Source organism: Glandiceps talaboti, chromosome 23 (assembly GCF_964340395.1).
Source record: "Glandiceps talaboti chromosome 23, keGlaTala1.1, whole genome shotgun sequence".
NCBI classification, from domain to species: domain Eukaryota; kingdom Metazoa; phylum Hemichordata; class Enteropneusta; family Spengelidae; genus Glandiceps; species Glandiceps talaboti.
In genome coordinates this window covers 7103208-7175296 of record NC_135571.1, presented here as the reverse complement: position 1 = coordinate 7175296, position 72089 = coordinate 7103208, and the positions used below count along the sequence as shown (strand labels likewise).

Genomic DNA, 72089 nt, shown 5'->3' with positions numbered 1-72089 from the left:
TTATTATTAATATAATTTTACTTTTGCACATGCAAAAGCATGTTTCAATGACCTCGTGTTCAAAGCCAAACAACCTTCCATAAGTGTCGTTTGAGGATCACATAAGCTAAAAGCTTATTGGTTTTGGCATGCTTGATGTTTCTGGAAATATGATGAGGATGCTGTAAAGGTTGCTCGTTGCAATGGTGATAAGTAGGGGTTCATAAGCAATTATTTGCGCTTCCAGCAGTATGGGGAAAATGTATATTTAAGTTTAATGAATAATTTAGCTGGTAACCTTAGAAATAGAAATATGTTTTATCGAAAAGGACTCGAGTCGCGATCGTTATGTGAGTCTGTCTTTCTCGTACATGTAGATGGTGTATGGATAAAAGCAAATTTCAACCATTGCTCAGGTATTCCATTAGAATGGTGCAATCGATTCAGTGATAATAAATGTAAAAGCACTTGATGGGTTAATGCTTAATTTATTATTTATTATTTATTATTTATTTATAAACGGCAATGTATCCATTATATGGGTTTTCATGCACTTAAAATTATTACCACACTGGATCGGATCTATGGCGGCATAAACGGCCCTTTATACTGCCTCAACTACCTGGGGAGCATACTGTAACAATCCACTGCAGCCTTTATAAACCGCATATAGGATTTAATGTACGTGAGAGGTACAAAAAGTGTGCAACAATATTGAACACCGAGAGGAGTCGTAGAATGCAGAAGGCATAGATTGATGAATTATTTGCAACGATGGATGCCCTGTATCATCTGAAGGATCGGGAGTGGACTTTCGGAATGTTGAATCTGGTCCTTGTGTTGTATTGATGAACGATATAATTGCTTGTTATAAGTTCAGAAAGGAATGATGGTACTTTGTTAAGTTTGTTAATAACACATTTTTGACAATTTTATTGAAGTTGTGGTTGTGTCCCTCCTGGTTGGTTGGCCAATCAAGTGCAATTCTGGCGGTAGTGACGTGTTCAGACTTCTTTACCCCACATTGGATGCACACAGCGAAATTAATTATACGTTGTAATCTGTTTTTTAATGTGAGACTGCAGTTTTAATAAACAGTGTCACAGTAGTCCAGGAGTGAGAAAACTGTAGCTGTGACGATATTCTTGTGGACTATATCGGGGATACAACGTCTAGCTCGAGCCAAGGTAATTAGTCAAAAAGGTAATTGTACAGTATCTGTATAAGCTACAATGAAAGCATAATGTGTTTGATGGTAATATATTTTGTGTCGTTATTGCCACGACCTTAATCTATGTAACTCTGCATATTATGAATTTACCACTGCATTTACCACTGTCCACCCCAGTGAGAAATTATAATCTAAGTACACTTATTATATACATGGAGTATATATATATATATATTGATTTATCTAACTCTCTATCTCTCGGAAAACATAAAGTCTAGGGAAACAACTCAGTAATTCGTAAGGGTTATTTCTCCAGTGTGGTTAATATAATATAAATTCGCTTTGAGTTTTGATGATGCTTTAACCTTGAAATGTCTTAATATTTTACAACAAAAGCTATATTCATGTATAATCGCCAATCAACAGAAAACATTAAATATTCATGACCAAACAATGACATTGTACGCACTGATAATTACAGAATCTACATAACTCAACTGAGTTATTCTGCGTTTAGCAATTTCCGTTTTCAGCGTCATAATGTTTGATATATATTCTGAATGACTGAAATGTTACTGCTAACGCAAAGTCATGGCCAGCCACACACATGCGTTTGTAGTTTACGCGTATGAATCTAGACCTCGACAAACATGTATTTAGAATGTTGTCGCAAGTTGAATAAAACCATTTTGTAAATGTGATCTTAATTCTTTTTATGGAGGTTCGTGCAAAATTAATCAAGATTCACAATACAGTATGCTCCCCGGGAGTTGAGGAAGTATAAAGGGCTGTTATGCCGATATTGATCAGAGCCAGTGTAATAATTGTAATGCGTGGAAACCGCTCTGTAACAATCAACATTTATTATTATTATGACTATGATTATTATTACAGGCGTCGGTCATAACGTTGACATGCGCAGAACTAATCGTACAGATTAATAAGTGCTCCGATTTCACATATCCAATTTCCCTCGTGACGTAGATAAGACAGAACTGAAGTATATGACTGAATTATTCAATATCAAACGACTTTTGTCGTATAAACAAATTAGTTAAATCTATGTAGAAAATGTCTTAAACGCACAGACACATCAGGAAACTAACAAACTGGATTTGTTTCCCAAGAATGCTCCACGCAAAGGTGCAGTATTCCTCTTCTAAGCCAAGTTTGTCAATTTGGTCTGTTGTAGAGAAACCGTGCGATGTAGAATTATTGAACATTAGTTTTCTTGATCTCCTAAATATAAAGAAACGCAGGTAGGATAATTATAGCCTTATCTGTGTTTGTCTTTAAGGGATAATATTCGATTGTTCAACATTAATTTTATTGTACTATGTCCCAATTGTTGAAGTCTTTGCTAATGAAAACACAAAGTGGTGGACCATGCTCATCAGTCAATGTATGTGTCGTCGTGACTTGTGATTTCAAAGCACATACGTGTACGTATGCGAACACAGTACAATAAGTGATGCTTTCATCAAATTCCACTATGAAACTAGAACAGCTAGGGTAAAGTCACTAGTATGGAAACGATTTCCTAAGGCAACGAGCAATCATATCTCACCGTGACTATCCTGTAATAATTCAGTATACTTCGTGTGTTTTTTGTGGCAGCAAGGTGCAAGTTAATAATCACTTGTACATGAACAATATACGTATTGTTGCAAGGTCATAGATAACAATGCAGAGATAGTAAGCGTGATACCCTCGAATGAGATATATACATTTATTATATACATCGACCCTCATATTCCCAGGGTGTGACGTCAAAGTATAGTAATATGAAATCCATACATGTCATATTCAGTTGCCATGCCAACCAATCTTGCATTGTGTTAGAGGGAAGGTTTTATGGTTGATATTTGTTCTCCAGGGTGTCCTGAACTAGAATCTGGCGGGTACCACCCTGGCAGAGTTGGAATAAATTAAAAATTGCCGATTTATGCCAATGTGGACCATCTAGTAGCACATATATACAATATTATATTATCATGTATAAGTGTGTTTTACATTGCACTCATCTTTACCTTAAAGATATAACATAGTACTGGGCTAAAACTGTCACTGAGAAATAAAAGAAACCAATTTAAAAATAATTGGCAATTAGCATAAAATTTGCATAAATTGCACAGAATAAAACCGTTTTGAAACATAGCTAATATTTAATACCAGGCAACTGATTCAGGAAATTTGAATAATTTAACTACAATAAATGCTTTGAAGGAATGTAATAAAAGAAATAAGATATCTTAGAAGTAAAATAATGAATAATTTGCATAATACAATCAAATTACTTGCAGCATACTTTAATATATACGGTATCGGGCAATATTGATCATTGATTCAATAAATCCGAATCATTAACTTGAGTAATAAATGTAAAAGTATGGAATAAACAAAGAATAATGATAACTATGGAAATAAAAGACTTGACAATTCATAAAATAGCTTAATTTGCATAGTTTGCATAAATGCAAATCTATAAATGATAACCCAAGCTTCGTTGTAAGAACAGTTACGACCATTCTGCTATCTCTAGGGACAAGACAAGGTGTGCTAGGTACCTTGAGTTATTTTCTATATATTTTTCGGTATTTTCTTTATAGTTTATAAATGCCGGATTTAACTCTTAGTGCTGCATTAGCTGCAACTGAAACATTTTTTGAATTTTTTTATAATATATAATGACTAGATCATAACATCATCCTACACAGTATTGAATCACCTGTGCGTAAAGATATTTATGTAGTAGTACACAGAATTTGGTGCAATATATCCAATAAAAAAAAACGATTTTTAGGTCCCCACCCAAACATCAGCGCCCCAATAAATCACAATTTCAACTTATTACCATACTTAAAGATATAATAGACCTTTAATTGACATGTGCGATGTCTATTTTAATTTGCCGTGAATATAGTGTTGTTGTCTGATTGAAAAGTTGATAATCCAGTTAAAGTTAGTACAGCTTTGAAACCAACTTTCTAAAAAGTAGCAACTGTAATAATGGCTGGATGAAAGTATTAGAGGTTGCAGTTTTATTCTGCATTACATGTCATCGAAATGCATCAGCATTAGAGTGTTCGTTTTTGCATTTTTCATTTGATTCACACTTGTAAAATGTAGTACATGAAATTCCAGTTGATCTACAGCTACAACTGTTTCTTGCACAAGGAGGTTCAGTAGTGCAACCAAAGACCATAACTTGTGTCCACTTGTGACTTTCTCAACACACTGCCTAAATTGTAAAACCGAGGCTCATAGGTGTGACTGTATATCCATAATCGTATATCATTGAAAGCACTTTAGAACCAAAGTGATGATGAACCTTGATAGACAATCTTTAATTTGATACTGCATAGCCTGAGCAATACCAACAAGTTTCCGTGTTGTTACTCTTATAGTCGTACCAGACAAAACAAACGATATTACACTGAAACAACATACAATTAATGAAACCACAAATCTGCACCTGTTAGGTGGGACTTGTATTGGCAACAACTTTTGAATCAACAAATTGATGTCATATCATAGCACATCATGTACTCAAGGTTTTTTTTTTTTAATTAGCAAGACATTTGATTCTGTATTGCATCATTAGTAGTTGTTTCCCCAAATATTGACCATCCATGCATTGTGATGTTGTATATGTGCTATCAAATGGCAAAATTTTCATAAATTTGTCATTTTTAATTTATGCAAGTTAAAAAAATTGCCCAAGGGTGCCATAGTGGCACCCGGTAGATTCTTGTTCTGGACACCCTGGAGAACAAATATCAAACATAAAAACCTTCCCTCTAAGACAATGCACAGTTAGGTTAAAAATGCCATCTGGCAACTATTACTATACTTTGACGTCACAGTATAGTCAGATGGTCGGAACTACATTGATTTATTTGTAAACACCGTCAACCAGTACAGTCACGATGTTGCTGTTTGAAAAAATGGGTTTCCTTGCTATTCATGGATTGCCGAACATCGACCATCATCATCAGTGTAAACAGTGAACAAATACACCTCTTTTGGACACATCTATCGTATGTAGCCACTAACGTATGTAGATATGTCCTTTCGTACAGCCACTAACGTATGTGGACATGTTAACATAAACATCGTAAAAACTTCCAGTTGTGATAGTTGCGCAACGCAGTGAAATCGTTGTCGGTTAAATTCAACAATTAATAGAATTTTTGAATGATTTTGACAATGTGTTTATATAAAATTTACAATGTTTTCGACATTTTAAATTGCCAGTGTTGATCTTTTTAGCATATGACTGAGCTGAGTTCTATGCATAACCGGTGTAGGCATCCGTTCGTTAGTCAGTCTCTCGATATGTCTTATTTTTTCCGATGAAAGTGTCTATATTTTGTCAGAGAATTAATCACTGCTCTTGACAAATCCCCCGTCGTTGGCAAAATGTTCCCTACCTGAAAGTCTGTGGTGTATTTTTTACTGATCTCAACATATACGTTAGTAGTAGTAGCGACGGCAGCTGCCATTACATTCTGAAACCCAATGAACATAACAGCTGAGCACTGTAGCCCGATCACTTTATAATATAAATGCGCGTTCAGCGTAAGTTTGAGAATATTTCAGTTTAAAATTATCATTATAATAAAAGTAAATAGTGGGTCTATGTACATAATAAATAAATAAATAAATAATCTCCCGGTATTTCTCATTCGTGCTAAGTCATCTCGGACTCATGATTCCCCTATGTCTGTATCCCTCGGAGGGATACGGCCGACATGAAGGAATCATGAGTCCGAGATGACGTGGCACTCATTCTATACTTAATACCGGGAGGTTATGTATAAATATATTATATTAAGACATACTCATAGCATTTACCCACCTCAAATGCATAATTCAATATAGGTTGTGGAACTTATTGCTGCAATGCAATGAATTTTGCAAATGTACTCGGTAAACAGTAAGCAATCTGCGTTGACATTAGAATATATTTGTCCAGCTTCTTCCCCTCTCACTATAGTAACTGTACATTATATACATGTGGACGAGGGCCATCGGTAACACCAGAAAATGAAATGCATAAACAATAGCATAAACAATGTATACATATTTTGTGAAGGGGGAAAATTATGAAAACCGAAAATCTATGAGTTTTTCTTATATAATTTAAAACTACTAATAGTACATCGTTTGATCAAACATCTTAGAACGACTGTACTTAATGTGATATTTCTCATCCTGACAAAATATTTGGTTGGTTGGCTAAAACAAACAAAAGAAGAAAGTCTGCGTATGTATGGAATGCTGGTTATACTTACAATTCATAATCGTACTTTAATATTCGGAATGACTTAGCCATTACAATTACAAGTCAAAAGGCTAAAAGTGAAGTTTGAACCAATTTCTCTCTCTCTCATTTTTTTTAAGTTTCACAAATTAAAGCAATAAATAATCATTTTTGCTCATATAGGCGCTCGTGGGGTTGCCATGATACACGCAGTGACGCTCTGGTCTCTTCTAATTTTGTCATAGAGGGCGTCCAATTCTTTATTATGTCGCAATATTGAAGAATTGTAGGTCATGAGAAACACAGAATCAAGTAGGGACGCCCTTGTGATGTATAGACGGATTCACGACAGCTTAGGTAGGCATAAGGCCATACTTGATTGAATATTGTTCATGTCAATTTTTTCTCTGCAGATTTTTATCGGTCGACTGTTATGATATTTGAAGATTAGACATTGTCAAGTTCGATATTTTGAATAACTGGCGGACACCTGAGAGAAACCTGACGGATTGTACTTTTGACCACATTGGCAGCAACACAATTTAATTGATATCATGAAAAAAATTGGCAACTATCATGTTATTTTCGGTGTTTCGGTGACATTTGTTTTGGGCTTGTTAGCAGTTTACGTCAAGACACTCAACAGTTTTACGATTCTTCGCTTGTCTAAGTCTAATGAGTACATGCCTCATTTTTATGTACAAACTATTCCACTGCACGAGAAAATTCTCGCTCGTCTTGAACACATTAGTGTCCAAAACATCCCAAACATGAATGTCAGCAACGCAAACATTCGTCCAATCAAATTACGCCTTGAGACAATGTTAACTGAAATCAATGACATTATGCGAGACAACAACTGCTTGGAAAACATCACCGGTTGCGAAATTGCTCTCCCCAACCTCAAGGATGGAAACATTAGTGCTATACTTAAGGCGTACGATAAGAATTTTAACAACAGGGGGATTACCCCTAAAAATATGGCGGGCTTCACAGCACGAGTGAAACCAAGCCGTAAGAATGGGACGAACAAGGACATGCTGTGTGCATTAAAACGAAATCCCCTGCTGTACCTTGATAACAACACGAGTCCATTCAAAGAAATGGGTATTGCGAAATATTTCACTAAACTGTCTCCGTCTAAAATGTTTTTACCATTGTACAATACTTGTGCAGTGGTTTCCAGTTCTTTGTTTATGAAAAACTCAAGGCTCGGTGAAGAAATAGGTAAGTATATTCCTTTACAAAAACTAGAAAAAAGTTAGCTCTGAAAGATTTCTGAACAAATACGGCAGAATTAGTGATTCTTCGGATTTCGCCGGAATATGTCGTAAATTGGAATCGGTGAAATATGACGAAATATTTTACAACCAAAGTTTCTCAACATGAATTCAACGACCAAAATGTAGCAAGAGTACGTAAGGTAATTTCGAAATATTGTTAACTGTACACGCCACTTTATCCTCTTTCTAGAACCAAGGCCGAATTCATGTCTTCTTAGTCTACAGGAAACATTTGTCCGCACTTCTCCACTCAACACTGGAACTCATTACCAGATGCCAGTAACCGTTTCACTTTTCATTAAAACTAAGACATTTGTCCTATAAGAGAATAATACTATATTTTCTTTGTGGGAGTGTTCATACATGCATGCTCCAAAAACGGATTTAAAGGCATACTTACGAACAATTGTGTTAGTAGTAATAGATGCCTTGATTACCCAACATAGTTAATCCTTGATCCATATCAGTAGTAATAAATGCCTTGATTACACAAGATAGTTAATCCTTGATCCATATCAGTAGTAATAAATGCCTTGATTACACAAGATAGTTAATCCTTGATCGATATCAGTAGTAATAAATGCCTTGATTAAACTAGATAGTTAATCCCTGATCCGTCAGCTTGAATAACTCAACCTATGTCCTTCTCTATGTATATAGATGGACACGATGCTGTATTCCGGTTTAATAATGCACCTGTTATAAATTACTCAAATGATGTTGGCAACAAAACAACATTTCGAATAATCAACACACGTGTTTTAGTCAGCAAAAATGATAAAACTCTTCAACAGGATATGTTTCATGATGGCAATTTCTTCATTTGGAGGACTGGACCGTACAATGGAAACCTTTATAGAGTAAGTGAATACTTTTACATGGTCTACAACAATAATGTTTTCACCGGTTCCCTGTAGCGTAGTGGTTAGGGCACAGGATTAGCAGTCGGGAGGTCGTATCCCACTGGAGATGGGATTTTTCTGTGACCGACCCAAACCCAGGGAGTGTGTTCTACGGACTCGATGGGTAGGCTTTATCACTAAGGCTGTGTCTCACTCACAAGACGAGTGCGAATTTTGGGGGACTCCTGGAGTAATGACTCGAAAAGTCGGGGACGATTACTCACATGGAGCCCGCAGGTGCTATGTTTGCCGGGCCTGGGTGACTCTGGGATAGCCTGTGAACTGACTGGGAAAGCCTTGACAGTTCCACAGGAACGTGATATAGAGCGTGCAATATAGCCCTGTCATGTAGTCCCAAACCCGAATGGATCTCTGTAGTATTTCTGTGCGTTTGTTTGTATTTGTTTTCATAACAGAAAGCCGCTGGGAGGAATTTCCAGCACAAAAATTAAAACAAAAAAACAATAAACAAAAGAAATACTTGTTATAAACCCAAACCACAGCCGTGACTGCGGATCTATGTAATGAATTTTAGGGTATTTACCAGGTCTCCTACACCAGTAAGTGAACATCATTGCTTTTATGTCACATCCACCAATTGCAAGATAAGGGGTACCTCCGAGTGTGTGGGGACATTCCAAGGGATGGCGACACGCTAACAGAAGTCCATACCGATCTTGTTTCGATTCGCTCTTACACTTCTCGCATTCCATTATAGTCTTCTTGTGGTTAGGGTTGTCGGTGGCCCACGACATAATTTGACGATTTGTAGAACCTTAATTTTAAACCAACTTTAAATCAACTTAAAGGTTGTGTTTAACTTGGTCAGAAGTATGAAATGTTATAAAATTCACAAATATGTCATCTTAGACACTAATTTGTAAAACTATATATATCATCCTGGGTGATAAGTTTGATTGTAACTATATTGGATTGTTCGGCGAAATTTATGACAAACCGATTTGGCATACACGTACGCTTTTTAATAATGTGTTCGACGATGAATTTTCATTGAAATGAAAACTGTGTATGTGTACTTTGAAAGTAGGAATAGTAATCAGTCCACTGTTTTATCGTTGTTATCATTCAGTGGTACACACCAAAAGACGGCCTCTCCTTTTTTCACACTTACATCCGATGGATGAAGGCGTTTCCTAATATAAATACATTCATCATCGAACCTACATCACAATGGCGTCAATGGGATACTGTGCAGACCTACACTTCTTCAAAACTTAAAAAGATAGTTGCGTCATCTGGATTCACTGGTAATGTCATCTTCGCAAACTACAGACATAATGCTTCTTATATATATATATATATATATATATATATATATATATATATATATATATATATATATATATATTTATTCATATATATATATATATATATATATATATATATATATATATATATATATATATATATATATATATATATATATATATATACATACATACATACATACATGTCAATGATGTATATATAAATTCCACATCAGAAGTCCTGTTGGCTCTTACGCTTAAAGCTAGCAGTTAAATACAACATCCAACAACAGTTACCAGTCAAATACAAACACTCACAAATAAACACTAACAATAAGAGTGACTAGAATTACGAGCATCTGGCTAGAGGGCCCTTCCCATTTCATTGGCGGACTGCTGACGGGTAAAACCCTTTTCTGTGACGTTATGATTTTGCAGCAAGTGAGCGATAACGTTTCCCTGATGGCATAAGGGAGAACTGATTGTTGGCTGGATGGGAAGAATCGGGTAGAATCGATTTCGTTTTCATCCTAGACTTTTAAATATCTTCTAAATGAGGCAGATTTACACCAATGATGTGCTTGGCTGAACGTATCACACAGGTTAGTCGGCGTCGGTCCTCTACAGTGGAGCTCCTCTACCAGACAATAATGGAGACAGTTCATCGTCAAAAGCTCTCGCCTTATCAAATTATGTTGGTTTTATGTCTAATTCTCACTAAGTTTTGAAACCGATACAACAACCTTCTATTTGGAGATTTCTTACCATGATGAGCAGCATCTAATTATAAACTGTGTTTGTATTTCAGGTATAACTATAGCTTTACAGTTATGTAAGACTATACATGTGTATGGTTATGTAACAGAGATGAACTATTGTCACCATTACTACGACAAACGTCTACCAAAGTGCAATAAAACCATACATTATTTCCACCCGCTGATTCAAGAAAAGGAATTTATTCAAAAAATACATATTGGATCAAGAGAGGACTTAAAGACTAAAGGTCGAGTGACATTACAGGGGTTTTCCACAGTCCAATGCTAGCGTTAAACTTAATGGAATATATATATATATATATATATATATATATATATATATATATATATATATATATATATATATATATATATATATATATATATATATATATATATATATATATATATGGTCTCCATAACAGGTCTCCATACGTTGTACCACATTTCAGGACACCGGGACATTCTCTACAAGACAACGCTCTTACAATACTGTGCCTTATTCGAGGTTTTGATGCAGACACTACTAAACAATTAGAAAGTCTATTGATTAATAGAGCTGGAACCCTACATCCCCATGGACTTAATGATTATGAATTATACAAAATTAACTATGTTCTTTATTTACCTTTTAATTTATTCTACATTTCCCTTTTGATCATATGACTGTGTCTTCCTTTTGTTCGAACATGCATAGTTTATTTGCTAGCTTTCGTGTGTTAGTAATAGCTTGAAGAAGGTGTGCTAGACGCACCGAAACGTTGCTTATTAGTAATTTACCTTGAGATTGGAAGTAAGGCCAACTTTTATACTACATGTTCAACAAGCCACTTATATATATATATATATATATATATATATATATATATATATATATATATATATATATATATATATATATATATATGATTTGCACTATCCCCAACTATAATAGAATTGTGAAAAAAGAATAACCACCACCACCATCATCGACACGCTGCACCACCACCACCAACAACAACAACAACAACAAAAGAGAAAGAAATGAATTGAAATGTCCAAATGTCCAGAAAAAATCCCACACCAATGTTATTTCACGAGGTGTATCTACTATTCACGGCCGACTGTTAATGCAATGAAACTTATTTTCACAACGAACTGTTTATACACAAAGAAGAATTATGAATGCAAAAAATATATAAATATATGCATGTATAATATTGTATGAGGTGGGATTGTACAAGTGAATATACACATACAGCATGCTAAGTTAGTTAGAAACTATGTAACTTCAATAAACCATTTTGCATCAAATTTGAGTGTGTATGGCTTATTTGAAAACGTATAATGAAGGATGTTTCTCAAACTCAAAATATTCCTATGTTATGTTCGGTGTCTTTCATCGAGCGACTGACCAAGTACACTTCATAAACATTGCCGCTTAACTAACTGCGCTGTCTACCCTTTACAGCTCGAGGAATGACAATGTGACATTGGATGTATTACTTTGTGAAGCTTGTGATATATTTATGATTTATTTATGGGCTTTAGATTGTATAATATTTAAAGCATTATCACTTCGCTCAAGAATATTGCCTATTGGTAAAGGGTTGGGATGCGAGTATTGTTTGGCTAACATCACATTCTACATGTACATGTATGTTGGTAACACAATATAACCAAGCTGAGTCCACAAACATAGAACAATTTTATAAATAGAAATCTGAATTGATATTGTCTCACTTTGCATCACATTGCAATTCTTTAGATATTACACTGGCGCAGGCGTGTTGTTATGGGCAATTAATACCATTAATATATAATTGGGTCTGACTATAGATATATGCGTATACAGTTCAATGGAGGTAAGGTACACATTGTTCCTGACTATCGATGCGTAGATGATGTGACTGCTGAAAGATTAATCTGGATTGCAAATTAATGTTGTGTTTTCTAAATGACCTGTGGCGTTCATATCCTTAGCAGACGTATTCTGACAGTAGCAATTGTATTCGTAGGTATATATGAATTTACATTTGGCAAAGTGTTTCATCAGAGCTCATGTCAAATAAAGGAATTACGAATAATCCTGTAATCCCAAGGTAAAGTTGGTTCATTTTCCTTTCAGTTTAATATGTAATGGTTTTGTATTTCAACAAAGTCTTCGCCTTTCTGCATAATTTCATGATTACACTCTGTGTTTATGGGTATCATTACTATAAGTAATTTATTCTATTACATTAATTATCAATGTCGTTTGAATATCAGTTATAATAATGTTGGTTTTTATGTAGCGCTTTCCCCCACTGTGCTCAAAGTGCTTTGCAATTATTACCACTGGATCGGATCTATGGCGGCATAAACGGCCCTTTATACTGCCTCAACTCCCGGGGGAGCATACTGTAACAATCCACTGCAGCCTTTATAAACCGCATATAGGATTTAATGTACGTGAGAGGTACAAAAAGTGTGCAACAATATTGAACACCGAGAGGAGTCGGAGAATGCAGAAGGCATAGGTTGATGAATTATTTGCAACGATGGATGCCCTGTATCTGAAGGATCGGGAGTGAGCTTTCGGAATGTTGACTCTGGTCCTTGTGTTGTGTTGATGAACGGTATCATTGGTTGTTATAATTTCAGAATGTGGAATTTGGTCCTTGTGTTGATGAACGGTATCATTGGTTGTTACAAGTTCAAAAAGGTATGAAGGTACTTTGTTAATAACACATTTTTGACACGTTTATTGAAGTTGTGATTGTGTCGCTCTTGGATGGTTGGCCAACCAAGTACAACTTGAATTCTGGCGGTAGTGACATGCTCAGACTTATAGTCTGTCTGTCTGTCTGTCTGTCTGTCTATCTCGGAAAACATAAAGTCTAGGGAAACAACTTCATAATTCTTGAGATTTTCTTTTTCTCCAGTGTGGTCATTTAATTTTTTTCGCTTTGAGTTTTGATGATGCTTTACCCCTGAAACTGTTTAAAGTTTTCTCTGTAACAAACTCCATTCATGCATAATTTGAATTTGAATCGCAAAACAATACCCAATTAGATATCCATGACTAAATGAGGAAAATGTACGTACTGATAATTACAGAATATACACAATTCAAGTGTGTTATTCTGTGTTTAGGAATTTCCGTTTTCAATGTCATAATGTTTCATATATATTCTGAATGACTGAAATGTTACTGCTAACGCAAGGGCCTTGTCAGCCACACCCACGCGTTTGTCCTTTACGCGTATGAATCGAAACCTGTTTAATATCGACAAAAATGTATTTAGAATGTTGTCAGAAGCTAAATAAGACTATTTTGTAAAAGATGTTAATTCTGAAATTTAAAAAAAAATAATCCGTTATGGAGGTTCATGCCAAATTAACCACGATTCACAATACAGTATGCTCCCTAGGCTACGATTCACAATACAGTATGCTCCCCAGGAAGGTGAGGAAGTATAAAGGGCTGTTCTGCCGATATAGATCCGAACCTGTGGTAATAACTGCAAAGCACGGACAGCGCTCTTTAAAAATCAACATTATGCTATAAACGAACAGCTAGGGTAAAGTCATATCCTACCCCAACTATCGGGTAATATTTCATTATACTTCGTGTGCTTTTTATGGCAGCAGGTGTTTAGCACTTGCAGATGAACAATATATTGGTTGCAAGGTCATAGATAACAATGCAGTGATAATAAGCGAGATACCCTCGAATGAGATATATACATATACATATACATTATATTATATTATATTTTATTATACCAGTATATTGATGGCGCAAATCGAGAGATCTGATTGGTCTAGACATCGAACTAGCACGTCTAAAATGAGCAATAGCACGGTTGGCACGCGTCCAAATTTGATGTTCACTGTTGTGTGCTGGAGGTCGCGAGCGTTGTAGTCGGCCAACGGGATACTGATAGTGAGAGAACTCTGCGAATTGTCAGAGGAAGATATTCTCAATGAGACAATATTTTATGGGAATTTACGATGGAAATTTCGAAAGCAGCTAAGTTATCGCGTATTTGTACAAATCATCGCCTATTAAGGTCAAGGCATGAGTACGATCGGTTCTAGTACTACGAGTGTAGTACCGTCTAGCCTCGGCTGGAGTGGAAACAAGTGAGCTGTCCCGTCTGTCATAAAAATGAAGCAAGTGTAAGAGCTTACACTGGCCCACTTAACATTAATCTAAATAACAATTTGTCTGGAATCCTGTCTTAGAGTATCAGTCATCAATCCGAGAGGGAAAACCTCAAACCCGAAAATCTACTGATGTAACTTCCAGTATTATACAAATACATTGTAAATATCAACCCCAACGAGTTCCGATGTCGACCGGGCACGACGCATGCTGTATTCAATAAACCATTTTTTGTACCTTGAGTCAAACAGGTTTCTTATTCATTACTGTACACTTTGAATGAGCCGATCAATGTACAGATTATCCCTAAAAACGACTAGCAGATAAAATAAATCCGGTCGCTGCACGACGTTAACGTCATTGTGGCTGTCAGGTTGAGCTCCAGATCAGCTGTCTTGAAAGCAGCGTTATTGTTATGCAAATTAGTCACAGGGGCGCATATGAAACTCGAAAACGTTAGTTCTCATCTTGTTACCGATATTTCCAATATACTGGTATAATATAATAGCGATAAACCACCCCATGGGGAAGGTATACCAGTGAACTCAATTTATGCACGAGCGATTCACTGGTCAAAACCTCTTGGTATACCATCCCCAGGGGGTGGGTTATTGCTTAATTTATAAGGCATACACATAACAGTCACCCATCTCATAATTCACTATAGGTTTAAGAACTTATTGCGACAATGTTGCAAGTGTACTCGGTAAACAGTAAGCAATCTGTGTTAACATTAGAAAAATATTCGTCCAGCTTCTTCCCCTCTCATGTATAGTAACTGTACATTATATACATGTCTATGAGGGTCATCGGCAACACCAGAATGAAATGCATAAACAATATATAGCATAAATAATGGATAAATATTTTGTCAAGGGGGAAAATTATGCAAACCGAAATTCTATGAGTTTTTTCACACAGTATAATTAACTAAACTACTAATAGTACATCGTTTGATCAAACACCTTCGAACGACTGTACTTAATGTGATATTTCTCATCCAGACAAAATATTTGGTTGGTTGGCTAAAACAAACAAAAGAAGAAAGTATGCGTATGTATGGAATGCTGGTTATACTTGCAATTCATAATTGTACTTTAATATTCTGAATGACTTAGAAATTACAATTGCAAGTCAGAAGGGAAGTTTGAACCAATTTCTCTTCTTCTTTTAAGTTTCACAAATTTAAGCAATAAATGATAATTTTTGCTCGTATACTCGATCGTGGGGTTGCCATCATACCCGCAGTGACGCTGTGATCTCTTCTAATCTTGTCATAGAGGGCGTCAAATTCTTTATTATTTCGCAATATTGAAGAATTGTAGGTCATGAGAAACACAGAATCAAGTAGGGCCGCCGTTATGGTGTATAGACGGATTCGCGACAGCTTAGGTAGGCTTAAGGTCATATTTGATTGAATATTGTTCATGTCAATTTTTTCTCTGCAGATTTTTATCGGTCGACTGTTATGATATTTGAAGATTAGACATTGTCAAGTTCGATAACTGGCGGACACATGAGATAAACCTGACGGATTGTACTTTTTTCGGATTGGCAGCGCCGCAATTTGATTGATGTCATGCAAATATTTCGCAACTATTATGTTATTTTCGGTGTTTCGGTGACATTTGTTTTGTGCTTGTTAGCAGTTTACGTCAAGACGCTCAACAGTTTTACGATTCTTCGCTTTTCTAAGTCTAACGAGTCCATGCCTCATTTTTATGTACAAACTATTCCTCTGCACGAGAAAATTCTCGCTCGTCTTGAACACATTAGTGTCCAAAACATCCCAAACACGAATGTCAGCAACGCAAACATTCGTCCAATCAAATTACGCCTTGAGACAATGTTAACTGAAATCAATGACATTATGCGAGACAACAACTGCTTGGAAAACCTCACCAGTTGCGAAATTGTTCTTCCCAACCTCAAGGATGGAAAGCTTAGTGCTATACTTAAGGCGTACGATGAGAAATATAACAACAGGGGGATTACCCCTAAAAATGTGGTGGGCTTCACAGCACCAGTGAAACCAAGCCGTAAAAATGGGACGAACAAGGACATGCTGTGTGCATTAAAACGAAATCCCCTGCTGTACCTTGATAACAACACGAGTCCATTCAAAGAAATGGGTATTGCGAAATATTTTACTAAAATGTCTCCGTCTAAAATGTTTTTATCATTATACAATACTTGTGCAGTGGTTTCCAGTTCTCTGTTTATGAAAAACTCAAGTCTCGGTGAAGAAATAGGTAAGTATATTCCTTTACAAAACTAGTAAATAGTTAGGTCTGCTGAACAAATACGGCCGAACTAGTGCAATCTGTGATTCTTCGGATTTCGCCGGAATATGTCGTATTACATTGGAATCGGTGAAATATAACATGACGAAATATTTTACAACGGTTACCATAGTTTCTCAACATGAATTCAACGACCAAAATGTAGCAAGAGTACGTAAGGTAATTTCGAAATATTGTTAACTGTACACGCCACTTTTAGTCTTCTTATCCTCTTTGTAGAACCAAGGCCGAATTCTTGTCTTCTTAGTCTAGAGAAAACATTTGTCCGCACTTCTCCACTCAACACTTGAACTCATAACCAGATAACCAGATGCTAGTAAAACCGTTTCACTTTTCATTAAAACTAAGACATTTGTCCTATAAGAGAACAATAGTTTATTACTTTGTGGGAGTGTTCACACGTGCATGCTTCAAAAACATATTTGAAGGCATGATTACGAAAAATAGTGTTAGTAGTAATAAATACCTTGATTACACAAGATAGTTAATTATTGATTCGTATCAGTAGTAATAAATGCCTTGATTACACAAGATAGTTAATCCCTGATCCGTCAGCTTAAATAACACAACCTCTATTCTTCTCTATGTGTATAGATGGACATGATGCTGTATTCCGGTTTAATAATGCACCTGTTATAAATTACTCAAATGATGTTGGCAACAAAACAACATTTCGAATAATTAACACACATGTTTTAGTCAGCACAAATGATAAAACTCTTCAACAGGATATGTTTCATGATGGCAATTTCTTTGTTTGGAGGACTGGACCGTACAATGGAAACCTTTATAGAGTAAGTGAATAAATATACGTGGTCTACAACAAGAATGTTTTCACTGGCTCCCTGTAGCGTAGTGGTTAGGGCACACGATTAGCAGTCGGGAGGTCGTATCCCACTGGAAACAGGGGATTTTTCTGTGACCGACCCAAACCCAGGGTGTGTTTTCTACAGACTCGATGGGTAAGCAGCCGTGTCTCACTCACAAGACGAGTGTGAATTGGGGGGGGGGGGGCTCCTGGAGTAATGACTCGAAAAGTCGGGGACGATTTATACTCACATGGAGCCCTCAGGAGCTATGTTTGCCGGACCTGGGTGACTCTGGGATAGCCTGTGAACTGACTGGGAAAGCCTTGACAGTTCCACAGCAACGAGATATAGAGCGTGCAATATAGCCCTGTCACGTAGTCCAAAAAAAGAATGGATCTCTGTAGCATTTGTGTGTGTTTGTTTTTGTTTTCATAACAGTAAATCGCTGGGAGGAATTTCCAGAACAAAAATTAAAAAATACCAACAACAACAATAAACAAAACAAATACTTGTAATAAACCCAAACCACAGCCGTGACTGCGGATGTATGTAATGAATTTTAAGGTATTTACCCGGTACCTACACCAGTAACTGAACATCATTGCTTTTAAGTCACATCCACCAATTGCAAGATAAGAGGTACCTCCGAGTGCTTGGGGACATTCCAAGGGGTGGCGAAATGCTAACAGAAGTCCATACCGATCTTGCTTCGATTCGCTCTTACACTTCTCTCGTTCCATTATAGTCTTCTTGTGGTTAGGGTTGTCGGTGGCCCATGACATAATTTGACGATTTGTAGAACCTTAATTTCAAAACAGCTTGTGAATAACTTTGTCAGGAGTATGAAATGTTATAAAATTCACAAATCTGTCATCTTAGACACTAATTTGTAAAAATTTGTATACCATCCTGGGTGATAAGTTTGATTGTAACTATTGGATTGTTCGGCTAAATTTATGCAAAGCCGATTTGGCATACACGTACGCTTTTTAACAATGTGTTCGACGATGTGAATTTTCATGGAAAGGTAGGGAAAGGTATGTTGTCGATGGCCAAGCTGTTAAACCACTTACCTTTTACTACCATGGTAGGAATCTGAGTCCAACAGTGTGGGTTTGAATTGAGTTACCTCGTTGTAAGAAGAGTGTCGTTCAGCTTAACTCTATCGATCAAGACAGGTTTGCTTCGCTCGCTTCTGTTTTCCCCTGCAATAAAATAGAACCGATGAGGGATTGTCTACACTAGAGTTCTTGAGATATATGTGCTGATATGCTTAAAGAGCTACCCAGTATAAATATTAACTTGAAAGTTTAAGAAATGTATCAACACATTTGTCACATTTGCTTTACAGTGGCCATAGCCACAAGCTAATCATATACGCACTAATGGGCATGATTATAATGTCTTGCCAGATGCGTTATCATACGTTTTCCATACAGTATAGTAGAGTTTCTTATCTTGATGCCAAAAGTTTTGGACATATGGCCTACACCGTGAGCATGCGCAAAAAAAGCCTTGTATTGATAATATCCATGGTTAGAAAACTGTTGATGTATACTTTGAAAGTAGGAATAGTAATCAGTCCACTGTTTTATCGTTGTTATCTTTCAGTGGTACACGCCAAAAGACGGCCTCTCCTTTTTTCACACTTACATCCGATGGATGAAGGCATTTCCTAATATAAATACATTCATCATTGAACCTGCATCACAATGGCGTCAATGGGATACTTTGCAGACCTACACCTTTTCAAAACTTAAAAAGAGAGTTGCGTCATCTGGATTCACTGGTAATGTCATCATCGTCAACTACAAATATAACGCTTCATATATATATATATATATATATATATATATATATATATATATATATATATATATATATATATATATATATATATAGACATATATATATATATATATATATATATATATATATATATATATATATATATATATATATATATATATATATATATATATATATAAGTATTGAAAAACACATACATACATCATTTATTCATTTATTATTTCTTACCATCATGAACAACGTTTTATTATCAACTTTTATTTGTATTTCAGGAATAACTGTAGCTTTAGAGTTATGTAAGACTATACATGTGTATGGTTATGTAACAGAGATGAACTATTGTCACCATTACTACGACAAACGTCTACCAAAGTGCGATACAACCATACATTATTACCACCCGCTGATTCAAGAAAAGGAATTTATTCAAAGAATAAATATTGGATCAAGAGAGGACTTAAAGACTAAAGGTCGAGTGACATTACAAGGGTTTTCCACAGTGCAATGCTAGCGTTAAACTCAATGGAATAAATAAATAAATATATACTTATATACAATTAACATGACTCAAACTAACCCCAAACTATATATATATATATATATATATATATATATATATATATATATATATATATATATATATATATATATATATATATATATATATATATATATATATATATATATATATATGTGTGTGTGTGTGTGTGTGTGTGTGTGTGTGTGTGTGTGTGTATATATATAGTATATATATAATTGGGCACATGATTCGACAGGTTAATGACCTTCAATTATGTGAATATATGAAATAATTGGATTAGTTTGGGTCATGTTAATTATACGTACAGAAGTACGCCACCTTTTGTAACATGATGTATGTGCTTACAATTAGTAATTAAAAGGTTTATAGACATGGTTTAAGAAAACAGTGTAACATATTAACTATGCAAAAAAACATATAGGCGCACACTATGCATATATATATATATATATATATATATATATATATATATATATATATATATATATATATATATATATATATATATATATATATATATATATATATATATATAATTTTGAATGTATAAAATAGTGGGCAAATCTGATATTTGATTTTGCTAAATATAAGAAGGCCTTATATTGGTATGGGGTCTAAAACGTGAGTTAAGGTTACAAACTTGACCTTAAAGTCCTGGGTTCAGAAAACTAAAATTAGGCGAGCTGAAAATGTGGTTCAAGAGATTTGATATCACTATATAGACTCCAAAGTTCCTATTTCCTTCAGTTTAAAATGAATATTAAGTATGCAACCATGAAAACGTTATTTTTGGTCCATAGCAAAGAATACCCTATAAAAGCACAGGATCAAGTTAATGTTTCTGTGAAATCGCAAGTAGTGTAGTTGTAGGTATTGTAAAATGTCAAAATTACGCTCCAGAACCCATAGTGTATGAAAATGACTTTATTCAATAATGAACGATTTTGGAGCAATTTGAACATATGGGTAGGGGTATCGATCAGAATCGTTACCAAAATAAGCTGATGCAAGTATATATATCATAAATGTGTTTATACATGTATGTGACATTCCATCTAAGACCACTGGTATGAATTTTTCTCAAGTCCAAATTATAAACAATAAAATGTAAATGCATTATTGTATCGAACTGTATTATCATATTTTCAATATTTTCAATGAAATAGTATCAAGTTGGTGATTCAATCGACAATCTTTTGTTTTCACTTAGAATTAGCAAAATATTGGACTTTAAAATGTTTCAAATTTGATATCATTCTGACCTCTATATTTTTAATTACTATATTAATAGATTAAAACTCTATAAATAAATAATAAATGTTAATAAATGTTAATAAATGTTATTCAAGTGTTTAATGGAATGACTAATCTATCTTCTCATAACTATTACTATCAATACATTCTTTTGCAAAGACAGAAAAGACCAATACAACTCAAAGCCTACATCTCATAAAGTGTTATTGGACTGTATGTGACTCAGTACATTGGATGATTTTATTGTGCTAACACTATTTCTTCCTAATGACGAAATTTATCCGAGGATCATTCACAGCTAAAACTCCCCCCTCCTTTTCTATACACACATTTTTCAAACATTTTAAAACTTCTTTCACAATTTCTTGTGGCATAGATTTTCTGAATTTTGATATATGCGTGATGAAATCCAATAGCGTATTGCCTTCACCAGAATCTTTCTTGAAACATTCAGTGACAACTATGTCTAGATTGGAGTGTGTTGTTTTGATTTCTATGGTATCTGAAGGTATTTCTTTGAACAGGGTTTCTTGTATGACTGCTGCGCTTGGATATCCCAACGTTGTCAGATAGCGGTTGATGTAAATTGACGGCTCCATTATGCATTCTAAAGGAAAGAAACCGATATCTGAAGTTAAAGACCCGCAACAAGTCTGGTTCTCCATATCTCAGGGTGTTCTCCATACACAGAACACCCTGATATCAAAGACATAAAAAATATATGCCTCGTGTGAAGAATGTGCTATGTGCAAGTTGTTTAACGGAGCAGACACGTCCAAAAATAAATTTACTTTTAGGACAAAAAATGTTGTGTGCGTTGTTATGGTTGATGTGTAGCACAATTACCGAAAATCATTAATTATGCAAAGTTCTCATTACAACGCCTAGCTAAAAGCGAAATCAACAAGCTTTATAGTACATGTATACTTTGTTATGTTTGATGTATGATGTACCAAAATATATGAAATTACATTCTAAGTTATCAAAAATCGTTAATTATGCAAATTACTTATATCAAGAACTATAACTCACAGGTGCACAAATTCCTAACCATTGTAAAGTTTCCCAATTATCGCCACTGAGTGAAATTAGAGCTTAAATTGAAGAACAAGCCACTTAATATATGTTTCTGTACGATCTTTCCACGACATAATTTACGAAATATGAAGCTTGATGTAGTAATTTCATTTGAATGGTAGCTAGCTGTGCGAACGTGACTCCTGAGTGGTACGGAAAAACTGCAAACATTGGTACGGTGGAGCAGGTCAAACATTCATCAAAATTGGATTGGTAATGTTACAGCCTCAACGTGAACAACTACATTGTACTAATAAGAAATCTAGATGTGTAATATAATTTGTTATAACGAGGAAGTGATTTAATTTTAAACAGAACCTTTGTTTGTGATATTCGATATGAATTGGTAGTCGTGTGTGACATACACAATTGTTATTTGCCAAATACACGTCAACGTCTACGAAAATAAATTGACCCCTCAAAATATGGAATGGTATTTGGCAAATAACACACACACACACACACACACACACACACACACACACACACACACGCACCCTGTTTGATAATTTTCTTCCCTTTGCAGTGTTGTGCATCTGGTGATATTCTAGAAACATCAAAGGCTTTGACTGTAAAAACAATCACATTTCCAATGAAACAGTCTTGCTTTAGCACTGCCGATACAAGAAATGACTTAATTTTGTTTAAAAGGTACAATGAAATAGTTATTTTGTAATACTTACCGCTATTGATGCGAATCAACATAACACCATTCGTGTTCAGCCGACTGTATAAATCCCGAAATGTTCCATCTCTTTTTTCAAAATAATACACAGCGTGAATAGCATGTATGACGTCATAACGCTCACACCGTCTACTGTGGTCATCTTGGTCGTCTTCAAGGTATTTCTCAATTGTCTGAATGTAGTATTTGAATTCAACACCACTCCATTCTGCTTTGTGTGACGTCACCATTTCTTTGTAATTCGCAACCGCAGCCTTCATTGGTTCAAGTACAGTATAGTGTACGATATCTTTTGGATGTAGGGCAGTCAGTGCATCAATAATGGGTTTATCCATATTACCTGATCAATAGAGAAATAAAATGGCTTTATCCATATTACCTGATCAATAGAGAAACAAATGGCGATCAAATTTTCATCAAGGACTTCAAACGCATACTGTTGTATAATAATTATGATCATAGCATACAAGTACACAGTGCCCTGGTTCTCTATGTGGACCTGTTCATCTGTAGCTTGCTATTGAACAATAACATTGGTATGACCTAAATCTGTTGACTTGCCTACTACAGCTTTTTAACATGACATACGCCATATGTAACGCGATCACAGACTCGATTATAAGTCAAAGCTGTTCATATCATTGGCGACGAATCTTACAAATATCATGTACAACTGTCACACGAACACAAATACAATATTTTCTAATACATTCTGTCCAATTAGAAAATCCCCTCGGACAAGGGGCGTGAAAGAAGGTAGCAAAACATAAGAATCAAAACTTACCACTTCCGCTTCCGATTGAGAGTACGCGAATTTCCCTTTCCTGACGAAGGCTAAGGTTGCTGAAAACTCCCTTCATGAAAGGTTCAGCGTCGACACTGTCCTGCTTGGACACCCTCATATTTCTTATGAAAACCTTATGCTTGTCAATGTATTCTTCCTCATTAGATAACAATTTCTGAACTCCTTCCATGATGATATGGTAAAAATTATGGATGTTTCATGTAACTTTTTGTAAAAGAACAAAATATGGAACAGTCAACAGACTTGGGACACTTGACCTTATATTATGGTGCCGTTGTCAGGAAATGACATCAACACCACTATTCATTCTCATGTATATCACCTGCAGGAGCAGGCACTGTTGCTAAGTTCACCACTAGAGGGCCATCCGAAGGGTGGCGCTGGAGTGTGAAGCACGACTGAAAGGAGCTTGAAGCCGGGACGACACAGAATTTACGAGAGCTCGGATATATACAAAAATAAACGTGAAAGGTCAAACAATAACGTCTAGCGATAGTAAATACCTTCAAATCTTCAATGTATCATTGTAATCTGTTCAAAATGGTCACACCTGGCAATATTTAGCGGTATAGTAATTAAGTTAACCCTTGCTCAGATCCAACACTTGTCCCGTATCACCCATATCCATCTGCACGCAGTGCGACGACACGGTGACGGCTGACCCGATTCAAGTAGATTGGCCCAGAGATATTGGCGCTCAGAGCATGTTTAAAGTTCATTCCTACACCAAAACAGCCACACAGGAAACTAGTTAACATTGTTGCATGCGATGTAAACATTCGAAAAGTGAGATTAATTTATGATACATCATCAGGGGACATTTATTTACAAACAAGCGTACATCCATTCAAACGAAAAACCAGTTGTATATGGATTCTACATATATAGAAAGTTAAAGAACTACCATGAAGGTAAAAAGTTGGCGTATACGTAAAAATCAAAATGTTGATGTTTCCTTTCACTTTGGTTTGGACTGATCATAACCTCTGCAGATTGGAAAACCAGTTTTATATTGACTTAAATTTTTAAGTTAATGTCGGATTCCTCATCCACTAACCAATAATACAGAGACCATTTGGAAAACAAAGGAAAACACAATTAACTAGTATAGACACTCGCACATGAAAAAACAAATCTCTCTACCCCACCTTTTGTAAAATTGAGCATCATCTGCCCCACTTTTTAGGCCTTAGGGTTAACGTTTTTTGCGCATTAGACGCAAACGAGCGCACTGTACAATATTGTACCCCAACTCTCCCTGATTGGTATGCAGAGAGGTTCCTTATTTTATAACTTCTAGTTGAGAATGCCACAAATGTTTGCCATGAAATATTGGGAATTGATATTTCAAAGGCAGGTTATAATATACGTCAATTCTGGGCTGAAGGCTGCCTTTGACCAGCGTACCCAGCGGCCAAAGTGTCAAATCGTTCGTCTTTTTGATGATGGGCTTATGCATGTGACGGTCATATTATATGTTTGTAAAATACTTTTACTAAAGAGAAATTGGCCCGTTTGACTAGACCTACTCTTCACAGAATTCAGATGCATTGAAACTAGAAGTAGATAGTACTTCCATTCCTGCTAGAGTGATAAAAATACAACCATCAAAATTGTGACGACTTTGAGCAGAATTAGAAATCCATAAAAAGACAAGACACACAATTTATTATTCATGAGTTGTTTTCTTTAAAATCATTAACAATAACAAAACTAATACAAAAAGAGAAAAGTAACATTTCTCTCCTGTCATTTGACTTTATATTATAATATACATTGTGTTTATTGGCTTGGATAGGTAGCCCATCTAGTGACATCATAATAAAGTTACATTTTGTGTGGAGTTAGGTGGTCATTTTAGCACCACCATGCTACCAGATACGGAATTGACTAATATCCTTGCTGAAGCAAAAACTACTGGTACCAACAAATACAAATATAATTTAAGGCTGAACTTGTCGAAAATTGGCCTACATCCTTTACTTGGTCGATTTCAGCCACGTCAACATTCACTTTGACATTTGAATTTAACTATTTTACTTTTAAGTACATATTGACAAGAAACAAGGTTGCAAATTTCAATGGTTTTCATGTGTTCATGTAGTTTAGTTCCTATATGACGTATTAAGATTACTACCATCATCTCCAGATGGTAGTAATCGTCACGTGTCGTATAGGAACAAAACTAGCGTTTATGCTACGTCATATCAGTGACATCACTACACACCTCTTTACGGCAAACCTTAACAAAAATGTGCGCTGGCTTGCAAGAGTGTCACCACATGGATCTGAATTAACAAGGAGAGAGGAGCTGTGTATGTGTGACCTTACCATACTCAGTAGACAGGATCAGCTGATCACAAAGCATATGGAATGATTTCACGACAGACTTCGACATGTGTAAGTCTGTTTAGCCATTGTTACATGAAATCATAATCTAACTTTAGATTGAATACAGAACAATTGCGTGTTAGGCTAAACTCTAAGCGAGTGTGGACAGGACGTAGAGAAATCAACCGAGAGAAGGTTGTGGGCTAATCCATATATATCTTGTTGTAAAATACCTCCTGAGAGACATACTGATACAAATTGCCCTGAAAGACACATGGACATCTAAAGCTGAGTTCACACAACCGTTTCCACACACATGCTGATTGTATGTATTAGCTAAAGGCTATGATATCAAATAGCTACTGAATACTTTGTTGATTCTAAGTGAAAATAATAGATTGTCGATTGAATCACCAACTTGGTAATATTCGAACAGGACCAGGTGCAAGTTTGTACACGGGAACGTTTGCAGTATTTTAAGAAGTTTGGCTTGAAGTGAAAATGGTCTAGCTTAAGGGGAATGCCACTCCAGGAAATCAAGACATTTCATAAATTGTGGGTTCTGGAGGTCATTTCATGATTTCGCATCACAATTATCACATAATTTTCATTTGGCTAGTTAATAGATGAACATTGAAACTGAATATTCATGACTTTTAAGAATTTTCTTTCCTTCAAATAAAGTCACAAATATTCATTGTGCAACTAATAAATGTTCATATCTGCTAAGACACATGAAGCCATGGTGTTGCACTGAAAGAACAACAGGGGTGAAAAATACTTTCAATATATATATTATGTGCATAATAGTTACCAGAAGCCAATGTTTATGGAAACTATCTATATTTCCCGAAATGGCATTTCTCTATAAATGTCTCTCAAATTTGATATCATTCTGACCTTTTTTTAATGTCACTATATTAAAGATTAAAATTTGTGTTTTTGATGTATAAATTATGTTAATAAATGTTAATCAAGTGTTTAATGGAATGACTCATCTATCTTCTCATAACTATTACTATCAATACATTCTTATCAAAGACAGAAAAGACCAATACAACTCAAAGCCTACATCTCATAAAGTGTTATTGGACTGCATGTGACTCAATACATTGGCGGATGATTTTATTGTGCCCGGCACTATTTCTTCCTAATGACGAAATTTATCTGAGGATTATTTACAACTAAAACCCCCGCCTCCTTTTCTATACACACATTTTTCAAACATTTTAAAACTTCTTTCACAATTTCTTGTGGCATAGAATTTCTGAATTTCGATACATGCGTTATGAAATCCAATAACTTATTGCCTTCACCAGAATCTTTCTTGAAACATTCATTGACAACTATATCGGAGTTTGATGTTTTGATCTCTATGGTATCTGAAGGGATTTCTTTGAAGAGGGTTTCTTGTATGACTGCTGTGCTTGCGTATCCAAACTTTCTCATATAGAGGTTGATGTAAATTGACGGTTCCAATATATCTAAAGGAAAGAAAATGATATCTGAAGGTAAAGTCCAATCTGAATAAAATCTGATGTGGTGAAAGTGTCTAGTTGTCGTCATTTACCTCTATTTCCATCGTTTTTGTGTCGTTTGTTTTGATCCTTGTGATCGCCATTTTCCCACACCTGACCTTGTTTTTGAACCTCAAGAGTCTTGAAAGGTTTCTTCAACCAATAAGCACGCTTCTTTCAAAATCGTTCAGAGAGACGGCGCCACCACCGACGGGTCCTGTCGTCAACGCGATCTTACGGGTGTGTACGGGTTTCCCCCAATGTCTCTAGTGTGTGCAGCTGCCAACGTAACGCTCATCCTGATTGGCTACTCAAACGCGCGAGATTAAAACAAGATTTGCTATTATGCAGGATCAGATGTGGAAGACGGCCATCACCCGGGTCAAAACAAACGACAAAAAACGATGGAAATAGAGGTAAATAAAGACATCTAGCCGCTTTCACCGCATCAGATTTTAATCCGATTGAGTAAGTCCTGCACCAAGTCTGCTTCAGCTTCTCCATACACAGAACACCAAGAGACCAAAGACACAACAAACTATATGTCTCTTGTAAAGAATATGTTATGTTCGTGGTTTTTAACGAAATAGAAACCTCGAAAAAATAAATTCGCTTTTAAGAAATAAGTCTCATGTGCGCTGCTAAGGTTGAGGTATAGCACAATTACTTAAACGTCTCATTACAACGCATAACTAATTAGCTACATCAACAAGCTTTATAGTACATGTTGACTTTGTTATTTTTGATTTACGATGTACCAAAATATATGAAATTTGAATCCTTCATTCTAAGATATGGCCTAATTATCAAAAGTCATTAATTATGCAAATTACTTATTACTATCAAAAACTATAACACACAGGTGCACAAATTCCTAACCATTGTAAAGCTCCAAATTATCGCCACTGATAGTGAAATTAGAGCTTAAATTTAAGAACAAGCCATAGTATTTATGTTTCTGTACGATCTTTCCACAAAATAATTTACGAAATATAAAGATTGATGTACTCATTTCATTTGAATGGTAGCTAGCTCTGCGAACGTGACTCCTGAGTGGTACGGAAAAACTGCAAACATTGTTATGGTGGAGCAGGTCAGACATTCATCATAATTGGATTGATAATGTTACAGCCTCAATGTGAACAACTACATTGTACTAATAAGAGAGATGTGTAATACAATTTGTTATAATGCGGAAGTGATTTAATTTTAAACAGAACCTTTGTTTTTGATATTCGATATGAATTGGTAATCGTATGTGGCATACACAAGTGTTATTTGCCAAATACACGTATTCGACGTAATTATTATGGTATAACAGCTCGCTGTTATTTCCGGAAAATGACCCCCTCAAAATAGAATTGTATTTGACAAATAACATTATTATAACATCCTGTTTGATAATTTTCTTCTCTTTTTACAATTGTTGCACTGTTGAGCACCCGGTGATATTCTAGAAAAAACAAAGCCTTTGATTATAAAAACAATCAAAGTTTCAATAACATTCTTGCCTTAGCAAGGATTGACTTAATTTTGTTTAAAAAAGTAGAATTAAAGAGTTTTGTAATACTCAATACCAGCGATGCGAATCAACATAACACCATTCGTGTTCAGCCGACTGTATAAATCTCTATATGTTCCATCTCTTTCTTCAAAATAATACACAGCGTGAATAGCATGTATGACGTCATAACGCTCACACCGTCTACTGCCGTCATCTTGGTCGTCTTCAAAGTATTTCTCAATTGTCTGAATGTAGTATTTGAATTCAACACCACTCCATTCTGCTTTGTGTGTCGCCACCATTTCTTTGTAATTCGCAACTGCAGCCTTCATTGGTTCAAGTACCGTATAGTGTACGATATCTTTTGGATGTAGGGCAGTCAGTGCATTAATTATGGGTTTATCCATATTACCTGATCAATAGAGAAACAAAATGGGTTTATCCATATTACCTGATCAATAGAGAAACAAAATGGGTTCATCTATATTACCTGATCAATAGAGAAACAAAATTGGTTTATCTATATTACCTGATCAATAGAGAAACAAAATGGGTTCATCTACAGAAACAAAATGGGTTTATCTATAAATATTACCTGATCAATAGAGAAACAAAATGGGTTTATCTATATTACCTGATCAATAGAGAAACAAAATTGGTTCATCTATATTACCTGATCAATAGAGAAACAAAATGGGTTCATCTATATTACCTGATCAATAGAGAAACAAAATTGGTTTATCTATATTACCTGATCAATAGAGAAACAAAATGGGTTCATCTATATTACCTGATCAATAGAGAAACAAAATTGGTTTATCTATATTACCTGATCAATAGAGAAACAAAATGGGTTCATCTACACAAACAAAATGGGTTTATCTATAAATATTACCTGATCAATAGAGAAACAAAATGGGTTTATCTATATTACCTGATCAATAGAGAAACAAAATGGGTTCATCTATATTACCTGATCAATAGAGAAACAAAATTGGTTTATCTATATTACCTGATCAATAGAGAAACAAAATGGGTTCATCTACACAAACAAAATGGGTTTATCTATAAATATTACCTGATCAATAGAGAAACAAAATGGGTTTATCTATATTACCTGATCAATAGAGAAACAAAATGGGTTCATCTATATTACCTGATCAATAGAGAACCAAAATGGGTTTATCTATATTACCTGATCAATAGAGAAACAAAACGGGTTCATCTATATTACCTGATCAATAGAGAAACAAAATTGGTTTATCTATATTACCTGATCAATAGAGAAACAAAATGGGTTTATCTATATAACCTGATCAATAGAGAAACAAAATGGGTTCATCTATATTACCTGATCAGTAGAGAACCAAATGGGTTTATCTATATTACCTGATCAATAGAGAAACAAAATGGGTTCATCTATATTACCTGATCAGTAGAGAAACAAAATGGGTATATCTATATTACCTGATCAATAGAGAAACAAAATGGGTTTATCTATATTACCTGATCAATAGAGAAACAAAATGGATTTATCTATATTACCTGATCAATAGAGAAACAAAATGGATTTATCTATATTACCTGATCAATAGAGAAACTAAATGGGTTCATCTATATTACCTGATCAGTAGAGAAACAAAATTGGTTCATCTATATTACCTGATCAGTAGAGAAACAAAATTGGTTTATCTATATTACCTGATCAATAGAGAAACAAAATGGGTTCATCTATATTACCTGATCAATAGAGAAACAAAATGGGTTTATCATATTACCTGATCAATAGAGAAACAAAATGGCTTTATCTATATTACCTGATCAATAGAGAAACAAAATGGGTTCATCTATATTACCTGATCAGTAGAGAAACAAAATTGGTTTATCTATATTACCTGATCACTAGAGAAACAAAATGGGTTCATCTATATTACCTGATCAGTAGAGAAACAAAATGGGTTTATCTATATTACCTGATCAGTAGAGAAACAAAATGGGTTTATCTATATTACCTGACCAATAGAGAAACAAAATGGGTTTATCTATATTACCTGATCAATAGAGAAACAAAATGGGTTCATCTATATTACCTGATCAATAGAGAACCAAAATGGGTTTATCTATATTACCTGATCAATAGAGAAACAAAATGGGTTCATCTATATTACCTGATCAATAGAGAAACAAAATTGGTTTATCTATATTACCTGATCAATAGAGAAACAAAATGGGTTTATCTATATAGCCTGATCAATAGAGAAACAAAATGGGTTCATCTATATTACCTGATCAATAGAGAAACAAAATGGGTTCATCTATATTACCTGATCAATAGAGAAACAAAATTGGTTTATCTATATTACCTGATCAATAGAGAAACAAAATGGGTTTATCTATATAGCCTGATCAATAGAGAAACAAAATGGGTTCATCTATATTACCTGATCAGTAGAGAACCAAATGGGTTTATCTATATTACCTGATCAATAGAGAAACAAAATGGGTTCATCTATATTACCTGATCAGTAGAGAAACAAAATGGGTATATCTATATTACCTGATCAATAGAGAAACAAAATGGGTGTATCTATATTACCTCGATGTGTTTCGAGTGCTGTAAATATGCTTGGTGATTTAGGGGTGAACATGTGGTAAGTTCGTATAATTGAGTTTAAGAAGTCTTTGTGAAGAAATCTAGATTTATAAGAAAAATCTCTCGACTTTTTTTAATTTGACATCTCTCACCTTAAATAGTGTAATGTTGTAACGTGTAAGGGATAGAGGGGCACGTTTGCTGATACTCAATTGTCCCATCACGTGGTTCTGGATCATATTTTATAAAGTTCGAATGCCGCATGTTATCTTCTTAAGGAAGGGGTAGACCCATTTTCATTTTAAAATGTTGTTTTACATGCAAGGTTAATATATAGAAATAAAGATAAATCACTCCCTCGGCTTAGGTGACATTTTCAGGCAATTCCCATGCGCTAGTATTGCAAATTATCACAGTAACTTAATTAACCAAATTTTCTTATAAAATGAAGATGTTGTGAACAAATTGGGAATCACATAAGGGGTGTGAAAAGTTGGTAGCAAAACATAAGAATCAAAACTTACCACTTCCACTTCCGATTGAGAGTACGCGAATTTCCCTTTCCGGACGAAGGCTAAGGTCACTGAAAACTCCCATCATGAAAAGTGTATCATCGACATTGCCGTGCTTAGGCACCCTCATATTTCTTATGAAAACCTTATGATTTTCAATGTATTCTTCATGGTTAGATGTCAATTTCTGAACTCCTTCCATGATGATATATGGTGTCAATCCTTCCTCAGCTACATGTAGAAATCTTTTCAAACAGGCTGGCAAATATTCTGGATGTTTTCAAGTAAGAGAACAAAAAGTGGAATCGCCAAGAGACGTTGAACACTTTGCCTTCTTATATGGTATTGCGTTGACGGGAAATGACATCACACCATTGCTTATTCTCACATACAAGAGCGTATCATTTCTGCTAATTGTCACAGATGTATCTAAACCTATCTAAACTTCCGAAAAAAACATATTCAACAATCAATCACTCAAAACATTGTGTCAATAACGTACGAAGACATTCCACCATTCATATGTTTCCATGAGTACAAGGAGTGGTAGACGCATTAGAGTGCCCTTCCATCAAATTTCCAGTTATAATGTAAAACGTAAACTCCATTATATTTTCTTTATTTAATTTCTTGTTACAAAAGCAAGATCGCAATTTTTTCTTACATTTTGTCGAAGTGAAATAAACCATTTAAACGTACGTACCACAACTAGGCACCCACACACAGGTACTAATGTGTTGATGTCTGTAGTTGATGTCTACATGGTTGAACCCAAAGCTATGAGTGGGCTGATGTACAATTCTAATGTGTTGTTATTTAGTATTCGAGGCAGTGTAAGACAGACATGAACACAATCAGGAGTGCTTATAGAAGTGCTGGTACGTGTGTTGACATCATAACACGATAATGTTAGTGTCACAGATGACATATTTGTATTTTCAGTAAACTTAATATTTTAACAACATCGCATGTCCTAGTTTACTGAAAGGTCAAAAGACTGTCTCAAGGATATTGGATTCAGACCACACAGGATTCCAAGCATACTCGAATACATGAGACGACAGTCTGCATTTCATAAATATCTAGGATTCATAGTGATCATTCATCAATGTTTTGGGAATACTTTTAGGGCATGGTCACGCCCAGAAATAATTATTTGGCCATTGGCCATGCGTTCTGTAAATTTAGACTTTGGGGACGTCACAATAAAGGACACTTGGAACTGACAGGCACTCAGTTTTGGTAGGGAGACTTGGCTTCGCGGGAAGTCAATGAACGAGGCCCTATGCTGGGTGTTTGCCTTGATTTCCAGTGTAGATCTTTAAACACTGTGTGTAATCTGAGCTAATTCCCTTTAAGTTCAAGTGTGATCCTGGTACGTACATACAGAAGTTGAGTCGGATATGAGATATGAGAGTGATTCGAGTGTTATTACTTGGTCTATCAGCTGTGTGCGAAGATCAGTAGTAATATTAGCATCAATAGTATGATGTGGTAGTAATTGATGCACAGTGTAATGTGATAGGGCATAAACATTATACATATGGAATGGGTCAGTTAGGATTTTCATCAATGAAAGTCTAGATTGACTGGACAGTTATCGATATTTTTATCATAAGCTTACTTCCTAAAACTACACTATCAATATTGAGTAATAACACCACTTGCCTAAAAGAAATATTTTTCAAGAAAGTTTTATCTGAAATCTAATCATTTGATTTTCATATAGTGGTCAAGAGTGAATCACCATGTTTACGTTATTAATTCTCATTTTCATTTATAAAACAATGGCATGAACTATAAATACATTACGGGCTAGTTGTCATGTGGTATGTACTGACGTGTCCTATACTGTGTAATTTGCCAAGTTAGAAATAACTTGTACCTTTGTATGCATTTACAGTGTCACGAGTGTCTATCATATCATTTTCTGTTTTCTCATCACCGGGCTCATAGTATAAATATATGGTCGTTTGAATGTGCGCCAGTTCAGATGTAGAGGAGGCTATCAGGCTAAAAAATGTAAACATGTACCAAGAAGGTCAATTCAGGCAAAATAACGAAGGTAAAATAGCAATGAATGATTAGCCGACATCTACATCGGATTTTAATCAGATTGACTTAAGACATTGACTAATTACTGAAAATAATTAATTATGCAAACGAATAATCTAGTTTTATAGGACATGCGCAATTTGATTAACGTGTGCAGCAAAGTATGGGTTGTATTCTCATATCATTAACTATACAAATGACTGATGACAATTAAAAACTACGTCAGGCAACTATATCAATGCATGTACCACATTATATGAAATTTGATATAAACATTCTTTAAATATACCCACAAGACTGAAAATCAATAATGCAAATGAAACATTACAGCTAACAATTACATCAACAAACATTTTAGAACATGTGCGCATTGTTGTGGTTGATGTATATACCAAATTATATTGAATTAGAAGCATGCATTCTTATGATATGACCTGATTACTGAAAATCACTCATTATGCAAATGAGTCAACATTACAAGCTATATTATCAAACTTATATGCCACATGTGCTTTGCTATTATCAATGTATACACCAAATTAGATTTTTCAGATATAGCCTAATTACTGAACACCATTAATTATATAAATACCTCATTAATATTCAAGAGATGTTCACCAAAGCCTAATCAGCTCTAGCCATTACCCTTAAACATATGTGCACCAATGTCTAGCATACCTAAACCCCCTTGGCCTATGTCACCAATCATTGTGTCACGTGCTACTCTATCGTGTCCCTTCCATAAAAACGAATAAATTAACGAATTGATGTGTTTTACATCTTTTTGATGGACATTGATAAGATTAAGGATGTACAGCAATTTCGGAATGACTAGACTTTTAATTATCTGAACTCTACCCATAATGGTAAGGTTACGACTGGTCCAGCATTGCAGTACATCTGACAGTCCCTTGAGTGGTGCAGCCAGATTCAGTTTATAAGCTGTAGCTGTATCATATGAAAAAAATACACCCACAATCTTGATTGGTGACATAGGCCATTTGACCCCGAACGGAGTATCTCGACGAAATCTCCAATTTCCCAACCAGAGTGCTTCAGTCTTATCAAAATTAACACATAACCCTGATACTTCAGAAAAAACTCTAAGAAGACAAAGAAGGTTTTCAGCAGATTGTTCATCTTTAAGGAAACAGGTGAGATCATCAGCATATGCCGAGCTCTTAACTTCATAGCCCTCCACACAAATACCACTGGTTTTATCGTCATGATGTAACCTGATAAGTAAGGACTCCAAAGCAAGAATGAATAAGATCGGTGAAAGTGGGTCACCCTGCCTAACTCCTCTACCAAGATTAAAATATGCAGTTGAAAGGCCACGATTCATGACACAGCTGGATGGATTGCGATAGAATGTTTGTATCCATTCTATAATAGATGGACCAAAGTTGAAATTCTGAAGACATTGAAACATAAATTTACGATCAAGACTGTCAAATGCCTTTTGAAAATCAACGGCAATTAGTATGCCCGTGGTATCAACATCTTTCGTATAATTCATAATGCCGTCGATAAGCCGAACACACTGACCGATTGATCTATTTTTCACGAAAGCTGTTTGTGATACACTAATTAAAGACTCAGTGACTTTATCCATTCTTTTCGCAATACATCTAGCTGCCAGTTTGTAATCAGTATTAAGGAGTGTTATTGGACGCCAATTACGAATGTATCTTTTGTCTTTACCCTTTTTTTCTATTAATGTAATTACGCCTTGACACTGACTAGGCGATAGCTGACCCTTTACCTTTGCCTCATTCATAGAATCGATTACATAATGGCCGAGCAGGTTCCAGAATGTTTGGTAGAATTCAACCGTTAGGCCATCATTCCCTGGTGTTTTGTTTTTAGGCATACTGTTAAGTGAAAGAAATCCCTCGTTGAAAGTGATAGGTCCCTCACACATATCCTTATCTATATTGCTAAGTTTGGGGAACATATCACTATTCAGAAAGGTGTCGGCGTATTCCTCATCCCAATCCTGAATATGATTGGCAAAGAGCTCAGAATAGTAACTCCGAATATGGCTTTGAATTTCCTTAGGGTGTGTCAATAGATAATCATGTTGATCAAATAATTGGGTAATTTGTGACTTTTTAGCATTATATTTTTCAAGGCCGAGAAAATATTTTGTATTTTTTTCACCAAATTCATACCAGTCAGCTCTGGAGCGCACTACCGCGCCTTCTGTTAAATAATTATATTCCAAATTTAATTCATTGCGAATTCTTTCGATTTCTGTCTTCAATTCGTCCGAGTCCCTACCACTGAGCTCTATGTCAAGGTCACGTAACTTATTTTCTAGTGTGGTTATCCGCTCATTCCTCACTTTAGCATTTCTTTTGCTATAACTAATTGTGGTAACTTTGACCTTAAACTTAATATATTCCCATAAGCCTTGCTTATTGTGAGGGTTGCCATACTCTGTCTTCCAATTCTGGAGACTATCGTGAATAAGATTAATATATACAGGGTCATGAATCAGGCTATTGTTAAATTTCCAGTGAGATCTGCCAAGCCTACATCGACTATCTCCAATTGTCAAAACTATAGCTGAATGATCGGACATGATATTTGGGACGATATCACAGTTAACAATAGAGCTCTGGAGAGAACTACTGATCAGAAAGAAATCTAGGCGGCTTTGAATCAATGCTGGACGTAGACGTCTCCAAGTAAAACGTTTTATCGTTGGGTTTCTAGTACGCCAAATGTCCTCCAAGTCAAACTTGGATAAAATACTATTAAACACACTAACTGATTTTTTCCAGGTAATTGGATTACCTCCTGAGCGATCTAAGTTTTCGTCTAAGGTTAAGTTGTGATCACCGCCCCAGATGATCTCACGATCAGGTTCAATATGAGCTTCATGCATTAGATTCGACAACTGTTCCATGAAAATAGAGTGTGTATTCTCATAATTAGGTGCATATGTATTAACAATAAGGAAAGGCTTATTCTCAATATCAATGGAAATTATGACAACCCTCCCCTCTGTATCACATTTAACTGTATGTATAACATAATCTAGATTTCGTATAATAGTGACAACGCCTCTGCTAGCAGAGGTACCATGGGAAAATATATAATGACCTGGTAGGATTTTTGACCACTTATTTTCATCTTCTAGTGTGGAATGAGCTTCCTGAAGCAAAATGATATTGTGATTACGTTTCTTTAGCCAACCCAAAACCTTCCTTCTCTTCTTCATACCCCCTAATCCCCTGACATTCAGGGAAACAATGTTTAACTTTTCAGCCATTTAGAATTACTAGTATTGCAACCCGTAAAGCTAGTTGTAATGACATAGACAATATGGTTATATCAAAACTAATAATGTACGAGCCTGCAAACATGTAAACAACACACACACACAAAGTTCCACAAACTACAACGCCAGTGGATACATCTCCGAGGGGAGATTGAGAAAAACAAAGGCATACAAGGGGGTTTAGGTATGCTAGACATTTGTGCAATGCAAAAGGCTTTCAAAGTAACGTGGGTTAAGTACTATCTGCTCCCATACTTCGACCCTTGGAAAGTTGTTTTAGACTACTATCTTAAACCAGTTGGTGGACAGCTTATCTTTAAATGTAATTTTTCTTTGAATGTACTTAATTTCGAGATTCCTCCTTTTTATCATGACATGTTAAGTGTTTGGAGCAACTATAGCCATGATAAGTCTACTTCATCTTCTTCTGAAATTATTTGGAATAACAAAAATATCCTCATTCAAGGGAAAAGTATTTTTCTTAAAACCTTTTATAATGTAGGAGTTCGATATGTCTCGGATATCTTCACTACTGATGGTAACATTAAAGGATGGGAGTATTTTCGTAATTTGGGGGTTAATCTAATAGATTTTCTGCAGTGGCAGGGATTGATATCGGCACTGCCTGTGAATTGGAGGAAAAACAAAGCTTTTTGTGTACGACCTGAAAACACCTTCCTCTTTCACAGTGAAGGTGGACTGATTGCATTGTTAAAGTCGGAACAAAAACAGCTACGTAAATTAATTTCAGGCAGTTACTTCATTAAACCAAAAAGTCAAATTTTCTTTAGTAACCTTTTTGAAGGTGATCTTGATTGGAACTTCATTTATAGTATGCCTTTTAAAGTTACAATCAGTAGTGTCGCTCGAGAATTTCAATGGAAAATAAGCCACAATATTCTGTATACTAATTCCATGTTATATAACATGCGTTCTCCTTTAGTGGATACAGATGCGTGTACTTTTTGTCACAGAACATCTGAGACGTTAGTACACCTGTTTGTAGATTGCGAATATGTGAAAGCCATCTGGCAAGATATGTACACAACTTGGGGTGAGGCTTTGAATTGCCCTAGGTACCCGTCATCTCAACAGATTATTTTAGGTGATAAATGCTGGTCTAAATTACTGAATTATATTGTTCTCATGTATAAGAAAAATATCTACAGTTGTAAATTAAAAAAACAGCTGCCAAGCTTTAATTTACTAAGAATAGAAGTTAAACATAATCAAAACTTAGAATTGTTTATTTCACGTCGTAAGGGTACATTGCCAATATTCCTAGAAAAATGGAAAGATTTCGAGGCATAGAAGTATTCTAGTAGATGTAATGTATATATTTTCATCCTGACGGTAGTAATCTGTTTCTTTTTTTTTTTCAACAGTCATTATACAATTGTAGAATTTCTTTGATTTTGTAGTACATGACAAAGTGGGATATCATTTTTTTTGCCTGCTTCTGTTTCTTGTTTTTGTTTTGTTCTGTACATGTACATCTTGTTTCTATGTCAATTCATCCTAAAAAGAAAACCTAATTCATGACAACATGCATATATTATTGTATACTGTATAATTTCAATGGGTTTTCAATAAAGAACATGAAAGATAAAAAAAAAAAAAAACATATGTGCACCAAATTCTGTTTGAATTGAGCCACGTTGTATTACATCACTCATTCTATATCTTGTAGGAGATTTCATTTGCTAAACACTATTTCCTCCTAATGACAAAATTTACCTGGCAATTATTCATGACAAAATCCTCCCCCTCCTTTGCTACACACTCTGTTTTAATGTAATTCATGAAGCTTTGTACAATTTCTCGTGGCATAGATTTACGAAACTTAGGAATCTGAGTTATGAAATCAAGATACTTATTGCCTTCATCAGAATATTCGTTGAAGCATTCAGTGACAACTATATATGCTTTTGTTATCTTAATTTGCATGGCCATGGTATCTGAAGGGATTTCCTTCAACAGAGTTTCTTCTATGTCTGCTGGGCCTGTGTATTCCCATGCTTTGATGTAGCGGTTGATGTACATTTTCGATTTCATCATGTGGTCTAAAAGAAAGAAAATGTAACAAGTCAGCCTCCTCCCATACATAGAAAACCAAAAGGCACAGGAATATATATATATATATATATATATATATATATATATATATATATATATATATATATATATATATATATATATATATGTTGAAAAAATACTAGCAACATCTCACCAAGTTCCAGTCTCATTGACCAAGTTCTTTTTGAGATATAAATTTTTGACCAAAATTCACATTTTTACACCTTATTTGCATATTACTGATGAGATCCTTATATGCTTAATATTTCTTCACCCACAGATGTATTCCTGTTAAATTTCAGCCCAATCACACACACACACACACACACACACACACACACACACACACACACAATCCACACATACAGACAGACAGACAGACACACAGACAGACAGACACTTTGCCATGCCTTTAGCACTACTGAACCTTATCAGTTCAGTTGTGCTAAAAAAATGAAATGAGAAAATTATTTTTTTGCAAGCCTACCTCCAGCCACACGAATCAACAGAACACCATTCTCGTTTAGTTGGTTATATAGATCCCTAAATGTTCCATCTCGCTTTACAAAGTAATAGGCCGAGTGAACAGCATGTATGACGTCATAACGCTCACACCGTCTACTGTGGTCATCTTGGTTGTCATCCAGGTACTTCTCAATTGTCTGAATGTAGTATTTGAATTCAACACCACTCCATTCTGCTTTGTTTGACGCCACCATTTCTTTGTAATTTGCAACTGCTGCTTTCATTGGTTCAACCACAGTATAGATGATTTTCTGATGCAAGGTGGTCAGGGTATTGATAATCAATTCGTCATTGTAACCTGTTTAACAGAAAATCGGGCATTTATGACGCAATTGTTTATTTAAATGGCACATTATTAGTGTCGGGGAAACACTATTTCAATATGTTGGCAATTTCATCCCTTTGTCTACAAATACATTAAATCTAGTTCTAAAATTGAGCTACTCGATAAATACTTTAACTCTGACTCTAATCGGTTCTGAGAGAGAGAGAGAGAGAGAGAGAGAGAGAGAGAGAGAGAGAGAGAGAGAGAGAGAGAGAGAGAGAGAGAAAGAGAAAGAGAGAGAGAGAGAGAGAGAGAGAGGGGGGGAGAGGGAGAGAGAGGGGGGGGGGAGAGAAAGACAGAGAGAGGGAGAGAGAGAGAGAGACACACACACACACAATGAAATATAGTTGTGAAATAACTCCCCCCCCCCACTACAAAATCTTAGGTAGAACAGTCGAGCCCTTTACTAGATATTGAATAGTAGACAAGAGTTGAACATTTTCCCTTCCATTATGATCTTTTCCTTTTCCATCATTTTCTCTCACTGATATTGGTTAAGGTGATAGATGGCTAATAGAACTTTAAAAAAAAGTAGATCTCAGCCTGCTACCAAAGTAGAATGTCAATGATAAAGAGAGGAACATGCAACAAATGGAGTGGTTGACAAAGATCAAAAACTCTGTAAAACATGCTGGTCAAATTCCTCTCCTAGTGACATGACTATAACTTTACAATATAAACTGTAAGGCATGCTAGAAACTTTCTAGAAATGGCGAGTTGAACACCAGCTGCTAAATGCGTAACAAATAATAATATTTGGCAAGTTAACTATCATAGACAAAAAAAGAGAAATGAACTTTTTTATACTAAACTTTGCATAAATATAAGTATTAATAAATAGATACTTAAAATACTCTGACGTGAATCAACTTTTAAAGTTACCCTAGAATGTATTGCAGGGAATGGGGTAGCGAACTGAGTCACAATATATGCAACAACTCCAATAAACACATTCGTATTGATATACCACTTGAGGCAACTGCTATATATTACTACTTACACAGAACAAGTTAGTTGTGAACCAGTGACATGTAGGTATAGTTATGAACCGCACGTTACAAAATTGGTAACCGAGAAAAACAATTGCATTGCTTGTCCATATGGAATACCCACTCCCTTCACCCCCCGAAAATAAAATGGTTCTGCCCTTATTTAACAGGGGATAATTATTGTTCACGTTGTACCACGTAAAATAAACTCTGGGTGTGTTTCGTACGGAAGCGTATTAGTGCCAAGTTGTAAGGAAAAAAATAAAATTTAAAATCTCGTAATTACGAGATTTCAATTCTCGTAATTACGACTTTTTTCTCGTAATTACGACTTTTTTCTCGTAATTACGAGTTTTCATTTCTCGTAATTACGACTTTTCGATTCTCGTAATTACGACTTTTTTCTCGTAATTACGACTTTTTTCTCGTAATTACGAGTTTTCAATTCTCGTAATTACGACTTTTCGATTCTCGTAATTACGCCTTTTTTCTCGTAATTACGACTTTTCAATTCTCGTAATTACGACTTTTCGATTCTCGTAATTACAAATTTTTGAATCTCGTAATTACGAGAATCGTAAAGACATTTCGATTCTCGTAATTACGTCGCAATTCTCCGGTAAGTTGATATCTAACTGGAAAAATCACACTGCCATTTTAAGTTCATGTTATAAGCAACAGCTGAGTTCTCAACAACACCCGATCATCGGGTAGTAAGTACATTTAAGGTGAACTGAACACTCTAATATAAGTCCAGTGAAATTACATAACACCTATAGGTTAAAAAAAGAAATGGCAATGAAATAACGTGTGCACATATGTACACACATATACTGGATGCAACAAGAAGTTAGTAGGTTCACTGCAATGTTTAAACAGGCAATCTGTCAATGAACTTAGCCAAATAATAAACACAAAACAAGAATTCCAGAACAACAAGAATTCTTCATCAGCAAAGAATTTGTTCAAATAATTGGAGTCCAATATTAAACATATAGATATTCTGCTGAATTTCGGACACAACTCCAACTTATATCCAATGATGAAGATGTAGGGAAACTGTCCAATACAAGACAGGATTACAACTGATGAAGGACCTAACGGCCGGTCCGAAACGTCTTAAAAGAAGGATCAATAAAGTTTCTATCTGGGGACGTCTCGCCAATGCCTTCCTACTATAAACACCCTGATATACCAGGGTCAATAACCTCGACAAACCGGTCATTTGGCTAACTGACCCTCAAACCAATATTATTATACCATACCAAATACATATATTCAAGTATTTATCAACCGTGGAAAAGGTCTCCACACATTTTCAAAATTGATCGAACGACCTACGGTGCCACGTTATTGAATTTTAAATTTCAAAACCGTATAAATATGATTTACCCTTAATGAAGAAAATTCTAAACTAAAGTTGTGAATTTTACCAAATATCAGATGGTAAATACTATTTTCTTCAATTTCAAATCCATTATTGATTCATTTTGCCGATATATAATGAAAGAATATTCTTCGCTGTTTTAATGCACTCGAGTTTTTTTTAAAGAAACGAAAAACGCAATCAAATCATACAAACCGGTTACCGTGTCAAACACTCTATAGTACATTTGCTTAGTACATCAAAATTATAAGATTCGTGTCTGAACAATTCAAAAATTGAAAAATAACAAACAATAAAAAATCATAATTTCATAATTACGACAATCAAAAAGTCGTCATTACGACAATCAAATAGTCGTAATTACGAGAATCGAAAAGTCGTAATTACGAGAATCGAAAAGTCGTAATTACGAGAATCGAAAAGTCGTAATTACGAGAATCTAAAAGTCGTAATTACGAGAATTAAAAAGTCGTAATTACGAGAATCGAAAAGTCGTAATTACGAGAATCGAAAAGTCGTAATTACGAGAATCAAAAAGTCGTAATTACGAGAATCGAAAAGTCGTAATTACGAGAATCGAAAAGTCGTAATTACGAGAATCGAAAAGTCGTAATTACGAGAATCGAAAAGTCGTAATTACGAGAATTAAAAAGTCGTAATTACGAGAATCAAAAAGTTTAGAACGATTCTCGTAATTACGACTCGGAGAATTAAACCTGTGATTATTATGAAAATCTAAAACATGTATATATTAGTAAAGTTCATGTTCGTATAAAACATGTGGCGTCTTACGATGTTTTATCACCATGAATGGCAGCATGTGACCTATTTTTGATCAGCAAGGCGCAAGCTCCAAATACGTTTTATGCACTTCGTTGAAAGCGCTTAGAATGTAGTACTATATAAGGGTAAAGTTACTTGATGGAGGGGGGGGGGCGAAGAAAATGGCATAAAAACAAGTTACTTTCCGAATTTTAAGGCTGTGACTATTTTGATGTGATTGCTTATATTTTCCATGTTACCTCTAACTCCATTCCTCCGCAGCAAACCAAAAACAAAACAATACTACATATTTGATAATGAGAGGGCCCCCTTCTAAATATGGACCTTGGGAATCCCAAAACTCAAATGGTTCACTCCTAAATTCCGCGCTCAGTGTGATAACTGACTTGCTACTAACTGTTGTTGGCTTACCACATGTATCATCAAAAAGTCGTAATTACGAGAATCATTGAAAAAGTCGTAATTACGAGAATCAAAAAGTCGTAATTACGAGAATTGAAAAGTCGTAATTACGAGAATCGAAAAGTCGTAATTACGAGAATTGAAAACTCGTAATTACGAGAAAAAAAGTCGTAATTACGAGAATTGAAAACTCGTAATTACGAGAAAAAAGTCGTAATTACGAGAAAAAAGTCGTAATTACGAGAATTGAAATCTCGTAATTACGAGATTTTAAATTTTATTTTTTTCCTTACAACTTGGCACTAATACGCTTCCGTAGTTTCGCACTTTCGCATAAACCGTAACCGGATTTTATATCACGGCGGATTAAAAAACACCCATGACATCGGCACACACTCTCGCTGTGGGTACCAAAGTTAACATCGCGATTATGGGGTACCAAAGTTTAACATCGCGATTATGATTAGAAATTCACCACAAAACATTCATTATAAATTCAGAAAACATGCATGTAATATTAAAACTTACCACTTCCAGTGCCGATTGCGAGTACGCGAATTTCATTTTCAAGGCCACTGCTAATGTTGCTGAACACTTCCGCCATGGAAAATTCATCGTTGTTAGTATCGTGCTTGGGCACCCTTATATTCCTTAATAAAACTTTAAAATCGTCCATATATTCGTCTTCGTTAGACATCAGTTTCTCAACTTCTTGCATGACGATATACAATACGTGCTATGCTATACTAGATAGGACTGTTTTCAAGAAGGCTGGCAGTCAGTGGCAGCAGTTCCGGATGTAGAATTTTAACAGCAATTAGTGGATATACATGTAGGTCACAGCGTCAAGGTCTGATAGAGGCAGTACGCAAGTCTACAGTCATGACAGTTGCTGGTAGCGCTCATGACTGGAGCAGACACAGAAGTTGCCGATGATACTCGCATGGTGCTCGATTAGTGCCATGTCTGGATCTTTTTAGTCAACCGGTCAGAGGTACTAGGTTACGCATGTTTGTTCTTATTTGTATTTCACTCCTAACTTTCTGTCTGGTCGAGCACTTCAATCAATGTCACGGTAACATGGTGTGGTTTACGGGAGTTTTTGTGGCTGCAGCTGGTTAGTCGTGGTAAATATACATGTATGGTGCTATTGTTTCTCAGTTTTAAATTTGGGCCATACATGTTGGATAACTTTTTGAATGGATAACTAAACACCATATCAATGCTAGTGTGAATACAGGCACTTGAATGATTTTCCACATGTGTATAATTATCTTTTATCTCTGGTTAAAATGTCTTTTCTTTTACTCTGATTCCTAAGTCCGAACAACACAAAGAAGTAGGGCGAAATGTGGCAAAAGGTTGGAAGAAGCCAGTTACGGTAGAGTACAATGTATTTGAAAGATTGTGAAAGTAGGAATAACTTCCTGTACGATAAACAAAAACGTGCCTTAAAAGGGCAAGATTTCCATTGATAATTTCTGACATGGGACGTTAAACGTCATGATATTCACGTTTAACGTCATCAGAAAACACCTCTGTGATTGGACAAAACACGTCGATTCCAAACATAAACACCAGATTTAAACTGAATGCCTTCCGTAAGGGTAGTCTTGCAATTTCATGATTTATGCAAGAAATTTAGCTCCACATCTGTGATTTTTTCAAGTCCCAGTGAAAGTTAGTTGTCAAAAACGTTGTTCAAATGCCAGGAAAGCTTGAATTGCCATCCTCGAATGCACTCGGCTTTCGTGATCCCCTACATACCCGGGATATCATGATGTACACCCGTTTCCATGGCAAATAATAAACGAAATTAAAACCCACATAGCATTGTTATTACCCATCAAAAAGTTTACATACTTCATGAATCGTAACAGTTGAACAACTTTAATACAGTGAAGGTATTATTGGCCTACTTCGTCCCTGGGTAAAGTGTATACATTCTTGTTTCGATTGAGATTGACAGACGCACCATTTGCTCAAAATCGTATACATGCGTGAAAGGTGTGAAGTGAGCAGACGATCGTGACTGTATATTTTTGCAATAAAGCTTACAGATGATATGTATTTTCAGTGCTGACCTCCTTGCTTTGATGTAATAATCTTCAGATTCAACGAATATATCAATACAAACACTTGAAACCCCTTAAAACAGAGTCTTTCTCAGTGTAGAACAAAAGCGTGTATCCGTACCTTAGCATCCTGGTTTACCTTACATCGACGTTGGTGGCGCACTTTCGAAAACGAAGCGCATGTGCGACCAGACGATCGATCGATTAATTATGCAAATTACTCATTAATATTCATGGCATTTTTATCAACAGCTAATCAGTTCTTGCCATTACTCAACGGAACAATTGTGCCAAAATTTCGCTTGAATTGAGCAAGTCGTTTTGGAGAAAAAGATGACACAGACAGACAGACAGACAGACAGACAGACAGACACACACACACACACACACACACACACATTTCAGCCCTAATATATCTCTTCCTTACGGAAGAAAAAATGGTGCCCAATCTCCGACATGGAAGTTAGAGATATCGCATATGGACACAGCACTGAGGAATTTTCGAAAAAAGGAAATGACGAAAATATACATACGCTATTTACGATCGCAAATTCATAATACTGTACAGGTACACACATTTCGCGTAACATTGGTGTCGCAGGCAAGACTAGGTAGGTTGTGCACTTGAATGTCATGTGCACCTGATATCAGGTCGCGCGACACGACTGCATATCAAGCCGTGCTCTTTTTATTTTTCGTAATTTCCCTTTGAACTCTTGGGCATAGCCATATAAATCGGTTTATATTATCCGATATCACCTCTCCATTCGTCGAATCACCGTTCGTGCAGTTTCTGTAACATGACACGAGTCTAACACGAGGGTCACGCTACAGAAACCATATGGAGATCGTCTTCCAAAAATATACACAAATTTATAGATGTAGGAACGTTGGGGTAGGTAGATTTTTTATTCTATTTTTATTCTATTGTTTTCTGTGTGAGTGTCTAGTTCAGGTTTTCCATTGTTTTCCAAATGGTCTCTGTGTTGTTTATTTCTTCCTATCAGATCAGATGTACAGCCATTACAGATTGGAAGAACAGTTTTATTTTATCTTTTTAAGTTGATGTCAGTTTCCGCATCCACTATTTCTCATGAGACTTCACAATTTTTGCAATTTTATTATTGAAAAGTGATAAGTTAGGTGGGGTCGGGTAACTGGAACCAACCAATTAATCTTTTTATTTGGCCACGTCAACTGTGGAAATAATGTCAGCGTTCTATAAATAGCTAACACATTATGCACATATGCGCCATTATTTGTACACACGTTTCACCCATCTAGCGAGTCAAGTCGCACATTCTTAATCTCTCCAAAAGAGCCCAGACTAAGTATTAATTCATTTTATCTCATTTTTACCTTCCGGAAGGAAGGTTTTGTATTAGGGTTGAAATGTGTGTGTGTGTGTGTGTGTGTGTGTGTGTGTGAGTGTGTGTGTGTGTGTATGTGTGTGTGTGTGTGTGTGTGTGTGTGTGTGTGTCACCATTTTCTAAAAAAACGGCAAACGAAATTTTGTAGACATGTATGTTATTAATGGTTTTCGGTAATTAAGTTATATCTCTATAATGCACACTTCAAATCCATTATAACTTAATACATAAGTTTGCGATACCAAAGCGCACCTGTCCTGAAAATATTAATAATGTAGCTTTTAGTTTTAATAAGTTATTGGCATATTTTTGGTAGGCCACAAAAAAGAAAAAATAGTTTCTGGTCAGAAAATATTGTCTAAAGTGGTGCGACTTTATCACCATTTTCTAAAAAAACGACTGGGTCAATTCAAACGAAATTTATTGCATGTGTTCCTAAATCTGTGTTTAGGTCCAATGGAACACTCCAAATTTGGTGTTTTAAGTTATTTCTCTGCAACATAGAATTGTTCCAGGTTAATTGTCGCCATTTTGAACATCACTGATTTATGCAAATGTATGCAAATATTCAGAAGGACTCCGACACAAGAAACAAAAGTAGGTTCCAAAGAATGTGAATGTGATGTCTCATTTCCGAGAAACATGGGATTTTTGGTGTTGGTGGCTATTTCTAACTGTACTGTTATGCAAATTTATGTAAATATTCAAGAGGGCTCCTAAGGTAAACTCAATAAGTAGGTCCAAAGGAACACTCATGCCAAATTTGATGCTTTATCTGGCGTATAACAATAATCCTCAAAACTGACTATGGTTACGAGATCACCCCAAACGAGAGTCCAGGAAAATGAGATTTCAACTCACCTTCGCAGGAAGTAGCTTCTGGAGCAGTGCATCATGGCGAGTACTTCACGTCCAACATTGCAGGCTGAACGATTTGGATACCTTCACTACAGATTATCACTGCTCAAGCGACTGACGTATATTAATTACAACAAACAGGCCTCGTAAGCCCATTATTTATGCTTGGAAGACATGTACTGTCTGAGTTCCATCGCCGGGTAGTTGGAACGTGGTTTGGGGTGGTCTCGTGGGCAGAGCCCCCAGCGGCGAGAGGCTGGGTAACCGAGACTATACATTGGACCATGCGATATATGATATAATGATATTGTTAAGAAGAGAACAGACAGACAGATAGACAGATAGACGGATTTTCAGTAACTTTTATTAAAACCACAGTTTCACTAATTTGTAAATCCTACGATTAGAAACCAAATGTCTGAAATTTCATTTTCATCATGATATTGTGACAAAATATCAAGGGTGCGGTGTCTAACGTAAAAGCGGAAGGAGTTTGTGGCGAGAATGAGGTATTGACGTGATAACGTTAATAGAATTGAGACCATGATAAACAACTTGAATTTCACGTCGACAATGACACGTGATTAGAGTCAGCACAGCAATTTGTAAAGATTTATTGCATTTTATGAAAGATTATTGGAGTATATTAACCTACCAAACATAGTTCAAAACATTAAAGTGACCTTACACTAACTCTACAATCGTGATACCTTGGTATATGGTTATATGCCAGCCTGAGAATAGAGGTAAAGACACTTGTATTGTAATCACCGTGATATCTGGTATCGTAAACCGATATCCTCCTGATATCTCCCAACTTATTGTTGTGCTAACAGTAAAATAAATTCCGACTTGTAAGAGTGAATAAACAGTTTTGATATAATAAATATGTCCTGCCTAGTCCATCTTTCTGTAAGGCACGGCTCTCAACTTACAACGAAAATCATAAACCCTGAAACAAAACATAACCTGGCCAGACAAAAATCTTACCAACATCGTTTCGTCATTCTTACCAATATTGTTAGACTTTCTTTGCATGTGCTACCATAATATCTTTAAGGAGATCATTGCCAAATGTATAAGTCCCTGGTAAACCTTAGGTTGGCGCGTTTTTTTTTGATATTTTAGAGACAGTCAATTGACTAAAATGTAACAATTGTAATTCAGTTCTAGTCGTGCCAGACGATAACATCGAAATATTAATTAGATTTGTGTCGAACCAGACGAGAAGATTTTACAACATCAAAGAGATATTTTGTCTAGCCAGACAAAAAAAACTGTAACAATGTTAGTGAGAAGCTTAAGTTTGTCGAGCCAGGCGATGTTTTATTGGTAGAGTTGACTTCTCAGACAGAGCTCAGAGGGCGCAGAGCCTAGAGAGCTCAGAGGGCGCAGAGCCTACAGAGCTTAGACCCTACATCAGACCCTGAAAGGTTACTTAAAAGATATTGTCCAAATCAATCATTTCGTAAAGTTTAAAGCTATCCTGATGACCTTTTCATCATGTACGAGTTAAAGTGTCCATGTATGAAGATGTACACGAACGGCCCGTTCGAAATATTCCTGATAAACTTGACTTTATCAGGATATATTCCTGATAAACTTGACTTTATCACGGTTACTACAAAAAAAAAGTTTATCGATCAGACCTGAGACTGCGACCTCAGCCTACCTCAGAGCGGAAGAATATTTGCTCAGAGCAAAGTAGTGCGCTATATTTATGCTTATTACATTTATTTGTGACCACGTCTACGTAATTCCCTACTGAAAACGTATTTACAAATAAATTTTAGACTTATTAGCCCATGTATAAGTTTGTTAAACAAGACAGACGACAACAGAGTTTGACTTGCAGTGATACATTCAAAAAAGTGTTCGGTCTTGCCATCAGTAGCATCATTTTTTGCAATTGATATGAAGAATTTTTGTAATTTGTTTACACAACCTAAGAGTTCGGTCATGCTTATGGATGTGTCAATCAGGATGTGTGTGTGTGTGTGTGTGTGTGTGTGTGTGTGTGTGTGTGTGTGTGTGTGTGTGTGTGTTTGTTTCATTGTACCTGTGGACATCATCGCTAAAAAGATAGTTTTTGAAATGTTAGCGTTTTGAATCTTGGATGGTACTGCCAAGAGAAGAAAAGTTCTTTCTGGTTTGTCATTTTCATTGCAAAAATTAACAAACTGACCTATCTTACAATTGAATATCCTGCATAAATGGATGCAAATAGAAGCAAATACTTGTACTCTCATATAACTAGGTGAATCCTGCAGATCTTAGACATGCAGTTAATGTTTACATTCTTTTCACATGGGGCTTGGGCTCAATGAGTGATCTAATCGTTGAAACAAACAAACAAACAAACAAACAAACAAACAAACAAACAAACAACATATGAAGGTAAAACTTATGGGATGAAATAATGTCAATAAAGGTATTTATCCATAGAAATTGACAGTCATATTGCCATCACACTACATAACTTTATATGGACAGAGTCGTAGTCCTTGTCCCCACCTATAAGTTTACAGGTCTACAGGTAGGGACCATTACTACTCCTCAGCTCTTATATATATATAGTGTGTGATGGCAATATGACTATCAATTTCTTTAGATAGATACCTTTATTTACATTGTTACTTCATCCTATAATTTTCAACGTCATATGTTGTTTGTTTGTTTGTTTGTTTGTTTGTTTGTTTGAATGATTAGATCACTAGTTGAGTCCAAGCCCCCTCTGGTCTGTTATGCTGTAAAGCTGTCAATGCTGCTTGCAGGTTTATTATTCTTTGTATGACTCAAGTCATCTTCCACAAATTCTGCACTTTGAAACCAAAGCCTTTATTTTAACAGTCAATGCAACCCAGTCATGCTTCAGTGCCATTACGCTATGCTTTTTGTATTTTTGCTTACAAGAGTGACAAGTCTTTCACTACGTTATGTTTTCCTGCGTTCAAATAAATGCATGCTGTTCATTTGAAACACTGACTCATACTTTGTTTTAAAACTCATCTATATATTTTTTCTAAATTGTTGGATGTGGTGAATGCTGTTTGTGTTTAATAGTTGTGTGTTGAGTTGGTGAACATGCTTTCAACTGGACCAAAATAAGCTCTTAGCTTTCTCAGCATTAAAAGAGGATTGTGTTACTTGATTAGCCATACTGCTCTTTGTTAGCCTATATTTGATGGGATGGGTCATGTTCACATATCACATCATTTCAGTAGTTTTTGGAATCTTTTCATGGCTTACTTTGTACACAAGTTTTCCATTATACTCCCTTGCCTTTTACAATCAGCCTTGTCTAAATACATATGTTTGTTGTTGATTCAAAATTTGCATCAAAACAGTGCTATAGAGAAAAACAGTATAAGACTGTAATCTTGCGCAGATACTTTCTAATTGGTGTTGTGATGAGATGAAATTCCACTCATTATGCCAATCAAAATTCTATGTAATTTGACTTCTGTAGATATCTATAATAAATGTTCATGCAAAACATTGATAAAGAAATTTTCAGCAGAGCATACAATCTACAGTATTTCTGGGCATCTGAGCTCTTGGTGTAGCATGTCTATGAATGACCAGCTTGTTTCAATGCCTCCTTTTTTGCTTTTTCTGTTTGTCTCTTATCTTGAGATTTCACATAAATTCAACAGTGCCCTAACTCATTGCCCTATTGGCAATCTTACGTACACTCGTTCTATATTGTCCTTGATCTGAAAGGTTAGTTTCTGCATGACAGGGCTATCTTCTGTGTTTTCCAATATTAATGTCTACATGGCAGGGCCATCGTTGAATTCTGTAATCTTTTATTTGTTACCCTGCAAAGTAATCCAGTAAGAAATCATTACATGATATCAAGCTTATGTCTGCATCATATACAGCACAGTTATAGAGGGACTGTGTAAGAAAAGATAAAGGAGAGAAGTGAATACAACTAAGTAAGTAATGTTGCAAGGAGTGCTATCTACATTAGTAAAGTATGGTTGAAATTCCTGCTTAAATCTAAATTTCAAACTTAGAGAATGCCTGAATAACGTAGTTTTGCCCAAAATAAGATTAAACAGTACACAACAACCCCCCCCCCCCCCCCCCCCCCCGGTTAGGTCACCCTCTATAGTTGAGTGTGTACGCAGTAATGATGGCGAGTTACGGACTATTTTCATGGATACAACCCCATAGTTCCTACGCATGCTACACATTTTCTAGCAGTTACGGGGTTGCCAGTGCTTTACCTACTTTAGAAATATAAGAGTCACTTGGTGTCTGTGTTTAAAGACAGGTCGTTTCTCGTTTATTTGTTTCAATATTAGCGTAACCTTGAATTGTCCGCCATTTTCGGCATTGCATATCTGTATGTGCACTTCATACAGATATATGTTTAATATCTGACTACATGTTCACTAAGAATGAAAGACCATCAAGATTGCGATCTGAGTATCTGAGCTCTGTGCACGACCTCTGTGACAGAAGCCTCTGACCTCTGTCTGAGGCCTCTGCGCCCTCTGAACTCTGTCCGAGTCTACCATGTTTTATTTCAGGGTTTATGATTTTCGTGGCTATTCTAGTTATTTCTCTTACATAGATCATCCATAATATTTGCAGCCTGCTTGAACACATTTGTACATCTACCTTAGCACTGGTTCACACCATATCATCATGCAAGAAGTTGAGAAATTGATATCTAACGACGAAGAATATATTCAAGACCTTGACATTTTTCTGAGAAATATGAGGGTGCCCAAGAACGATAATGTCGACGATGAAATTTTCATGAAGGGAGTTTTCAAAGACCCTAGCTTTCGACCTGAAAAGGAAATTCGCATACTTTCAATCGGTAGTGGCAGTGGTAAGTCTTCATTCCTGTAATACATATTGTTAGCTACTTTCACGGTACCTGTATCATTAATTATTTATCGTATTTTGTTATCAAAGTTCAGAAGCAGAACTGTAAAACTAATTGTTCAGTTTCCCAGCTGGGTAGTGGTTGGAAGAAATTGGCAAAAATATGGACAAATAACGACATGTTTAGAAAACAAAGTTATGTGTTTAGCCTTCTGGAAAGAAGAAGTCAATGTGCGCGTGCACATTCAGACCAATGCCTTTCTCGTTTGTGCTCTGAACGTGTCATTACATGTACGCCTACACAATTTACTCCCGTACACGTACGCGTTCTAACGTTTAAATACTGCATTTAATAGAAGAAAAATGGCAAAAACTTATTTACAGTTACCTGTAGACCGCCATGTTGACGTAGTAGCATCGTATGCTGATACAGAGAGAGAGAGAGAGAGAGAGAGAGAGAGAGAGAGAGAGAGAGAGAGAGAGAGAGAGAGAGAGAGAGAGAGAGAGAGAGAGAGAGGGGGGGGGGGGCATACAAAATACATTCGCATGCATGGCCGTCACCCACCCATCACATCAAGAATGTGGGAGGGAGACTGGGGGGAGAGAGGCAGATGCATGAACAGCGACAGGCAGACGGACAGATAGGCATGGGTAGAAGGCATGATAAGTTGGGTTTGGAAGGAGGAAGCGTAGGTGAATGATGGAATATGTTTCAAAACAAAAACAAAACACAACAGAGTGATACTACCGGTAATTTGTTTCTCTATTAATCAGGTGATATTGATAAATTCATTATCAATGCACTGACTGCCATACATCCGAAAATCATCTGCTCTGTAGTTGAACCAATGAAAGTAGCAGTTGCGAATTACAAAGAAATGGTGACGTCACACAAAGCAGAATGGAGTGGTGTTGAATTCAAATACTACATTCAGACAATTGAGAAATACCTGGATGACAATCAAGATGACCACAGTAGACGGTGTGAGCATTATGACGTCATACATGCTATTCATTGTGTGTATTATTTTGAAAAAAGAGATGGAACATTTAGAGATTTATATAGTCGGTTGCACAAGAATGGTGTGATGTTGATTCGCATCTCTGGCGGTAAGTACACAGGGAACTGACCTTCGTGATACATGTTTACGTTTTGGTCTTGATGGCCACCATAGAGGTTTAAAACACCCCAATCTGATTAAAATCTGATGTTGTAAAAGCAGCTAGATGCCTTTATTTACCTCTACATGTACATAACTTTGTGTCGTTTGTTTTGTTTTGAGCGATCGCTGCCGTCTAGCCTCTTTCACCACATCAGATTTTAATCAGATTAAAAACACCCCTAATTAATCTTATAATTGCCAAGAGATCACAATTACATGACAGTTTGCGTTACCTCTTATCTTGTGGGAGATTATCACACTCATTTACCATTAACTAGTATAGAAAAGAGACTTCCTACTAGTGTGTGCATGATTGACTGTTTGTCCAGTGTGATAATCTTCCAGAAGATTAGACATAAAGCAAATTTTCGCAGTAACTGATCCATGCTAATTACAAGATTAGGAGAATTTTAATTTAGATAAGAGGATAATGGACAAGGTGTCTTTATTTAGTCAATAAAGAGAGAATTACATACAGCTGAAAGAGAGAAAATTCACCAGGGAAAGCAGAGAAAAAAGTTCTATATTACCACACAAAACTCAATGAGTCAATTGATCAATATCACACACAAAATGAGTTATATTGCACCACACAATATAATCATTCAATCGGTCAATCATTCAACCAAATAATAAATCAAACTATAAATTGAGAGGTAATTAAGCCGAATAGTCAAACATTACACTCTGCTTTACACCTTGTCTCAGTCCAAGCATTATCACTGATAAAATGTGTTAAATAAACTTATGAATATTTATAGTGATGGACTGGAATACTAATTTCTCTGTCTAAAATTGGTATTCCAGTCCACATTAGTGTGGACGCAGGTTCACATGTATAACTGAAGTGGCTGTTTGGTTATTTTCCTTTCTTTTAGGAGGCTTCGCAAAATCAAAAGTTTACATAAACCGCATAAGAAAATTGGCATACACAGGTGTAGCAGATATGGAAGAAATTCTGTTGAAGGAAATCCCTTCAGATGCCACAGAAATCAAAACAACAAAAGCCGATGTAATTGTCACCGAATGTTTCAACGAAGATTCAGATGAAGGCAATCAGTTATTGGATTTCATTACTCAGATATCAAAATTCAGAAAATCTATGCCGCAAGAAATTGTACAAATGTATATGAAATATTTGAAATCTGAGTGCGTAGAAAAGGAAGGGCGTAATTATCTGTTGGGTAATCATCAAGTAAATTTCATCATTAAGAAAAAATAGGGTTTAGGGAACAAGCAGAATTTAGAGGGAAAACTGGTGGGCATGAAAAGAATTGGGGTGCAAAGGGGAGGATGACAATTATGATGGTCTGAAAGGGAGGGGGAGCACGAAATATTTGATTCAATGACTTGGTTGACCCATGAATTTTTTTAGTATGAAGGGGGTGGGGCTGTGAAAATGTTTGTCTCACTTTGATTTGGGTTTGAATTTAAATTATTAACCATGGATTTGACTTGTGTGTGCATCATTTCTTACACAATACGAGTACAGCAATTTGACTATACTGTGGTTGTACAGTAGGTCACATTTTAATAGGTAACTTGCAAACCCGCCATGTTGAATGTTGCATCATGGGAAATTTGATGATAAATACTAACCAATTAGCATCATAAACAATAATGTTACATTGTTTGTAACCACGAATGATCAATTCATAGTCACCCTGACCGTTGTGGGAGGTTTATTTTATCAGTAGCTCAAGATTAGATATTACGATAACCACAGATAATCCCATAGTCCTTTGCGTCTGAGCATGCTTAGTCTGGATTGCAACTTCCCTATTGCAGTCATTTTTAAAGAAGAGTCACAAGAGGGCACCTTATATATGGAATGACAAGTGCTAATAATATAATCCAGGGGTATAATCACATGCCAGTACAGAACAATAGGAAATTGTGGCCAAAACATTTCCTAAATATTCTGTCATCTTACATGTAAACAAAGATAGTAGAATTCTCTTGACTAGTTGAGAATGCCACCAATGTCATAAAATACTGGGAATTGAAATTACAAAGGTTATAATAGTCGTCCATCATTTCTGGGCCTACGGCTGCATTTGAACAGCGCACTCAGCGGCCAAAGTGTCAAATCTTTTGTCTTTTTGATGTTGGGCTTATGCCTTATGCTTATGAGGGTCATATTATGTTTGTAAAATACTTTTACTGAAGAGAAATTGGCCCGTTTGACTAGACTTATTCTTCACAGAATTCAGATACATTGAAACTAGAAGTAGATAGTACTTCCATTCCTGCTAGAGTGATAAAATATAACTATGCCCTACGAAAGTTCACTCACAGGGGTGGAAATACCTGGAACTCCCTACCAGACAACTTGAAAACAGCTGAAAACACTAGTATATTTAAAAGGCTATACAAAACCCACTACTTGGACGCTCAGCCCAAGTAGCCAGGTGCTAAAACGTCACCTGGTTTTTCAGCCAGGTACAAGAAGAGATATCACCAATTGTCTTAGTTTCAACTGTTTCTGTCCCCTTGTTCAGTCATGTAACTTTGTATTCATTGCATCCGTTTGCGAATTCTTTGTCACTCTGCTGTGTGTTAGTTCACAATTCGCTCATCGAGTATTTTTTTTCTCACATTAATTTATTGTGCAGTGTTTTGCTTTCGTTCTGTCTGAGCATGTGTGTATGATTTTTTTTTTTGTCCAGTGTGAGGGCCTCAACGGAAAGAAGTGTTTCACTTACTTTTGTACTGTAATACTTACTTGAGCTACCCTGAATAAATATATTTTATTATTAAAAACACAAACATCAAAATTGTGACGACTTGGAGCAGAATTAGAAATCCATAAAAAGACAAGACCAACAATTTATTATTCATGAGTTTTTTACTTTAATATCATTAACAATAACAATAATACTGATTTCTATTTATTACAAAAATTGTTTCAAAAAGAGAAAAGTAACATTTCTCCTGTCATTTGAGTTTATATCATAATAGACAATGTGTTTATTGGCTTGGATAGGTAGCCCATCTAGTGACATCATAATAAAGTTACATTTTGTGTGGAGTTAGGTGGTCATTTTAGCACCACCATGCTACCAGATACGGAATTGACTAACATCCTGGCTGAAGCAAAAACTACTGGTATCAACAAATACAAATAAAAGACATAATAATTAATTAAATATAATTTAATGCTGAACTTGTTGAGAATTGGCCTACATCCTTCACTTGGTCGATTTTACCCACGTCAACATTCACTTTGACATTTGAATGAACTATTTTACTTTTAAGTAAATATTGACAAGAAACCAGGTTACAAATTTCAATGGTTTTGTTTGTTTGTTTGTTGGACTCTATTTAAACTCGATAAATTGTTGCGCCAAAGGCTCTTTTCATGTGTTTATGTAGTCGAGTTCCTTTATGATGCATTACGATTACTACCATCACCTCTAAATGGTAGTAATCGTAATGCTTTGTATAGGAACTAGACCAGTGTATGATATGTAAGATAACATCAGTGGCATCACCACACATCTCTTTACAACAGGGCTTAACCAATATCCCACTTAGTTGTTTTTTAGCTGTACAAGCAGAACAATGTGCTCTGACTTGTGAGATGTCACCACATGGACCTGAATCAGCAAGGAGAACAGAGCTGTGTGATGTAAACATAGGATCAGTCGATCACAAAGGGAATGATTTCACGACAGACTTCAACATATCTAAGTCTGTTTAGCCGTTGATACATGAAATCATAGTTTAAATTTGAATATAGAACCATTGCGCGTTGGGCAAATGTCTAAGCGAGAGTTGACAAGACATAGTTGAAATCGACCGAGAGTAGGTTGTGGACTAATCAAATATATACCTTGTTGTAAAATACCTCCTGAGAGACATACTGATACAAATTGCCCTGAAAGACACATGGACATCTAAAGCTGAGTTCACACAATCGTTTTTACACTCATGCTGTTTGTGTATATTAGCTAAAGGTTGTAAACATTGTTTGTTTGTTTGATGATATTCAAATTTATGTAAATTACATGCTAATTTATTGTCAGATCTATAGTAATGTTGCAAGACTATTGGGACATAGTAAAAGAATGGAATTCAAACAGCTGTATTGGTAAGTCCCCACTACATGTATTACCATAGTCTCAACAAGAATTGGCACATAGCAATTGATTCCTCGACACAAAATGGCTAACCAGAGAAACTAAAGGAGCACATTGTCTACATACAATTTCCATCTGTCACTGCTGAATGGAGTTAGATCATGACCTGACAAAAGACCCTTTTGGACAGCTCACAGCTACATAAATCTAAGCTAAGATAAACACAATATAAAACTATTGCTGCAAAATGATGATATAAGCTATACATATAGACATTGATGCAAGTAAATTCAAAGTAGGGTGGCATCTCTGATAACAAGTTTTCTTCAAGTGGTGCACATTTGACCTTATCACACTATCTTGATTACAGGGTGATCATATGAAAATAATCAACACTGTGCTATCAGTCCCACTTGTGTAATCTACTACATTCAGCAAAAAAAGTTTGAACTTTTTGTGTGTCTCAGTTTGCCAATTGATTCCTATAGTATAAAGTGTAAGAAATTGATGTTTCATAACATGTCTGTCCAGATCTTGGTAAACTTTTGTCTCTCTTTTAAGATGCAAGATCCCTAAATTTCAACACAATCCAGAACTTTGGACATATTCTTCACATTGTATGAAAGTGTTTGAGAAAATTCAGTGTTTTAAATGTTTAATGGTATATTCAGATCTTGATGCGAGCGAGAATTTCTTTCCAAAGACAGCATATTTGTGTAGTTAATTATCCTTAAAAAACAAAGCAATTTGTAGACAAAACAGCAAACTATAGACAAAACAGCAAACTATAGACAAATAGCAAGTTATACACAGACAGCAAAATATATTGCGGACATAGAAAACTTATAATATAGTCGATAGTGCAGTTATAGGTGCAGTAAAAATAATTTCTTTATAATGATTATTTGATACCATGCCAAGAAAACCAAATCAAACTTAAGTTTTATTGCAGGGTGCAGACAAGAGTATGATATTTAGATGTTATTCCCCAATATTTGTTTTCGTTCAGCCGAGTAAAATACGAATAACCTAAGGGTCCTTTGTCACCACGAGTCGCTGGACTTGTAGTGATAACCATCACGAGTTGAATAAAGAAAAATATTGGAGAATAACATAATTATACCAGTGCCAGTAATATCAAAGAAAAATCAGGGAAAGTGATGGCAATTTTGAATGTTATGGTGTTGCCAAAGAAATCGAATGTTCATTATTTTTATGATGTGCCTAGGCAGTAATGTTCTATTTCGGGTATAGAGAATTCAGTGACTATGTATATATATTTTGGGTTTGAATACACAACAGTTAGGCACAGCAGGAGGCAATGAGCCACTCCATACACGACTTGATGCTATGCTAGTTGCATTCATACTATGTGTTAGAAACTACGTGGACAAGAGTGTACCTTTCCACTGACATAACACTGTAAATCTTGCACAGTTGACAAAGAGACTCATGGTTTTATGATGATAGTACAAATCGACTACCTGATCTCATTACCCAAATACAAGGACCGCACATGCAAATCTTAGAGACAAAACTGATTTCATACTTGCTATCAAGATTGGCATAGCCATGTATGAAGTTAGTAACATCACATCTGGTTCATACCCAAGTCCTAATACTCAGACCGTACCACAAAACGACTACTTCATAATACACACTTGCAAGTGTTTGGTATAACGCATGGTGTGTTTGATCTATTGTGCACTGCAGTGGCCATCAGTTGTCAGATTCAAATGGCGCCAAACATATAAACACCAACGAAGTATATATTGCTCAAAATGTCTGTTTGAACTTATTACTTCAGGGACTTTACAAATTGTTCCTACCAATATTTCTTCAAAATGACAGTGAAGTGTTAAACATTCTATTCTTGACCTCACCCCTGGAGTGGTTGTACTGAATATTTCCTTACACTTGGCAAATGCTACATCAGTTCTTAATTAAAGTACACATATAGATACCAATAAGTTGTAACTTTGAAAATATTTCTCAAGAACAAAATATAATAAATGACATCACTATATTGACACCCTCCAAGTCCCTTAAATAATGTACACATAAAGTCATGGTTTTTTTTCCATGTTATCATCTCTCTAGTCCATTCCTATGAAATTTCACTTTTAATTTTTTTTACAATAGTTAAAGTGGCCATATGGATGAGAGGTATTTATTTTGGATTTTTATTTGATAAAACTTCTTCACTATGTTTTTCTACTGGAAAAAATAATGTGAAAGAACATTGACCAAGTCCATGTTCATAACTCAATACATTGCAAAAAGATGGAAAAAGTGTGAAAAAGTTTGTTATTGTACGTACAATAACAAACATTTTACACATTGTTTAATGATTTGCAGTTTATCGAGTTGTGAACATAGACTTGGTATATGTTCTTTCACATTATTTTTTCAAGTAGGAAAACATAGTGAAGCTGTTTTATCAAATAAAAATCCAAAATAAATACCAAATTCTCATCCACATGGCCACTTTAATACCCATCAAACCTCTTCATCAAGTTCACAGTTGAAAACTATTTCCATAAAGAATCCTATTTTTTTTAATCAATTTTTCACAAAAAATAGCACACCTTCATTAGGTATCTGATAAACTTGAAGTCGGTAAGATATTATTTCTAATTGTTTCCCCTTTTTTCTTTCTCTTTGAAGATTTTACTGCCCACATCTATTGTTCTTGTCTCATCTGAAGTCCATAGCTTTTGCAATTATCAAGCATCAGTTTCAAGAATTTTTCTCCCCAGAGAATAATTACAGAGTTGCGAGAAGTTCCTACAAGTATAGAGTTGAAGGGGAACACCACTCCAGCAAATAAGGACATTTTCATAAACTTGAGTTTTGGAGTCAAATTACTGTAATACTATTTGTTCTGCAAACCTCAAAACTCTTATTATTCTCTGGGTAGAACCAACAATGTGGACCAACTAGTGTACAGTTGCCATGGTGATGATCTCAAAATTGCCATGGTGATGACCTCAAAATCCAGATGTGCCTTGTTTGTGATGTGAAGTGCATGAACTTAAATTGGTTAGACTTGCAAAATGTACGATACATAGTGATAAGATACCCTTAACTAAACGAAAAAGAATAAAAATATTGCGGCTGACCTTTCACATTCTTGGCTTGTAAGTTGTACAGTGCAAAACAAGGAAGGTGAAGGAATCCTACTTTTGTGGAGAAAGTTAATGTTTCATCAAATGATCCCATTTGCTCCTGATAAAATGTTCACAAGAGTATTCACTTTGCCCAGTAATCAGTGTGTCAAGTGAAATGTACACAATGCAGTACTTGACACAGTAACAGTGTATCTGATGAAATACACTAAATGCAGTATTTACTTGACACAGTAACACAGTATATCTGATGAAATGTACAAAATGCAGTGCTTACTGGACCTCAGCATTCACAGTGATTGATTCAACAGGGTGTATTGTTGGAAATAATCTATCCTTACTGATGAAGGTGTTAGTGAATGGGAGATTTTATCAGCAGTGAGAATTATATATACTGTAGACATTTGATAATTTTGTTTGATTTTATGCAAACAGTCTCTTTTACGTTTTCAAACGCATCTCTTTTACAAACTGAATCAACCCCTGTAAAATTAAAATTCTGACAGGGGTTTAATTTTTAACGACAACACACAGACAGTGGTCCAGATTCATTCAGTTTACATTTCAGTGATCACTAGCCAAACGCAACCAAGTTCAACATTTGGGAGGAGGGGAGGGATTCCTTCAACTTTCTGCCCTGCATTTGGGATACAATCACTTACAGTATGGATTCTTTTTAGGAAAATGCTGAACCAATCACCATCATGTTGGCAAGTCATGTGACTTTACTTGTTGCACATGATACATGTAGGTTGAAGACTAAACAATGATGCTCTCCATATTTGGCACAGTGACTCCAAATATGGCATTTACATAAAAGGTAATACTGCTCTGATAGTTTGACATCTAATATATTTGGTAGTGATGTCACATGAGTTTTTGTTGACAGGTGATTGGTGGATAACTACACTTACTATATCCATATTTGGCAATGGTGTTGGAGAGTTAACAGGAAAAAAGTAACATTTCTCAGTAAAACCATATGACACCTGACTTCCTACGACTTCTTTACGTTAAAGTTACAGAATGACTAAACAATCATTCTACTTTTCACTGTCTTCTGACCAGAGGTTGACATTTTCATGCAATACAAAATATTCTGTTAATTTACCAAACCCCCTTGTCTCCAGTCAACTCTAGAAATTCTGACAATTTGACACTTTTCACATCAAGACAGAATAATAATTTCAACCCAGTTTTTAAAAATCTGTTATAACTACTAAAAATTTTGTGTACAATCACTATTAAGAATCAAGAAGGTACGTTTTCCAAAATTTCAGGATCGGATATATATATTACATTCTACACGTTGCAAATAGTTTCACAACTTGAAATTTGCAAAAACCAAACCTCTTCTTTAAGTAACGATAAGTTGTTAAATATCTTCTTTTGTTGTCGAAAAATTTACGAGCTTACATTGGGGAGAAACTATCCAGGATTCTTTTTCCATGTATAGCCTGTAGTCATGTTACCATAGCAAATTACCACACTTTGTTGCAGAGTGCCCTCTAAGCCAATTTGACTTGCCACTGACGCACAAAATTTCTAGTGCTGCACCAAAATTTGGTATTCCCCCACCTCTTACTTTGTTGTGACTCACAAGAAATGCCCAGTTTTTATCACTTTGACTCACAACAACAAAATTTGGCTATCGTTAGTGGGCACTGTTCTGTCGCCTGCCTGACCATCTTTCAATCTGGTTAAACATACTGTGGAAACCAAGCTATACGCAAACTATGACAGACACCAACTGCCACTAACTTTTCAACTTGTTAATGTAAGCAGCATGTACATGTAACTACACTCACAACAAGTTGGTCTTACTGATAGCAAGTGGCTACACTATCGTGATCACATATCAACATAACCAAGGCACTACTATCCCCACTTCAGTAGTCTATATATACATATACAACCTGCCACAACAAAGTTTTAAGCTTTTCTCTTATCTTATTGTTGCATATAGCTTGACTTCCATAGTAGTTTGAAGTTGAAATAAGTTGTTCTTCAATTTCAATTCCGTAGCCTTTATTTTTGCTTTGCATTACATGAGTACGTCTTTGGCTTGATTGCAATTCAAGTCTTGTTCGGAATCTCAAATGTATACAGAAATCATCAGCAGTTCAAACATCTTTCAAAAGCAAATTGTGGGTACTTGTATGTATGCATACAAGCCAAATCAGAAAGACAAAAGATTGGATAGTTTGGCCACTTGGAGTGCTGTACAAATCAATACGCCATGTTAAAGTTATCAGAAAAACAAAAGATTGTACAGTTTGGCCACTTGGAGTGCTGTTTGGCAGTAACTTTTAGACCAGAAGCATATTTTAGTTGGACATGAATTTTGTTTTACTACCCATACATCATCTTTTACCAAACCTCTTGAAAAATTTCAGTTTGAACGACTTGACTGCCTTGACATAGAGAGACGTGGGATAAAATTTGAATGGCTTGTGTCTGAGAGATAGATTGCAGCAATCAAGGCAATGACAGTACACAAAGGATGACACGTGCAAAAATAAGATCAAACTGAACCACAAAATACTTGACCTTCACACCAGATCCCAAGAGCCTGTTAAAACTTCATGGAGAATATACGTTTATAGGACCAAAGCTGGAAGTATCAGAGTTATGGAAGGTTAATAAAACCAGATATATACCAGTTGTCTGTCAATACCCAACTTTTCAGACATTCATGTTTAACCTTGCATATTTCCTCACTATCTACTCAAAACCTCCAGAGCTTGTGACATGACAGCACTTCAGAAGACCCCTTTGTGTTAGACTACATGGTTATTCTCACAGGCAACATTTCTTCGCCAGACAGGTAGAAAAGGATGATTCAATGACAAAATCTCTGACCCTTGACCCCAAACAGGGTCATAGGTCATGTAGATTTCAAGTTATTCCAACTTACAACATTCAGGTATGGTAGCATTCTTGCAGAGTGCTAGCACGATCTATGACCTCTGACCTGCAAGCAGGGTCATGGGTTGCACAGATTTCAAATATGGTTATTCCAACTTACAACATCCCTGGATGGCAGCATTCTTGTCGACCACTCAGCCATGACCTTCATCAAGCAAACAGGGTCGTGGAATACACAGATTTCAAGTATAGTTCCAACATTCTGGGATGATGGCAGTCCTATAGAGCGCACACAAAATGTTTCATCCAAAAACACTGTCATGGATCTCGAACAATGAAAATTCTTGAGACGCAAGTTCCGAAGCCTGGCAGTCAAGGGTTTGTTTTGATTTCTTTTGTTTTTTTCATCTTTTTTTTTTTACTTGCATGATGTGGGTTATATACGTCTCAATAGGTTTTTTATACAGTTATGGTACAGGTTGTACGACAGATATAGTATTACCTTCATGTTTGTGAGGTTAACAGTTCCATCGTAGAAAAAAAAAATACTTTGCTTTGAAAGAAACTTCCCATCTTCCAAAAACAAGCATACTGTTCCCACAGAAACACATTTCCGAGGATCAGATGTGAGTGGTATTTCTGTAATGAGCAAAATTGAGGTGCTCCCTGTCGTGGATAAAAATGCAAGTGAGTTGTGGCTTGTCATCATCTTCCGAGAAGGAAATCATAAATTTGGATACACCCGTATTTGGACTCACAGTTAGAGCAAATGTGTCACCGCCAGGAATTATACACTCAAAATCGTCAATGAAATGTCGTATCAGCTCACGCAGGAAACCACCATGACTAACAAGGAGTATATCAGCATTCAATACGACATCATCACCCATATCCATTAGTGGATCTGAATCGCAGCGTCGCATAACCACAGGCTCTTTAGAATTCGGTGATACGACAACATTTGGCGTTACGTCTTTGTACACCTCTGACTCCAGGACAAGGTTGTCATCATCAGAATCTTCAATATGAAATGTAGTTCTGATGAGCGATTTTGTTTTCTCCGCACTACACGATGGAGAGTCATCATCCCTGGAAGCAAATTTTGCTCTCTTGGCTTCATGTTCTATGTTATTTTCTGCATCATGTGAACACTCAAAGTCTGTTTTAGTATCAAATTTGGCAGCGGATTCAGTGTCTTTCCTGACATTTTGGACAATTGGATAAACACTTGCATTTTCTGATGAACGAAGACCCTCATCCTGCCCATCAGAGCAATTAGCAGGTGACGTAACAGAATGCGAAATATGAGGTTTCGGAGAACCAGGTTTAACAACACAACTGACAGATGCAGCATTTTCTTCCTGCTTAGGTTCAGAATCTGCAACAGTTTTCAATTTCTTATCAGTTTCTTTCTCAACCTGTTTCTCGAACACCGCAAACTTTATCCCATCAGTTTCCTTGTGGCGCGTTCGTTTCATTCCCTGAGTATTAACGTACGGCGCTTCCTCTCGGCCCAAAGCCGCTTTTTGGTTTACATATACAACCTCTGTACTCTTTGAAGTAGATGCACCAAGGTTACGGTACAGGAATGCAGATGTTTCCTTATCCGGCGGTTTTGGATCTTGTTCACTATATGGACTTGTCAGATGTGGCAGCTGTAACTTCCATTTTGTATTGCCATTACTTGGAGAATGTAAGTTTTCTAGTTTTCGTCCAGCCATCTGTTGACAAAGCTCCTTGAAAAACATGACTGCTCTCTCTCGGACCTAAAAGTAGAATAGCATAAAGTATACTTTATTTTAATCAAAACAGCGACGAAACATTTCAGAAATTGTAAAAAGTTTATCCACTTTCAGAGTAGTAAGCACAAGCATTACAGACTCTCGCTAGGCAGGTGTAGTCCCAATAACGGGAATCTGGGTAACCAAGACTATGTGATAACTGGAATAATCACAAGCTACACGATGCATTCTGACCAAATTCTTAGGCTAAACACCTTACCTGGTGAATAGTCTCTGCACCTGTTGGTGTATAATTTCTCAGGGGCACTTTTTGTTTGCGTGCTGCCTTTCTAAGATCTTGGACTGGCTTCCCTTCCACATCTCCATATTTCTGTAATCATGTAAATCAATTAAACAATGTATTAAACAGTAAAATTCAGTGCAACATAAAAGTTCAGAAGTACTAAATATTTTCAAGTCAAAGACTGAATCATGAAAGCCATGCTCAATGTATTTGTCAAGACAGAGACAATTTTATTAATTTGGCATTAGGACTTTGCAATGCAAGGCTAATTCAATGCGTTTACTTATGGCAAACTCTGGTAACAGACAGAGGAAATCAGGTAAGATTGACATAGTTCCCAAAATTATATATCATAAGTTGTTATAAATACCCTATAAAGATAAAAGATCAACTTGAAGTTTCTCTGAAATTGCAAATAATTGTAGTTGATGTAAAATCATGAAATGACTCTCCAGAACAAACAGTTTATGAAAATGTCTCTATTTCCTGGAGTTGTGTTCCCATTTAGAAGACAAGATCAACCTAGCAATAGTTCTAAGCAACACCTTCCTAGACACTTAATAACTCAAAATAATGTGCCGAAAAGTGAGAAAGTAACTTCACCAGAATGTCCTCAATAGGCTTCCATACTTACCCTTTCTCTTAGTCTTTCATCCTTCTGGATGGACAAACCTTTGCATAACTTATTTTTTTCTAATACATGCTTTGTGGTCTGTAGAAAATAAAAGAGAGACGCTCTACGTTATGACAATCTTGAGCAAGTTCGCTGTAACAACTCACTATAACATGCTAATCCCGGTAATTACGGTCTTGGTTTACTATGATGCACTCAAACTAAAACTATTGCTGTTCGATGAAGTACTAGTAGGTTACAAATTGGTGAAAGTGGTTCCTCTGTTGTGTAGATACAACCAACCTGTAACCACAATAGGAAGTCACCAAAAGTGTACACTGCAAGATCATGAAAGTCATCAGAAATGTCACTTTACTGTGCGTACAATTAAATCAACGTCAACAGGGAACTTGCAATCCAGACAGAGCATGCTCAGACGCAAAGGACTGTGGGATTATCTGTGGTTATCGTAATATGTAATCTGGAGCTACCGATAAAATAAACCCCCCCACAATGGTCAGGGTAAGGATGAGTTGATTATTTGTGGTTACAAACAATGTAACAATATTGCTTATAATACTAATTGATTAGTGTTTATTATCACATTTCCCATGATGCAACATTCAACATTGTGAGTTTGCAAGTCCGTATTGAACAGTTTATGTCAATATGTCACAACGTTAGTTTTATTTTGAGTCTATCTTGACAAACTGAAACAGTTACCTAGTAACAGAGTGGTATGACTCCAGTGTGGTAAATTGGAATGACATGAAAAAAGACTACCAGCACAAAAGAACACAAACACACTGCATGGTATAAGACACAACTAAGTAATCAAGGCAGAGTTTTGGAAAATACTGATGGCACCAAATCATGGGCAAGGGCAACAGAGCTTCTTTACATAATTTCGTAACTGAGGAAGTTACTGAGGTGCTCTTTTATCACACAAAACATATTAAGTTGATAGCAGTAACCAATACAAGTGTACTAAAGGCAGTAATAAGTTTGACTGAACTTTTCCTTTAAGTTGATAGCAATTATCAATACAAGTGTACTAAAGGCAGAAGTAAGTCTGACTTGACTTTTCCTTTAAGTTGATAGCAATTATCAATACAAGTGTACTAAAGGCAGTAATAAGTCTGACTGGACTTTACTTTAAGTTGATAGCAGTAATCAATACAAGTGTACTAAAGGTAGAAATAAGTCTGACTGGACTTTACTTTAAGTTGATAGCAATTATCAATACAAGTGTACTAAAGGCAGTAATAAGTCTGACTGGACTTTACTTTAAGTTGATAGCAATTATCAATACAAGTGTACTAAAGGCAGAAGTAAGTCTGACTGGACTTTTCCTTTAAGTTGATACCAGTAATCAATACAAGTGTACTAAAGGCAGAAATAATTCTGACTGGACTTTTCCTGTATGTTGATAGCAATTATCAATACAAGTGTACTAAAGGCAGGAATAAGTCTGACTGGACTTTTCCTTTAAATTGATAGCAGTAACCAATACAAGTGTACTGAAGGCAGGAATAAGTCTGACTGGATTTTTCCTTTAAGTTGATAGCAGTAATCAATACAAGTGTACTAAAGGCAGACAGAAGTAAGTCTGACTGGACTTTCCCCCCGATGATGAGGATATTGTGGAAACTAGTACCTGAAGAGCTCGAGTAAGATCACTAGCATACACATGGGTATACTTCTGATTCTGTAACCTACTACCAAGTAACACAGCTTGCTTTATTCCTTCTTCCGACAAGGGAACATCTTGTTGTCCTGGGAATACAGAACAATAAGTAGAGTTAGACAAAGTGAAATAGAATGAAGAGGTTTGCAAATTGGGCAAAATGAAATTGTAGGAGTTATAAACTTATATCTTGGAACAGTGGCAATAGATCTATTGGAGTAAGCAATAATTGGACCTGGTCAAAGTACCAGGGTGGCTTGGAGTGTGGTTAGGGGAGTTTACCCTATGTAAATGATGATGTACACACTTTCTTTTTAGTGTTGGTACATACATGTAATAAGAGTGTTGATTTGGGTAGGTTTGAGTGGAGGGGGGGGGGGGGGGGGGGGGCGCTAGGGAATTTACACAATATATGCAAATTACTATGCAAATTACAATTTTATTTGTATGCAAATGACTATGCAAATCAGATGTTATCCTTGCAATAAAACCACAGTAAATTACAGTATCACTTTCACATGAAGAGCAATGCTTGATCCCAATGTCGTATGTATGTATGTATGTATGTATGTATGTATGTATGTGTTACATATACATATTATATGCAAATTATTATGTAAAACAGTTTTGGTATGTAAATTATTATGCAAATTAGCATCCATCCAGTGGAGTACACTGGGCAAAGTAAAAAAGACAAGAAGGTCTATAAGTGGAGATAAGGTTAATACAATGCAGCAAGTTATAATATACTACATGTAGGCAAAATACAGGCGAGGGTTACACAAAGTACACATTTTCTGTGATTCTATAGGTTTGTTAGCTTACCTTGAATAATCTTCTGCTTGTTACACTGTGTCTCTCCACTAAAACAGAAAAAGAAAAAGTCATCTTAAAAATACAGCTGGCAGTATCTCAAACAGAAAATGACAATGAATACTGTAAACTTGGAAATTTTCTCTGAAGATTTATTTTCACTTATTTCGCTGGAAAACAAAAATGTGCAAGTAAGTAGAGACTAAAATGCCTTTGTGTACATGAACACAATGTATCAGTCTTTTAATTAGAAGAATTGCAAGATTTTACAGATTTTTAACTCAACTCCCCCCTCCCCCCACAACAAGTAGCTGCTACTATGTACATTTGTGCTACTTCTAATAGGCCACATGGACCTCTGATGTGTAACCCTAACACGAAGGTCAAGGTTAAGGTCAAAGGTTAGCATTAAACTTGAACACTTGAATACAGCCTGTGTATATATTTTGAATATATGAATGGTGTCTCTACATGCACCTACATGTAATACATGCTATACACAAAACTTCCTGCTATTAAACACAAATTCATACATGACTTTGAAGACAGGGGTCAAGGTCAAATTCTTGAAAGAAAGCTTCCGTCTGATAATACGGTTGTTGACATTAGATGGATTCACTGTTATTTGCTCAGGTTTGAAACATAGCCAGCTACAGAAGTTGTTTACTGATAACATATTTGTGATATCAGAACCTGAATAAATAATGAATTCCCACACACTCAAGGACACTGACAGGCATTTTGTATTAAGCTAGGGAGTCAGGCTGTGGATCAAGAATCATTTGTAGGTGTAACTGGGTTGCCCCATTGATTATCAGTTCACATATGGTATTTTGGCTAACAAGACTGGTGGGTACACATCGTACCCTCTAAGTCAATTTGACACGCCACTGACACACACAATTTCTAGTGGTGCACCAAGATTTGGTTTTCTCCAATCTCTTAATATACGGTGACTCACATGAAATCATAGTTTTTATCATTTTGAGCCACAACAACAAAATTTGGCTATCATTAGAGGCACACTGCACTGACACACATACATGTACATATACTGTAGTGTACACCCATGGTGACACAACTCAGCAGTGTCCATCCATTGAAAGGACTCTATTCCTATCACTAACTGGGTTGCCCCCTTAATTACATTGTAGTAACGATATTCATATTATGGTACTATCGTTAACAAGACTGGTGAGTACACATATCAAAGTGTTCACCCATGACATCGCCAAATTTCGTTCTTCTAGGTCAAAATGACAAAAGGCTGGGATTACTTGTATGTCACCACATAGTAAGAGATAGGAGGACACCAAATTTTGGTGCGTCTTTAGAAACTGTGTGCATCAGTGGCAAGTCAAATTGGCTTAGAGGGAACTGAAGGTGACACAACTCAGCAGTGTCCATCAATTGAAGGTATTACAACTCAGGTTTAATTCTATGGAGTCTAACGCTCCCGTAATTACCAACCTTGCTAACAATACTAATGGGAACACATGCAGAGCAGTGTCCATCCAAATTGAAAACGACACAAGTCAGGTTTATGCAAGGAGTCAAATGCTATTCCTATCCATAACTTGGTTGCTCCCTTAATTACAAGATTCACATTATAGTAATTTTGCCGACAACACTGACAGGAACACATACAGAGCAATATCCCTCAATACCATATACATGCATGCACCAGGCTTAAGCTAGGGAGTCTAATCCTATTCCTATCCCTACATTACCTATATGTAAGTTATGCCCTAACCCCCTAGCTTGAATAGAAATGTGTACATTTTGTATACATGTGTGTTGCAGAGTTGTTCCACTATTCTGATTCTTGTGATACTGTATACATTTGTAACTCTTCATTCCGTATGTTGAAGAACTTTGAAGCAATTAACACTATACTTGATAACAAAGAAATGACTAACCCATTATGTATACATGTATATCAGATACCATACTAAATGTAGGTTAGTACATTGGTCAGTATTTTGAATACAATTGGAGTCAACAAATAATTCACCCACGCACTGATAACTTTCGAAGATACAACTTTTAAGAATGGTTTACTAGAGCAGAACCCCCCCCCCCTCCCTTCCTACCCAGCTCAATGAACCTAATTAACTTCTATTTCCATTCACAAACTGTATAGAAAGTCAATGTCAAAAGAGTATGTAACAGTAAATGGGATGATACAAAAGCCCAAACAAATTAAAATTAACACAACTAAGGTAGCTACAATCA

At 35.8% G+C, this 72089-nt stretch overlaps 3 protein-coding genes and 1 long non-coding RNA gene across 5 annotated transcripts; 1 reads left to right on the top strand and 3 right to left on the bottom strand.

Annotated features, from left to right (window-relative positions):
* Positions 1-21014: 21014 nt before the first annotated feature.
* On the bottom strand, positions 21015-32758 carry LOC144452847 (histamine N-methyltransferase-like). 2 transcript variants are annotated; one of them, XM_078144026.1, is made up of 3 exons: positions 32509-32758; positions 23233-23574; positions 21015-22079 (listed from the first exon to the last, which is right to left on the bottom strand). In XM_078144026.1, exons 1-3 carry the CDS (start codon positions 32696-32698, stop codon positions 21727-21729), a joined length of 885 nt encoding a protein of 294 aa, XP_078000152.1. In that variant the 5' UTR covers positions 32699-32758; the 3' UTR covers positions 21015-21726. The 2 variants fall into 2 exon arrangements, with proteins under 2 accessions (XP_078000152.1, XP_078000151.1); XM_078144025.1 differs by lacking the exon at positions 32509-32758 and adding an exon at positions 24019-24304.
* Positions 32759-38417: 5659 nt separating this feature from the next.
* Positions 38418-45045, bottom strand: LOC144453215 (histamine N-methyltransferase-like). Its single transcript, XM_078144492.1, has 4 exons — positions 44856-45045; positions 40404-40739; positions 39578-39903; positions 38418-38465 (listed from the first exon to the last, which is right to left on the bottom strand). Exons 1-4 carry the CDS (start codon positions 45043-45045, stop codon positions 38418-38420), a joined length of 900 nt encoding a protein of 299 aa, XP_078000618.1.
* Positions 45046-53289: 8244 nt separating this feature from the next.
* Positions 53290-58341, top strand: LOC144453214 (histamine N-methyltransferase-like). The gene is made up of 4 exons (XM_078144490.1): positions 53290-53479; positions 54250-54585; positions 55517-55833; positions 58153-58341. Exons 1-4 carry the CDS (start codon positions 53290-53292, stop codon positions 58339-58341), a joined length of 1032 nt encoding a protein of 343 aa, XP_078000616.1.
* Positions 58342-66769: 8428 nt separating this feature from the next.
* On the bottom strand, positions 66770-69120 carry LOC144452603 (uncharacterized). The gene is made up of 3 exons (XR_013482361.1): positions 69012-69120; positions 67376-67453; positions 66770-66828 (listed from the first exon to the last, which is right to left on the bottom strand). It is a non-coding gene; the product is annotated as an uncharacterized LOC144452603 (long non-coding RNA).
* Between the last annotated feature and the right edge of the window lie 2969 nt (positions 69121-72089).

Coding starts and splice junctions, on each gene's coding strand:
- LOC144452847 (XM_078144026.1), bottom strand. CDS start 32,698: ATGGAAGGAGTTCAGAAATTGACATCTAACCATGAAGAATACATTGAA. Junction 23,575..32,508: donor CTCAATCGGAAGTGGAAGTG/GTAAGTTTTGAT, acceptor TCTATTGATCAG/GTAATATGGATAAACCCATT. Junction 22,080..23,232: donor GTTGATTCGCATCAATAGCG/GTAAGTATTACA, acceptor TCTTTCCTTTAG/AATGCATAATGGAGCCGTCA.
- LOC144453215 (XM_078144492.1), bottom strand. CDS start 45,045: ATGCAAGAAGTTGAGAAACTGATGTCTAACGAAGACGAATATATGGAC. Junction 40,740..44,855: donor CGCAATCGGCACTGGAAGTG/GTAAGTTTTAAT, acceptor TCTGTTAAACAG/GTTACAATGACGAATTGATT. Junction 38,466..39,577: donor TTGTCATGAATAATTGCCAG/GTAAATTTTGTC, acceptor TCCAATTCACAG/GCAGTGCCGATATCAATCCC.
- LOC144453214 (XM_078144490.1), top strand. CDS start 53,290: ATGCAAGAAGTTGAGAAATTGATATCTAACGACGAAGAATATATTCAA. Junction 53,480..54,249: donor TTCAATCGGTAGTGGCAGTG/GTAAGTCTTCAT, acceptor TCTATTAATCAG/GTGATATTGATAAATTCATT. Junction 54,586..55,516: donor GTTGATTCGCATCTCTGGCG/GTAAGTACACAG, acceptor CCTTTCTTTTAG/GAGGCTTCGCAAAATCAAAA.